We start from the raw sequence: 72,089 nt of genomic DNA, 5'->3' as shown, positions 1-72,089 counted from the left end.
CTCCATTTGCAAGTTGTATTTCCATTTATGCTCAACTCGGTCATATAGACTCTTGGGTAGTGACTTGGAAATCTCAATAAGAGTTTATTTGAATGTAGCCATAATCACATATATGGCTTCCTCAATAGTATTTTGTTCAACTTTTCCTAACTTATCAAAATCAATGTGTGAAAAACCAGAAAAATTTGCATTTGATTTTACATTTTCACACAAATTATCTAAGTCAGAGGAGGGATTGTGGCTTACCACCTTGAATTGACTCATGTCATTAGACTCAATTTTCTCCTCATCTAACTGGGTTGCTAGAGTGTATTTTTCTCCTCACGTATGTCTTCTTTGTAAGTTGGCTAGGCTCTACTAAGGTAATAGTCCTTTTTCCTTTTGGTCTCTCAGCAACCTTAACTTGCTTGGTGTATTCCCTTGTACTTGACCTAGTGATTCGGAGGATATTTTCATCAAAAATTGAAGTATCTCTTAATCGCCCATAATTAGCACCATGTCGAAGTTCTCAAAATTTTGAATCTGACGTAACTCAAACAAGCAAAAAAGGAGTCCATACGCTCAAGTTATGGCCAGTCAAAGTTGGGTCAAACCCTGGACTAGAGGCCATGAAAAAAGGTGAAATTTGGAACTCTCCAAAATTGGTCAAGATCAACACTAGTTCAAAGGTCTCGTTGAGAGGTTTTTGGAAATGTTTGTTTCGTCAAAATCAGAGCCCATACATGAAAGTTATGCTCAGTCAAAGTCATGGTCAAACATGCATATCAAGGGTTGACCAAAAATAGGCATGAAATTTTTAGCATCTTCAAATTGGTTGAAAATAGTATCAAGTCAAAGGTCTTGTCACCATGATTCCAACACCGTTCCTTTCATAAAAAACAGAGCTCATATGCAAAAGATATGCTTGGTCAAAAGTTGGTTGACTAAAATGATTGATGACATGGCAAGTTTGTATGATGAAGTCAGCCAGCCAATCAGCAGTTGACTTGTGGCATTACATGGCATTAATGGTTGACTTTTGAGAGGGTTTGAAATGTTTGGAGGAGAATTAAAGTATTTTAAAAATAGAAGATTCCTCTCACATAGGAAATTGTGCATTCATGTGTAGACAAAAATGCCTTTTCTTTTATTTCTAATATAGGAATAATGCTTTATGTGTGCACACTTAGGATAAGAGATGAGTGGAGAATTTTATTTAATTAAAAGGGGGACATGTTCTTTTAATTAAATATGAACTTGGGATAAAGTGGTCATACCACAGGTTATAATCAAATAAATAGATTTTTTAGGATTTGATCAAAAATAACCAATGGATAAATTACGCAAAAATGCTAGAAAGGGAGCTCATAGTCCAAATGACCATTTTTAGTTGATTGTAGTATGCACTACAGTACTGATTGCTTCCTTCTAGTATTTGATTGCAATATTCTTTTCTATCATCAATGTTCTTGCACAGTCCATGATAGATTTGTTCCTTCTTTCAGCTATACCATTTTGTTGAGGTGTACCAAGGGTTGATACTTGTCTCTTAATTCCTTTTCCAATGCAAAATTTATTGAACTCATTGGAAATGAATTCACCACCTCTGTCTGATCTCAAACATTTCAACGTCTTTCGAGTTTCTTTTTCTACTCTTGTCAGATACCGCTTAATTTTTTTAAAAGCTTCAAATTCTTCTTTTAGATACATTACAGTCATCATTCTAGAATAATCATCATCAAATAGAATGAAAAACTTATCTCCATAGTAACTTTCAATTCCAATAGATCCACATAAGTTTGTATGTACAAGTTTAGTTCTTGCTTTTGAAACTAGTTTTTCCCATCTCACCAATTTGACAATTTTTGCATAGACCCATATCAGGTATCCTCAAGCTAGGAATATCTCTTACTCTTTTGTTTTCTCTTATCTTGACCAAGTTATCAAAGTTTACATGACTTAATCTTTTGTGCCATAAACAACTTTCTTCTACTTGAGCAATAAAACATGAATTTTCTCTAAGATCTAGATATAATAGATTACCTTTTGTTTGTTTTCTAGACCCAACTAGATTTTCTTTTCCATCCAACAGCTTGGCCTTCCCATTCATAGATTCTACCTTGAATCCAATATTATTCAATTGTGCCACACTCAATAGATTATGCTTTAGTTGTTCAACCCAACAAGCATTGTCACATCTAAGTTCATTGGTTAATGAGATAGACCCTTTTTCCTTTATGCAACAAGGTTCATTGTTTCCAAATCTCACACTACCACCATCATAATGTTCCATGTGCTCAAGCTTTGTTTTGTCTCCAGTCATATGATGTGAGCAACCACTATCAATAATTTATGTATCATTTTTGCTAACATGAGAGATAATTGTCATTTTGTCTCCTTCATCATCAGATTCATCTTTTACAGTAATATATACCATTTCATCTTCACTATTATCAGAATCTTTAACCATAAAACAATATTTCTTACCTTTGTCCTTGTAGTCCTTGTAGTTTTTTAATTCCTTCTTGCCTTTGTACTTATTGCTTTTATTTTCATCCTTGTCTTCTCTATTTGGACACCGTGTAGTAATGTGACCAACTTCTTCACAAGAAAAATAGATAGAGAAATCTTGCCTTTTTACTTTCCTCTGCCTTTGGAATATTTCCTTCCAAGTAGGGCTTCAACAACTTCAAGATCACTATTTGAACTTTCTTCTTCTTCTTCACTTTTTGATTAACTAGCTTTTGATTTCTTACCCCTTCTCTTGAGTGAAAGCTTGGCTTTAAATGCAGACTCAATACATTTGGAACTGGGGACGTACTTATCATAGTTATCCAACTCAAAAGTTGTCAATCTTCCAACTAAAGCATCCAAAGTTATATTGCTATTTGGATCACATCTCATCTCTTGAATAGCAGATACTCTAATTTCATAGATAAGAAGAAGGGTTTTGAGTACCTTGCTTACAACAGTTTTGTCATCAATGTCTCCTCCAGATGCTTTGATTGTGCTCACACTTGTTTTAATTCTCTCAACATATTTTGCAACGTGTTCATCTTCTCTCATCTCCATCTAATCAAATTGTCCTCTAAGACTTTTGGCTTTAGCTCTTCTTATATTATCATCTCCTCTATAGATGGCTTTCAGTTTGATCCACATATCATAAGTTGTAGTGCAACTTTTGACTTCATCAAATTCAACGTAATTAAAAGTAGAAGCAATGTCAATCATCATGATGTTATGATTTTTCTTTTCAACAATATCTTCTACTAATAATGTTCCAGTAGGAGTCTTGCATTTACTATCAAGATATTTACAACCAAAATCACTAATAGTTGCTAAATGTAACCTCATTAGTCCTTGTCATGTTGTAAAGTTGTCTTGTTTCAACTTAGGAATCTCTCTTTTGTTAGACATCCTAATCTTTAGCTTTGGTCCTTAAAACCTTCTCTGCAAGCACCAAAAGCTCTAATACCAATTGTTGGAAATATAAGAGGAGTAAATGAGAGAGGAGGGGTAAATCAGTTACCATGAAAATAAATCTCAGATCCCTTAGATTTCAATATAAATCTAACTCTGTGAAAACTAAACTTTGCTGAAGCTTAGCAAACACAAAGACAAAATGTTGTAACTCTGTAAACTCTAAGATAAATCAACAAATGCTTAACATGAAAATCTTCAGATATTATCTGTGATAGATATTACTTTAACTTAGTTGCATACACATAAAAAAAATAGCATGAACACAATTGACACCAAGATTTAATGTGGAAACCCAATTTGGGAAAAACCACCAATTGCAAGTAGTTATTGATTTTTACTCTTCTGAAGTGAGCCCTGTTAGGAGCCAATCTTGTTAAAGATTACAAAACACACTATTAGGTGTGACCCTATTAGAGGATTTAATCACACTGTTAGGAGTGGCCTTGTTAGAGGTCTTTAGACAATTCAATAGAAATACCACCTTCTTAGAGGATTTACAAATAGTTGTTAAGCCAACTCTATTAAGAGATTTAGATCACTACTATAATGGTTAGAGAGTAACAATGAGATGACCTGATTTCTAATGCAACTAAATTGTTGATGATCTCAATTTTGGCTTGTATACTTGATCCTTCTTGATTGAATGTATCTTTGCATCTCAATAAGGATATTATGCTTATCCTTCTAATTCACTTCCTCTCAACATCATCAAATCTCCATTTATGTTCCACACATTCAATCATCATCTTGACCTTATATTTATAACTTACACATTATCAAGTTGGCTTGAATATAACTTAGAATAATTAATGTTCATCTTCTCAGTCGGCTAGAACCAACAGACAATTCAATTGAACTCAATATGCCAAAACAAGAAAATCCTTCATTAGCCAACCCTACTTGATGGATACTAACTCAAAGTGATTTTCTTTTGTTAACCAAGTGAACTCAATCAATACTGCATATTCACGAAGTTCCTTTGGTAACCGAGTGAGCTCAGTTAACACTCAACTTTTGCAAACTTTCCTTTGTCACTTGAGTGAACTCAGTAGACACTATCTTCTATACCAAGCAAACTCTAAAATGCTCGGTAGACTCAGAAAAATGTCTTTAATGCCCGAGTGAGCTCAACATACACTAATTGGCAATGATATGACATTTTGTGTAACATCAAAGACAATACATAATTAATCAATTGTTTCCAACAATAGATATCATCATAATGAAAACATAACATATGTATGGAGTTTCTTTGAGAATGGACATGGTAAATGTGAATATGATGGTGTTGGAGCTTGCATCAAACATGCTCTACAAAAGTATCAAATGAATTATAAGGGAGTTCACATTACAATGCATATGGTGTTGTTGAATGGTGAAAGTGTTAGATAATTGGGGGGGGGGTGGGGGGGTGTTAATTGGTTAAATCCAATTATCTTATAGGCCTTAAAACACTTTAGTACTAATCCAAACTTCATACTTTCAAATCAATAACTTGGTAACCACATCCAACATCTCGAATCAAACTTGTAAACCTTTTTTGTTAAATTGTTATCTTCTTGTTCCTTATTATATTGAGTACCTAAGAAATCACTTAGTATATATCGAGTAGCAACACTATGTAATTAACATGAAAATTAACTTGCAACACAATAAAATTCACATGTTTGGCACAAATATTTAACATGGAAACCCTATAAATGAAAAAATCACCTACAAACCGGCAACCCAAATAATTTCACTCTTCTAAATTGAGCTCTATTAGGAGCCAACCTTGTTAAAGGTTACATGCATATTTTTAGTGTGACCTTGTTAGAGGGTTTTTACCAACGATCATCTAAACCTTATCACTCCTTAACATTTCTAAAGAGTGGCCTACTTTAAAGGACTTACAAAGAATCACTATTGGATGCTACCATATAGGATCTCAAAGATTTTTTAGGTCCACTCAATTAATAAATTTAATCTACTCCAATGGTAATAAAGTAACAGTCAAATGATATGTTAGGTGTTAGTACTACCTTACTTTTTCAAAATTTTGCTTCGCTCTATAATGTCTTCCTTCTAATCTCTTACTAGTTAATTCACACACTTTATCTTTTACTTAGCACTTCGTCTTGCTTGGTCTTCTCAATTCTATTATGCTCAGTTCATCTTTTGTCTTCTTCTTCAATTCACATCAGCAATTGTTCTCTAATGATCAAAACATAATCAACAACAATCAGCAACAAAAAAAGATCTTAATCAATTCCCTAAATAACTAACTTCTTCCTTTCCAAAATCTTTTAGATTTTGTTGCTTAATTATATTCATAGATATTCATTAAATTTAGTCACTCAAAAAATCAACTTCCTTCTTCCATTTCACGTTTGTTAAATCTTCACCATTAGATCTCCTTTTAATTATTCTAGTCTTTTGATCTCATAACAAACTTTGTCCTTGTCTGTTTGACTTCTCAATCATTCTTTTCTTTCCAAAAATTTTGGCCTCAGATTAAATATTTTCTTAACTTGTTCTTCATTTTTAGGCTCAATGAACACTATGACTTTTCTTGGGCAATACATCACTTAGTTAACACTAAAATGACTTGGTTAACACTAAACTTTAACTCTTCTTTTCCATATGCTACATGATAACTGTAGCAGCTTGATTAATATTATTATGTTCCTTCATTGACCATGTAGTTTAGTTGATGTAACTTGATCATACATGGTCTTCAACATTACATGATTGTAAAATAATCAAACCAACATTGCACTGTGAGGATCTAACTCATTCAAGTTCTCATTAAATACCATACTTATCATTACACTTTCTTCAAATCCTCTTCATCAATCAAATGATATGACATTCTACTAAATTAGCATAATGTCTTATCAACTAAGACTTGACATGAATGATAATATAACAATTGATATGACTCTTTCACATACATTAACATCATTATCGATTGGCACTAACAATATCCCCCTTTGGAATTGATGGCAACACATGAACATAAGATTTTACATTACAAAAAATTAAAACATAAGATAATCAAATGCATGCATTGTAAACAATACAACTCTTCGTCTCCGTGACTTCATTCAAGTTCTCTGCAGTAGATTCAACATCATGTTCACTCAGTCTATAACTTCAACATCTTCATCTTGCAAAACTCTCCCCCTTTGGGTGTAATTCTCCATTCAACATCTCTGTATTTTTTCACTTACTCATCTCCCTTATTCATTCTCTCTATTGCTTCTCTTATTGATTCTCTCTCCCTTTGACAACAATACCAAAGGTAAATATAAGTTCCAATGTGAAACTTATAAAACCTTGTAGTAATATTGCATACCTTGTATGTATTGTTCACACTAGTTTCATAACAATCACTTTCACAACTTCAGTAAATAGTCCCTAAAGCATGAGCTCTTGCATCAACTCCAAAAAAGTTATTTGATCATCTATGAATTTATGCTAGATGCATCCTTTCTTAGTTAATATTTCATAGAGGAAGGACCCTTAACTTACCTCTTAGATACTCAAAATCATCCTTAGGCAATAGATTAGTAAATACATCTGCAATTTGTTCCTTAGATTTCACATATTCCAACCTTAATTTCTTTTCTTGTACTTTCTTCCTCAAGTATTGATACTTGATAGATATATTCTTGGTTTTTGCATGCATCACTAGATTCTTTGATATGTTTATTGCATAAGTATTATCACAATAGATAGTGACAAGCTTGGTAACTTCTTCTTGCATTCCTTCCAAGAGTTTCTTATCTAAATAATATGTGAACGATTAATTGTAGGAACAACATACTCAACTTCAACAATAGATTGTGATATGCAAATCTATTTCTTACTTAACCATGTAATCCATATTTCTCTTAAAAAGAAAGTGTCACCACTAATACGTTTTCTATCATCAACATTTACAGCCCAATCAATATCAGTGTATAATAGCCCCACGATTAGGGTTAGTTTGGGACCATAATGACTATAGAGAAATGGTTAAGCTCATAATTAATTTAATCAAATAGTTCAAATCTTTAATAAGTTGTCTAATTTGAAATTATTAACATTCATAATGAAACTCTCCACCAAGATATTGGATCGTACTTTGACATTCACAACAAATGTACTCCACAAAGTCATACTTTGATCATTTCATGACATTCACAATGAACACCCTCCACCAAGTTATACTTGGATCATTCTCCACCAAGTGCTTTGATCATCATATGATAGTCATAGTGAATGTCCTCCACCAATTCTATACTTGGATAGTCCTATGACATTCACAATGAATGCCCTCCACCAAGTTATACTTGGATCATATCATGAAATTCACAACAAAGGCCCTCCACCAAGTTATACTTGGATCATAAAGATTATATCTATTCAATATTCCAAATATCTGTTAAGATCTAAAATATTATATTTAGTATTTATTCCTAAAACTATTTTTGATATCTAATAACATGTTAGTTACTCTTATAATAACAAAACATTTTTCCGATATTAATAAGATAAAAATTTAAATATCTTTTATAAACTCTCTCTCTCTCTCTCTCTCTCTCTCTCTCTCTCTCTCTCTCTCTCTCTCTCTATAACAATTTTTATGTTCTCATTGATGTCAAACCTTATTGGTGAGACATTTACTAATAGTGTAGAGAGTCATATTTGTTGATTGATGGAGATGATTTGAAAAGAGAGATAATTAGATGAACTAATGAAGTTGTTGAGTATAGAGGAGAAAGTATGTTGGAATTACAATGTGCACTTGATCAGTTAGTCTTTAACAAGATAATGTGTTGTTTAATCATTATGTGAAATGAAGAGGATAATTGATTTGATGTATAGAAGAGAAGACAAGAAGTTGAGTAAAACACTAAGCTTGACCAAGTGATAGTTTTACTAAGCTAACAATGCAGAAGATTAAGGAGCTTAAGAGATAGTCGAGAAAATAGTATTAGCTAAGTGTTAGTTATGGTTGAGAAAGATGAAGAATGAAAATGTAGCAGTGATCGAGCATAGTGAAGACTGAACAAGCTAGTGTTAGCCAAGTGAGACAAAACTATAGAGACCAAGCTACATAGTGATGACTAACAGATGAACATAGTGATGACTGAGTGTCATCATTTTTACAGTTTATGAAGAATCAAGTTTTGGAACTAACATCGTTGAATTTTTGGATTGGTCAAAACATGTGGGTGATAAGGATTGATGAGCTAGTGTATTCAATGTATGAATTGAGTTTGTTAAGCAATCAAAGGCAAGGATTCAAAGAGAAGTTTCTAGAAGTTTTAGGAAAAGAGAAGAAGGAAAAAATGATGATCATATTCAATGAACCTGATTAAACCATAAGATCTATGGTGATTTTTAAGCAATAAAAGATCAAAGCTACCTATTTAAGGAGTGACAAGAGATGTTTAACAAGGTTGGTTGATTGATGATTGGCGATTTTGTGGAGAACCTGTGAAGAACATATTAGAAGAGGAAAAGAGAGAAGAGTAGTGAAGTGCGATTGCTTGAAGGGTTGCCAAGCATATTAGAGATGGAGAGTATAATGAAGTCTAGTCAATGAACCAACAAATGCGCTGAATAGAGATCTAAATTTGCAAAGTAAGTTGTATCTTGACAGATCAAACCTAGTTGTTACTTTCTAACTATTGTGGAAGTAAAATCCTTTAATCAAGGTTAACCTAACAACCATTTGTAAATCCTTTAATCAATGTGACATTCTAATAGAATGATCCAAAGTCCTCTAACCAGGTCACTCCTAATAGGGTGATTAAATTCTCTGACTAGGCCACTCCTAACAGGGTGATCATATCCTTTAACTAGGTCACACCTAACAATGTGTTTTGTAAACTTTAACAGGATTGTCTCTTAACTTAGCTCACTTCAAAAGAGTGAAAACTGGTAACATGTTACTTGGTGGTTTTTTCCAAATTGGGTTTCCACATTAAATATTGGTTTCATATATGTGTTAATGTTGTTTTGTGATGCACACCATTTATTGTTATTTATTATGTTAGTTGATATATATATTGAACAGAGAGCTAGTGATGAATGAATAAGTTAAGTTTTAATAACTTTCTATATTGGCTGAGTGATTTTATGAGTTCGAATAAGTTCTGTAAAGTTATTAAAAGTTGAATTGGTACATTTTGACCTGAGGATGACCGATTCACCCCCCTCCCCCCACCCTCTCCTCGGTTATTCTCAATATTCTAGCAATTGGTATTAGAGCTTTGGTGCTTGTAAGGAAAGTTTGAAGGAACTTAAAGATAAAGATCAATATGTACAAGAGAGAGGTGCCTAAGCTACACAAGGATAAATTTTCTACATAGAAATGGTTGATGAGATAAGATCTATCCAGAGTTGGAGATTACACATTATACTACTCGAACAACAAATATATTGAAGTACCTAGATATATTGAAGTACCTAGACCCATGACTGTTGAATAAATGAAGGAGAAACATGAGCACAATTGAATGATGATAGCTTTGGTGTCTTCCCTAAGATATGTTGAATTTGATGATGTGAAGGAGTGTACTACTACAAAGAAAATGTGGGAAAAGTTGGCCAAAATCCATGGAGGAGACAAAAATGTGTTGAGGTATAAAGAAAAATGTTTGAGAGGCAAGTTTGATGACATGAGAATGAAAGGGGGAGATATTATTGCATACTATTGTGGTTCAATCAAGGAGGTTGTGACTACTATTAGAGGAGTTGGAGGAGACATATCTGATGAGACCGTGATAAGAAAATTATTGAGGACTTTACTTCATGTCTATGCAATTAGAGTATCTACAATTCAAGAACTAAGATGTACACCTGGTGATGATCTGACCTTGGATAGTCTAATTGGTAGACTCACTACATTTGAATTATAAAATTTTAATAATTATACACCACCTACTATTGAATGTTCTTTCAAGTCTCAACTAACTCTTAGTAGATCTAAGAAAAAAGAAAGAAAAAGACTAAGCATTTGGCTGGCAATAGTGAATCAAATAATGATCTTGAGGCATTATTAGCAAGAATGCTACAAAGAGGAAAATGTAAATACAAAGTAAAACTTCTTATTATCTATTTTACATGCAACAAAGTTGGTCATATTGCTGCAAGATGTCCTAACATAGATGAAAAGGAAGAAAGGAAAGATAACAAGTACCAAGGAAGGAAAGATAACGAAGACAACTGAGGTAACAAAGACTACAAAGAAAAAGGTAAGAAATCCTATTACATTGTTGAAGAAGATGGTTCTAATACTGGTGAAAATGATGAAGAAGTTATTTATATTTCAATGAAACATGAATCTGATGAAGACGAGAAAATTGATTTAATTTCACATGTGAATAAGAATGACAAATGGATAATTGATAATGGTTGTTCGCATCATATAATTGGTGATGCAAGTAAGTTTGAAAAGCTAGAGCATTATAATGAAAATAGTGTTAAGTTTGGAAATGATGCACCATGTTATGTGAAAGTTAAAGGATTTATTATATTGAATGACAAGATCATATGTGATGATGCATATTGGATAGATGGTTTGAAATATAACTTGTTGAATGCGGCACAATTGAATAGTTCATGCTATTGAATTTAATTTCAAAATAGAAAGGCAAAAATTTATGATGCTATCGGTGAACTAATTGGAAGTGAAGAGCAAACAAGAGGTAACTTGTTCTATCTAGACTTATATGAAGACACTTGTCTATTTGCACAATTTGAAGATGTTTGGTTATACCATAAGGGGTTGTGTAATATGAACTTTGAAAATTTGGTAAGCATTAGTAAGATGAAAAGAGTAAGAGGATTACCAAGATTGAGAAAACTTAATAAAGTGATGTGCAAATAATGTCAATCAAATGAGAAAGATGACAAAGTCTAGTTTCAAGAGCAAGACCTACTCTTCTAATGATATTTTGGAGTTGGTTCACACTGATTTATGTGGTCCTATTGGAGTGCAAAGTTGTTATGGTGACAAAAATAGTTTATTCCATTTGTTGATGATTTATCTAGTATGATGACTATGATGTTTATTAAAGAAAAATCCAATGCATTTCAAATGTTTAAGTGGTATTTTGCTAGAGTTGAAAATGAAACAAGTAAGAGTTTGAAGTGCTCGAGATCAAATAGAGGAGGTAAATTCATATCATATGAGTTCAATATTTTCTGTAATGACAAAGGAATCAAGAGATAAATGAGTGCACCAAGGACTCCACCACAGAATGGGATAACTGAAAGAAGGAATAGATCAATCATGGACTGTGCAAGGACATTGGTGATGGAGAAGAATGGTTCACATAAGTATTGGAGATAAGCAGTAAATATTGTTATTTATACACTAAATCGAGTTCAATTTAAAAAAGGTACAAAGAAAACCCCTTTTGAACTTTAGTATGGCTATGCACCTAATGTCAATTATTTCAAAGTCTTTGGAAGCAAATGCTACATATTGAAAAATCCAAAGAAAGGAAAACTTGATGTAAAAAGTGATGAAGGTATATTCCTATAATATTCCACTAAAAGTAACATATAAGTGTTTGAATTCTAACACTAACAAAATTGTGGAAAGTGCAAATGTTAGAGTTGATGAATTTGCATAAAACAATGAAGAGGGATGCAAGAAAGAACTTGAATATTATAGAAACTTTGTCTACATCTATGAAGGAGAATCTAGTATATTACCTAATTCAAAAAGAGGTTGTCGAGCATCAACAACAAGGCACTATTGAGGTTTAGTAGATAAGCTTTGCCAACATTAGCAAAAAGGAACTGTTGATGGAGAAGAATGTTTCACATAAGTATTGGAGAGAAGCAATAAATATTGTTATTTATACACTAAACCGAGTTCAAGTTAAAAAAAGGCACAAACAAAACCCCTTTTGAACTTTGGTATGCACCTAATATCAATTATTTCAAAGTCTTTGGAAGCAAATGTTACATGTTGAAAAATCCAAAGAAAGGAAAATTTGATGCAAAAAGTGATGAAGGTATATTCCTATAATATTCCACTAAAATTAAGGCATATAAGTGTTTGAATTCTAACATTAACAAAATTATGGAAAGTGCAAATGTTAGAGTTGATGAATTTGCATAAAAAAAAAAGAGGAAAGCAAGAAAGAACTTGAATATTATAGAAAATTTTTCTACATCTATGAAGGGGAATCTAGTATATTACCTGATCCAAAAAGAGGTTGTCGAGCATCAACAACAAGGCACTATTGAGTTTTGGTAGAGAAGCTCTACCGACATTAGCAACAAGGAACTATTGAGGTTCATTAGAGAAGCTTTGTTGAGCATTAACATGCTACCAAGTCTCAGGTTATAGGAGCCAAGTCGCGTAGAGAAGAAGCCAAACATTAGAGAGAGGAAATTGAACACCAAATAGACAATGTTGAGTCATAGCCAAAGATTCTTGAAGAAGATGAGCAAGCAGGACCAAGTGAATTACCACAAGAAGAGAGAATACTCAATCTTGTCTTAGCAAAGTATGTAAGAAGACACCATACACTAAACCAAATCATTGGGGACAAAGATTTAGGAGTCATGACAAGAAACAAGTTGAAAAAGGATACATGTTTGTTATGTGAGTTTGAACCTAGATTAGTTAAAGATGCTTTGGAAAATGAAGATTGGATTAAAGAAATGAATGAGAAGATTGATCAAATAGGGAAGAACAAGACATGGACATTGGTACCAAGGCCAAAAGACTATTAAGATTAACCTCAGACAGAAATAACAGCTGCATGCAAATATAACCAATATCAAAAAATAATTGATCGCACATAAGAGAACACAAGACAACAAGATTTAACATGGTTTACCCAATCCCTAGGCTATGTCCACCAACAACAAGTCCAATATTATTATTATCCAATGATTACAATCTGCAATCCCTTACAGCTCAATACCACTACAAGAAGCTATAATATCACCATTACATTATGAAATCCCTAACCCTAAGCCGTTTGATACAAGCTTTTGTCGCTTACAAAATTAGGGCTAGAATAAGTTGTCCAATACAAAAAATAGTAGCCAATGCCTTTTACAATATAAGGACATTTTTGGCTTCGAGGGTGTTACCCCTTGACCCCACCCTGTACTACGACAAGGAGCACACTTGGGGCCCCTTGACCTCATAGAAATAATATGAGGAGAAAATTTCACTGAATAAACCTCTAAGTCTAATTAGGCTCCACTCACAACAAGGATAAAAATATGATTGGAACAAAGTAGGAATTCAAAACAAGTTGAATAAGAAAGGTGAAGTCACAAGGAACAAAGCAAGGCTAGTTCATAAGGGATATGCACAAGAGAAAGGAGTTGACTATGGAGAGACATTGGCCCCAGTTACAAGGTTGGAAGGAGTAAGAACTTTTCTTTCATATGCCGCTTACAAAGGATTCAAAGTATATCAGATGGATGTAAAATCTACATTTTTTAATAGAATCTTAGAAGTAGGAGTCTATATTGATCGACTTGAATGATTTTTTGACCCTGATAAGAGGAGCATGGTATGAAAACTTCACAAAGTATTGTATAGTTTGAAACAAGCCCCTAGAGAATGGTATGAAAGGTTAGACACTTATTTGGTAAAAAATGGTTTTGCAAGAGCTAAAGACAATAACAATTTGTACTTGAAAAGTTAATATGAAAGCAAGATATTGCTAGCTAAAATATTTGTTCATGATATCATATTTGGAGGACGTGATCTATTGTGAAAATTATTTGCTAATGATATGAAGAAAGAATTTGAGATGTCAATCTTTGGAGAGATTAAGTTCTTTGCTGGTTTGCAAGTTTATTAGATGAAGAGAGATATTTACATTACACAATCAAAGTGTATCAAGGAGATATTGAAGAATTTTGGGATGGAAAATTCAAGGCTAGTTGGAACACCTATGGTTACTAGTCACAAACTTTCAAAGAATGATGATTCTACAAAAGTAAATCAAACATTGTATAGGTTAATGATTGAAAAAATGTAATATGTTGTTCACAACAGACCTAACATTACATTAGCAGATAGTATTGTTGCAAGGTCTTCTACTAGTCCTAAGGAGAACCACATGATGGTTGTGAAAAGAAAACTAAGATATATGAAAGGAACACAAGACTATGGATTATGGTACAAGAAGATTGATAAGTTTGAGCATAAAGTTTACACATATGTTGATTCGGCTAGAAACATTGATGATAGTAAGAGTAAAAGTGGAGGAGCTTTCTTTCTAAGAAAGAAATTGATTTCATGGATAAGAAAGAAGCAAAATTATATTTATCAATCCATAATAGAGACTAAGTATGTTGTTGTAGCAATTAATTGTTCAAACATTGTGTGGATCAAGCAATTGTTGAAAGGTATGAAGGGAGAGATTATTGAACCTATGGTGATATATTGTGATAACACAAGTGCTATAAACATATCTAAGAATCCTATGATGCACACAAAGACCAAGCACATTGCAATCAAGTATCATTACTTGAGAGAGTTAGTGAAAGACAAAGAAGTGAGATTAGAATATATGAACACAAAGGAGAAAATAGTTGATATATTCATTAAGGCATTATCTAAGGACGTACTTGAGTATCTAAGAGGTGAGTTAGGGGTCATTCCCCTATCTGAAGTAAGCTGAGAAGAGATACGCCATTGCATCAAATGTTATGATCAAAATATCAAGTAGATATTGATGTAGGAGGTCATAATTTAGGAGCGGCGTAAAGTAGTGAAAAGATGAGCTGAAGCATGAGCAAATGAGACTATAAGGAGTCAAGTCAAACATGAAAGAGAAAGTGATTATAGAAATATTAGTCAGACAATGACTAAAAGGATGATGAGTATTTAATGGATGATGTCTTTAGGATTGTTGTCAAAGAGGGATAATATGCATGTAGTTACTATACAAGTTATAAAATAAAGAGGGAGAGAATGTGTGATTAGAGTTACCATATCAAAGGGAGAAGATGAATTACAAGAAGAGATGTCAAAGTGGGAGCCAATACAATTGGTATTACAACCGGTGTTAGAATGAAGACTCTACAATTGGCATCATATAGATGGAGAAGCGTATGAAACTAAAAATGAGAATTAGAATGAAACTAAAAATGAGAATCAAAATAAAATTAAGGATATTAATAAAGATTTGAATCAAATTATAGAGGGAGTCGTTAATGAAAAATCTTGAGAGAGTCTTTTATATTCGCCTGGTAACTAGGGGTGTTGCCATCAATCCCAAAGAGGGAGATTGTTGGAAATGGAACAATTGATAAGTAGGAGATGATTTCCACAGCTAGTCAAATTGTGATGTGAATATCAGGATTTAACTGTGTGATTTTGAGTCAAACTCGATGACCCATGTTTCATGAGTAGTGATTCAACATGAATCCATCTCTCATGAGAATAAATGGAACACTTAGCACTCATTGGATCTAGGTGATGCTCACAGGGGTGAAGCACCGGGACTTCCCGGGAGGTCACCCATCCCAGTACTACTCCAGCCTGAGTGCGCTTAACTACGGAGTTTCCTCCATAGTTAAACCCAAAGCTTGCAACCCCATTTGCAAAACCTTCACCAAGTGTTGTGCCTTATGAACCATTCATTAGAAAGCCCCTTAAGCTCATCAATTGATAAGTAGGAGATGATTTCCACAGCTAGTCAAATTGTGATGTGAATATCAGGATTTAACTGTGTGATTTTGAGTCAAACTCGATGACCCATGTTTCATGAGTAGTGATTCAACATGAATCCATCTCTCATGAGAATAAATGGAACACTTAGCACTCATTGGATCTAGGTGATGCTCACAGGGGTGAAGCACCGGGACTTCCCGGGAGGTGTGATTCTCATGAGAGATGGATTCATGTTGAATCACTACTCATGAAACATGGGTCATCGAGTTTGACTCAAAATCACACAGTTAAATCCTGATATTCACATCACAATTTGACTAGCTGTGGAAATCATCTCCTACTTATCAATTGATGAGCTTAAGGGGCTTTCTAATGAATGGTTCATAAGGCACAACACTTGGTGAAGGTTTTGCAAATGGGGTTGCAAGCTTTGGGTTTAACTATGGAGGAAACTCCGTAGTTAAGCGCACTCAGGCTGGAGTAGTACTGGGATGGGTGACCTCCCGGGAAGTCCCGGTGCTTCACCCCTGTGAGCATCACCTAGATCCAATGAGTGCTAAGTGTTCCATTTATTCTCATGAGAGATGGATTCATGTTGAATCACTACTCATGAAACATGGGTCATCGAGTTTGACTCAAAATCACACAGTTAAATCCTGATATTCACATCACAATTTGACTAGCTGTGGAAATCATCTCCTACTTATCAATTGATGAGCTTAAGGGGCTTTCTAATGAATGGTTCATAAGGCACAACACTTGGTGAAGGTTTTGCAAATGGGGTTGCAAGCTTTGGGTTTAACTATGGAGGAAACTCCGTAGTTAAGCGCACTCAGGCTGGAGTAGTACTGGGATGGGTGACCTCCCGGGAAGTCCCGGTGCTTCACCCCTGTGAGCATCACCTAGATCCAATGAGTGCTAAGTGTTCCATTTATTCTCATGAGAGATGGATTCATGTTGAATCACTACTCATGAAACATGGGTCATCGAGTTTGACTCAAAATCACACAGTTAAATCCTGATATTCACATCACAATGGAACAATTGCTATATTTCCATTGATGTCAAACCTTACTAGTGAGACATTCACTAACAGTGTAGAGTTCCATATTAGTTGATTGATGAAGAGGATTTGAGAAGAGAGATAACTAGAAGAACTAGTAAAGTTATTGAGTATAGAGGAGCAAGTATGTTGGAATTACAATGGGCACTTGATCAATCAGTTCTACTAGGACTTCTTTAATCTCAACCCAAGTAGGCAATGTTAAGGATTTTACCATATTTTCATTAAAGTTTGGTATCCAATGAAAAAAAATGACGTTACAACCTTTAAAAAATAAATATCGATACAGATAGGGGACTATCTTTAATTTCTATATTCTTGCAATGTAAGTAAAGCAAATGATTAGAAAGGGGAGACATACTTACCTGTTCTCCACAAAATTCATACAATTGTATGTGAGTTTTGGGTCCTTTGCTTTTGGTCTATCACACAAGACAAAAACTCCCAAATTTCATACAGGGGACTATCTTTAATTTCTATATTCTTGCAATGTAAGTAAAGCAAACGATTAGAAAGGGGAGACATACTTACCGGTTCTCCACAAAATTCATAGAATTCATACAAGGGACTATCTTTAATTTCTATATTCTTGCAATGTAAGTAAAGCAAATGATTAGAAAGGGGAGACATACTTACCTGTTCTCCACAAAATTCATACAATCGTATGTGAGTTTTGGGTCCTTTGCTTTTGGTCTATCACACAAGACAAAAACTCCCAAATTTTTGCATTCCATTTATCATTTTTTGCTATGATAGTTATTTGTTATTAATGTATTGGAATCTTCATTGTTGTTCCTATTATTGGTCTTAGTTTTCCATTGGGGTTTTGTTGGTACTCCTTTTTCTTTCTTAGAGTGTGTAGAAAGCCCTAACATTCCTTTTGAGTATTTAGTCTTACCAAAGAAACTTTTCTGATGATCAAAGGAATTCGTCACCGCAACTTTATGTGTGTTTTTGATCCAGGATCAGATCCTGCTAGACGCCTAGTTACCATTGTTGTTTCCTTGTTTAGATCATTGTAATTTTGCAATTTGTTTATTGTAGGGATCAAGTTGTTTGCAACACTTTTCATTTTGGCAGTATGGCCAACTATTATTTTAACGTAGTTTCCTGGAATGTTATTGAAATTCATTTGCAGTTTCTTTGTAGTGGTTCTTGTTAAGGGCCTTTTTGTTTTATTATTGTTCCTCACATTCAAGTTGCATTTTCCTTCATAATTATTTCTAGTTAGAGTCGCTAGTATAATGTATTTCTTCATATTTGTGGGCATTACTTCTTCTATGTTCCTTTCATCCATATGATTTAGTAAAACTGGATTGGATTGCTCAATTTGAACACTTGACCAAAAAAATGTTGCAATATTCATTGCTAAATAGTGCAATAATTTCTTTCAATGAATCCATATGGTCATTCATCTTGAGAGTGGTGGTTTTCTGATCGACCATTAGCAAATGTAAAGGTACCCTTTTCTGATTCAAAATTTCAACATGTTTATTGACAGAACTTATTTCGAGTTTGGTTGGAAAGACGTAGCCTTCTTGTTCACTTGATTTAGTGATAATGAGTTCGATTGTCTGCTTTGATAATTTGAAGAAAAATGGTTACTAAATCTCTTTGTTGTTAACACTTTCAAATCTATCAAAGGTCTCATTTTAGTTGTGCATCTTTGTACTCTGATCCAACCCTGGTCTATTCTTCTTTCTCCCAATTTTTGGAAGGGTGTTTACCATCACTGATATCTATTTTTTTCTTTACTGGAGGAAAGATTTGTTGTCGATTTACCATTCTTACTTGCATTTTCTTTCTGAGTTTTCAATTTATTTTGTCCAGCAAAACCTCTAGTTAGGGTGTCAAAATGGTTAAAGAAGGGCTGAGGAGTGTTTTGACTATTAATCGTTTGCTTGTATTTGGTAGTGGCAAAAAAATCCACTTGATTCATATATCTTGAATTATTCACACTTTCAAAATTCACCTTTTTTGTCGCATTTTCAAAGCAGATCACCATTCGCATATTCATAGCAGATCGTCTTATTTATGCGACTCTGTAAATGAAAATTAATTCTTAATGATAAGGGAAAATATATGATATGGATTTTTTATGTTGTACATTTTAGTTGATTATTTTTTATTGTTAATTGATATGTCCATTTTATTTATTGTTAATTTTAGTTGAATGTCAATTTTAGTTGATCTAGATATACAAAAATAGATTCTACATGTTAAGACTCAAAACTAATCAAATATAATAAAATCAATCTAATTAATAATCATATAATTGAATCATCCAATAAAATCATATATAATGTTCAATCATCTAAAATAACAATTAAGTCGAGAGGCTTTCTACAGTGGTAGCAATCTTCAATGTAAACATTTTCTATTTTGAAAAAAAATTGATGTTCATTTACATGTCAAAAAAAAAAAAAGAAATAAATAAAATATAATTATAATTAAAATTGTGAAAATTATAGAGATGAAATGGAAATAAAACTGAAGCAGATCAAGAGTCTCGAATCATTTCCTCACGCCTCTTAGACTCACATAAATATGCGATCAAAAATAGACTCCTCAAGAAGGATATCTCTCGGCTTATTTTATATATATAAAATATATATAAGCTAGTCTAGATTTCAATCACACACACACACACACACACACACATTATGTATGTATATAATTATTTTAAATTAGTTTATAGTTTATTTAAAATATGTTTGTTTATTTTTAGATTAGTTTATATTAAATTTAAACATGTGTTAAATTGTATAATTTTATACTTAAGATTATTATATTTAAATATTCTTAAATTCTAATGAATTTTTTATATTTAAATATATTGATTTAAATGTGATGACATTATTGGCTTATAAATCTTGGATGTCCTTTGTTAATAGATTTTAAATATTTAGCTTAGGGACATTATTTGATTTCGAAAATATGTATAACATGATGTTTACAATACATCCTTATGGTCAAACTAGACTCTTGAAAATAAATGAATTTAACTATATGCTTGAAAAACTATGTCATTCTTTGTGATCTTATTTGAAGTCATATGATGTCCTTTTTGTGATGGTCTTCTTGTGAGATGTTTAGTTGGCCAACTAGGACGTACACCATAGACTTTTGTGTTTTTTTTTTTTTTTAAAATTATGTTTATCTAGCTGGATGTCATAATATTCCTTGTGATTTAAATTGAAAATTGTATTTATAATGTTTACTTTGTGGAGCATTTATGTTTACTTGGGTTTTGAGAACCAATTAATATTTGGGTTGCCTATTAAGGAACCGAATTTGATCATTATGTTTATTGTGGTATAGGACACAACTGTTGTTTATGGGATTAGGAAGATGGTCTAGGTGCATGTTTTTCGGAGTGGCTTGCAATAGGGGTTTGGGGCCCGAAGTGACTAGTACTAGGGTAACCTATCACAAGTTGTGTAATAAGTGATAACATAGTAATTAGATTCTTACATAGCCCATGCCTTGAGGTACATTAAAAAGATAATTTAGAGATGTTTGCCTCACCCATGTCTTGAGTGCTTGTACATGCTAAGGATGAGAATGCAATGATACCTAGTGAGAGGTATGACTAGTTTTCCTCGTCTTCATGAGAGGGTACTCTGGTCCCGCACATGTCACGTTGAGGGTCTGGGGTCCTAGAGTGACTAGTCTAGGGTAACTCAACGCTTGAGGGTTTGAGCGCTAGTGAGAGACTAGTCTAGGGTAACTCAAGTACTTTGACCATGTGATGACACTCCCTAGTATGTAGCTCGTGTCTCCTTCGTAGACCTTGTATTTGCTTGTGGTAGTGTATTTATTGTTGGTGTATTCAATTATTGATGATTTACTTTCATTGACGACAAATTTTATTTCTTGGTAATTGTACTTTTGACATTTGACACTTGATTTGGAAATGGATTATCTTTCAATATTTTCTCTTTTGTTTAGTACTTGATTTATACTTGGTATTTGTATGTTGACTTTGGTTTGTGGTGTTGGCTTGGTTAATTGTCTTTGGTTAGCTTTCTTCTTTAGTGGTTTGTGTACCGTTGAGGTAGATTTGACTCTCAGGATTCCTTGCCTAGGATTGTTTTATGGTTTGGTTATCTATATGTAGATCATTCATTATCTTCCCCGCGCGGTGGGAGTGGGAGCTTGATTAGGTGACCACACGGTTGGGAGGTAGTGTCTTCTTATCATTTGGGTCCCCCTTGGATTGAAAAATGCTAGATGTTTATTGATGTAGTTGTACCATTATCATTCTTATTCTTATTCTGGAGACTTATATTCAGTTGATGTATAAATATTATCATGTACCTTGTATTTTGATGTATTTGTATCCATTCTAGCATACTCCATGACATGTGTAGTGGATGTTATTCCAGAGATGTATTTTATTGTATAAGTTGTATTCATTTGCTAGTGATGTGCTTGTTATTTCTTTATGATTAAGAACATTGTACTTAAGTTTTAAGCTAATTAATGTAAACTTCTTAAACGTGACTCAATGTGAAGAAACCCTTGAGGAATGTAATCTGTATTATTTTTGCTGTGTGTATTGATTCTGACTTGCTACTTTGATATTGTTTAACATTTAAAAGAAAAAATAGTTCAGTAAATGTTGTATCATGTTAAGTAATTTCTCTTGGGTTCTCGAGTGAGGCGTTATAATTGCCCGTTTTAACAAATTTAAGAACAAACCATCCTCTTATAATCAAATGCTATTTTTTATAATCTATTAGTAATTTATGCCATTTTTTAAGATTATAGTTAAAATAAACACATAATAATTTTAGAATTATAATTAATGCCCATAGATATTCTACAATGGCAGAAATGGTGAGGTGGGATGGCGTGAGTGTGTTAATGTTAACCTTTATATTTCAAGGTTAAATTTGACAACCACATGTTAAAAATATAAATTTTATTACAAAGAGAATATACTTTTAAACATAATTTATCCACAAAAATAATCTTTGGAGCTATAAATCATTAATTTTTTAAAGAAATTAAAATAAAAAATTAAATTATTGAAAAATAAATGGAGATAAAGAAAATATAAATATTTTTTAGTGTAGTAAATTAAATTTTAATCATTTTGTAGTAGATATTATGAATATTTTTTAAAATAGATTTATTTAAGATATCTATACAAGTAAAATTTTATTGTTAAAATTCAATTATAATATATTATCATTAATATTATAATATGATTCATTACAATTTTTAATTATAAAAAATATTACTCCCAATATAATTATATATACATTTAAAAAATAAATTAATACTTATTAATAAATATAATAAAATTATAAATTTACATACAAAATGAAACCTACAATTAATTGCAAAACTAGAGACAAATACCAGGTGTCTGATGACCATTTTATCCGTTACAAGGGAGCTGGGTAGGTCACAATTTTGAAACGAAAAACCACCATGATGCTTGGTGGCTGTAAACTTTCTTATTTTGCTCTAAAACCCTAATTTTAAAATATCTTTCCTGCGGCGGCGTTGCTCGAGCTCATAGACAGCGCAGCTATATTTTCTTTTGTAAACAATTCTCCCCTTAGGCGGAGTCTCCCGAATACATAGACTGGACAGCTTTGAGTATCAAACATGCCCAAGTCCAAGCGTAACAAAGTCGGTACGTTCGAATTTCATTTCTCTGCAGTTGCATTTTTTTTGATTAGAGATTTCTGTCATCCGCTTCTCGACTTGTCGAATTTGTCTTCTCTTTCAATACATAAATTGGCAGATATTTCTGTATATTTTTCTCCTCATAACCATTACATTTGCTTTGAACAGTCTAGTTCATGCTTTGTAACTTAATGATGTTTCACTTTGTTTTGGGGTCCATGTTACATAGATTAGGCTCTCTTATTTTGTCTAGTTAATGAAAGACTGTACATGGTCTCAATCCTGAAAGAACAACAAATACCAAATAAAGTATAAGATAATCGGTAAACATGGTTATTGTTCATTAATCTAAATTGTCAATAGCATAGGGTATATACTATATAGGATATGGTTACTTTATTTTTCAAAATGGGCAAGGGTTTTACCATATGAAAACAGCAACAATACAAAATGAAACAAAAGCTCATCAGTAATTAAGATACGAAATGATTGCAAATCTTATCATTAGTCAAGGTTCTTTGCATAATTTAAAATTATCCTTTCCTTTATTAGATACACAAAGAACTGTGTGGGTTGTCAATTTTTTTTTTCTTCTAATAATGGTCCCTTTTGGAATATACCCGATTTTGCCCACAAATAGCAATTCCAGCAGAATAGAATTCTATAATAAAATTACATAATTGTAATGCCATTTTAGAGAAAATCCTAATTTAGATCTGCAAACAATATTTTTTATATTAAAATAGTTTAAAACTGGTACATGATTCATTTCAACTGCTTCGAAGAGCCCAGACTATAAGATACCCTATGAACCTTCTCTTTACATAATTTTTATGCTTGTATATGCTTATAACAGATATATAGTCAGTTTACATACATTGTATGCACTATTGTCACTGAATACAAAAGAGAAAACTTGTAGCAAAAAATCAGCACCCAGGTGTATCATTGAAGTTGCTTTGTTCATACTGTTCACCAACATCCCTGTTAACAGTGGCGTCAGCAGTATCAGCCCTATGACCAGAGGCCGCAGAGGACCCACCACTTCCAGGTTCCTGTTCATCATCAATTTTGAGATCTTAAATAGATTCAGAGCTTCAAGTTCTTTCTGGTTCAGCACATCTTTATGAGTATTGAAGTACTGGAATGACATAATGTCCCTTTTACGAAGTAGCATTTGTCCTTCTTCATGAGAATCATAAGCCTTTCTTTAGAAATTTCTAAGGAAGCAGATACCTGTTACATAGTATGAAAATGTATGAGTTTACATCCAAACCCAGTAAGTTGCCTCATACACCTTTGAAAAAGCTCTCCATTTCAATCCTTGCAGAGCATCCACAAAATTTCAGAAGAACAGACCAAAACTTATTAATATTCAAATTAAAAGACTCCACAAAACCAGCTAGAAGTTCACTCTAAGAGAGCCCTGGATGACTATTCCAAACAATCTGGGAACCAAAAAAAATTGACAAAATGCCAGAGGCATACTTGCACTGAAAAAAAGATGTTCAGTATTTTCAGGGACACGACAAATACCACAATTAAAACACTCAACCCAGTTAGAGGACAACACATTGCCAAAAAACCAGCTTTTTGAGCAGCAAGAGCCAACAAAAGCTGAACTTTGTGGTTCACAGCGAGAATGTGAAAAGAAATTAAAGACAAAGTGTCACCTAGAGTCAGGGCAATCAAGGCCCTAACAATGGTTCACCCTTTTGAAGATAGAGCAATCATCTTTTAACATGTTGTAAATCTGCTTAGTAGACACCTTGAAGAAAGAAGCACCATCATTCCATCTTAACTGCTGCAAGAAAACATCAGTATTCATTGCTTTGGGGAAAAAACTTTGAGTAGCCTTAGAAATCAAAGAGTAAGTTTTATTCTTAGAGAGAGGAGCCCCATATTTGGAGGTAATTTCAGTCCAAGTCCCCAACTTATTGTCAAGCAAGATATCTCTGATCAATGAAATGCCATTAATATACTATTTTTTAGCAGAGCAACTTTAAGTCAAAGCAAGAGGTTTACCATTCAAGACCACACACCACCCAATAGACCTGTCTAAAATAACATATGCAGGAGGCTCTCCAATAGCATCCTTGGATGAGATTAAACCCCTTACTTGGGACCATGCCTTCCAGAAGGAGTTAAACACTTGAGAGCCAAAAGTTTTCAATTGAAACTCCCCTAAAACAATATCACAAATTGAAATATATTTCCACATTTTACCATTCTTGACGACAAATCTTTCAATGATGTTTCTAGTTAAAACTTTCCAAGGCTCATTATCTGTTTGAGATTTAAGGATCCATTTAGAAGCCAAAGCAATACTGTGTGTTTTGAGACCAAACCACCCAACTTTCAAGGAAAACAACACCATTTCCATTTTACAGAATCTTTCTATTTACCAAATCATCAGACCATAAAATTCCCTTGTTATTTAATCAATTTTATTTGTCTGATAGTTAGCAAAAAGCCAAGTTGAGGAAAACTAGATATGATGTGAGGATAGAACTTTTTGCACAACTTTATCCTATCGGCTAAGGAGAGAAGTTGAGTTTGCCGTTTGTGGTGTTTTCTCTCAGTCTTAGAGTAAAGCCACACTCACATTTCTATGGTAGAAGGCTCAATAGAAAAGGGAATTCCCAAATATCTGACAATAGTGTTTGGGCTAGACCATTGCCAATCCTTATGGAGCACCCATTTAGGTGCTAAATTAGACCAACTCAGAATCGTGGCTTTGTGTGGTGCCACTTTTGCTTCGGAGGCCATACAAAAAAATTGGAGTTTGTTAAGCACATTATCAAAATTATCCTCATACAATTCAATAGACAAAGTTGTATCATCGACAAATTGAGCATTAATGAGTGTCCTCTGATTAGGAAGAATAATGCCTCTAATTGGAGGCCAAGTTTAGATCTTGAAATATAATGAAGTGTATTGACACCAATGACAAACAATGCCGAGGGAATGGGGCACTCTTGCCTAATAGTTTTTTTAGGGGGATGGCTTCAATCAAGTCACCATTAACATGAATAATAGTCGAGGAGTCCTTGAGCAATATATGAATCCATTTACAAAAATATGGAGGAAAACCAAAGGCTTGCAGCATTGCCATTTTAAATGGCCACCCAATTCTGTCATGCGCCTTTTCAAAGTCCAGCGGGATCATTGCTGCATTTTGCCCATCTGCTTTAGCCTAATGCCTAGCTTCCCAACTGTTAATCAAATTTTTTAGGATATACCTCCCCTTGATAAAGCCAATTTGAATGAGGGAAGTAAAAGTATTCAACAATCCTACAATCCTCCTAGCCAACACATTAGCAACAATTTTGTAGGAAAGATTTAGGAGTAATAGGCCTCCAGTTTTTAACCAACGTCCTATCCCCACCCTTAGGAAGAAGCTTGATTACTCCTCGGTTAATATCTTCCTTAAGAGAACCCTAATTAAACCCATCTTTATAGAGGGCCAACAATTCTGGTCCAATCCACTGCACATTCTGTTTGTAAAACTCAGCTGGTAAAAACATGAAGGCTTGGAGATTTATCATTAGCTAAAGTGAGAATTGCAGCCTCAATTTCTTCTAGGGAAATATTCTTTTCTAGGCTGCAAGCCTCACACTTGGTTATTTTCCTTGGAATGAGCTTTAAGCATTGTTTAAGGGCTTCTTGATTTTCTTCACCATGTTTTGAATTAAATAAATTATTCAGAATTTAAAGAATGCCTCCTTAATAAATGATAGATACCCCATGGCGACTCCATTACCCTGAACCTCTTCAATGAGGTCTCTTTTGTGCTTGGCCCTAATAATATTGAAGAAATATTTAGATCCTTTATCCCCTCCTTCAACTAGTTCATTTTAGCCATGATTTTCTGCCCTTGATTTTTGCAGTGATGAATATTTCATAAATAGTTTTTGACCCAAGCAAGCTATTCTTCTAAGTCAATATCATTCCCCTTAATTTGTAATTCCCTTTCAATTTGGTTCAACCTACATTGCAACATAGACTCATCTTTGAATCTATCCATAGCCTTCTTTTTACCAATAATTTGAAACATCTTTGTCCATGTTGTAGTGAGTGAACTCCGCATCTCCTTAGGTCTCAAATCAAGGTTGCAAAATTTACACAAGCAAGATGCTATTCTAATAACATCCCTGGTATCTTCCTCAATAAGTAGGAAGGTATTCAATTTGAAGCCACTATCATTCCCGAGCCTACTTGGAATTGCCAAATCAGTTTCCAAGCTAACAATGGCAGAGATAGGATAATGGTTAGAGATCAAGGCTAGAGAGACACAAATGTTGTTGGGAAACTTGGGTAGTTAAGTAATTTGGCATAATCGAGCGAGTTACACGGGTGTAATGTCCCCTTTTAGGGTCCATTATTATAGATCATTATTTAATCAATTAAAATGTTCATATGAGTTATTTTAGTTATTCAAATGATAATATGATTTGAATTTACAATTAAAGCTTATGGATGTGATCCAAGTTGCCTAGACACCTTCTATGGACTCCCTCTAAGTTTACAAGTCCAAGCTCGTTTCAGAAAGATTTATGAAATACTGACCCCCACCTTCTATTGGAATACATCCATTGATTGGAAATAATAATATTCACAATATTTGTATAATAATAATAGTACTTAAAAGTAATTATCATAATAATGATAGTAATACTAATATTGTCTATCCTCAAAATATCATAATTATTATTATACGTTATACAATATATAATGAAGATATTTTCATATTTTTATTCCCATCATTTATCAAATTATTTGATTCATATAACAAATAATTCATTAAACTTTTTATTTAGAACTATATTATTTCACATTTATATAAAACAACATAATACTTTATTTAATATAAAAATAAAATAACAAGTCATATCCATACCTTGTATTTTACCTTTTATGTCTTCATCTTTATCTTCCTTTATTCATTCCCATGTATGGCTGACTTAAATTGTCATAGGAGTGTTGGTTCTTTTATGGATTCTCCAAAAAGAATTATTAGTTCTCACGTGGCTAGCTAAATCAGTTTTTTCATTTATTTTATTCCTATGAGTTCAATGTCCCTTAATATGAAGTTGCAATAGAGTTTAATTATTGTTTAAAGGTGAGATTTAGTAATTCCCACCATTTTCTTGGTTTTGATCGGGTTTATATTTTCCCTCTCCTTATAAGCTCAAAAATGTTTTTAAACATAGTTTATTCCTCTTGTCTTCTTCTTGGTCAAATGCTGACTTATATTTATAGCATGTGGGTCTCTTGGATTGGTCATGTTCTTTGGTACCTGACATGACTAGTCTTAAGACTGTGGTTATTTTTTATTTAAGGAATATGAAGTTATTTATTTCTAGTGTAGTTAGGGATTAATGGAAAATATATTCATTTGTTAGGTGTTGATTATTCATTCTTCTATTAGCCTTATATTAAATCTTATTTATTGATAGATATTTGTAGATTGATATATGTATTTTAGCTATTGGTAGATAATCAAAATAATTATATATAGTCATTTTAGCTATAGATATTTTATCTATTCATAGTAAATAATTTGTTACAATTAGTCGAAATAATTATGTTATCAATTACTTAATTATTTCAATTAGGGATATCGACTATTATGATTTAATGTTAAAATTCAATGCTAGAGGGGGGTATTACAAGAGTGCGACGGTTCGACTCACAGCCCCTCAGACACTATATGTATGAATCTTCTTCATAAGCAAAGATATGGTGTATGTTGCGGATGTAACATTATGTTCGGTGATTAATGAATATATGAATTACTACTTAGTTCTCTATATTTTCTGGGTCAAACATTTGGCTTATATATCTATGCATTAAGTTTGTGTTACCCCAGGAGGGTAGACATTTTTAAAATGGCAATATATGTTAAAACCAAAGAAAAAACAAGACCTTTCGCCATCTTACTCTTGATCAACAAACAAGTGAGTGACCACCCTGAGAACAAAATTAAAAAAAGAATCTTCAACATAGATCTTGTCTAGTCTATATTAGACTCTTTGGTGACGGCCTTAGTTGTTACACCAAGTATAACAAATATAAGGGAAAGATCCTTTCTTCAAAGCAAGATGGTCAACCAGCGTGTATTTCCTTTTAAATTTGGACCAAAAGAAATGTTCATTGCCTTTCCAGTAGTGCAAATCGCCCCCACATTTATCCTCTTTTCACTCAACCATATTAAAATCTTCCACACATTGCCAGTGAGCCTTGGGAAGTCCTGAAGATAACCAATCCCACAAGCTAGCTCTTTCTCTATAATTATTGGGTGAAAGGGCTCTTTGACATGGCGATACACCATTGGCCACAATTTTACCAGCCCACCAAGGGCCAACAAGAATAGCAATACCACCTTTTCCCCTAACATGATTTGTGTGGAAACTAGTGGCCTAGTCCCAAGGGAATTTAAGAATGGTGTATGCTTGAAACCCAACAATCTTAATTTCTTGTAGACGAACAATGTCTTTCATCGGAAGATTATTACACCATTTTCTAGCCACATATTTCCTATCAGGCATTTCTTGGCCTCTAACCTTCCAGCTATGAATATTAAACATCATGACAATTAATGGGGTTTTATGTTCTTGTAAAGTTTAACTAAAGCAATTAGGGATCACATTTCCATTCTGTTTATTTTCAGTAGAGAGGGATTGTCTTTCAATCATTTTCCTCTTTTTTTAACACTCTTGTTGATAACTTTAGTGAATTCTTCTGGTTCATCCATACCATTCTTGCAGCCCGAAACTACCAATGGAATGGGTTGCTTTAATGTTAACTCTTTCATGGCAATCATGTTGCTAGGCATGGGGTTATTCTTAGTCAAGGGTAAATTGTTAAGACTTCCTAGCATTCTCAACCTTCTTGACAATAGATGTAAGGTCTAGTTGCTGAGCATTAAGTCAATTGGGGGGTTTGGCTCCTCAACCAAAGAATCACAATTTGACTTATCTTTAGGAATCTTTAATTGACAATTGGTTAGGGTATGCCACTTCTCATTTTTCCTGGAGTTTGGGAGTACCTCAAATTCTTCTTCAAACAAGCGATTGTTTAAATTGAGAAATTCTTTGTCGACATTGTTTACTAGAGGAAATTTTATCTATGAGCACTACAGTTTCCGTTTGGACAGGAGTTTTGGGCAACAAAGGACTACATTCTTTTATGCTCTCACTATTTTTGTTAGGGTTTTTTTCACATTTGTTTTAGAACTCCCATAAAAGGTAGGTTTTGTAAGCTTTTAAGCGATTGAGAGTCCATTTTACTATGCCCATTTAATTTACAATGAAAAAAAGTACCTAAATTTCCCAACATGGAAATCTTTTAGGAAAAAAATTCTTCTAAATTTAATGAAGTAACTTCTGGGAAATTGACCTTTGGAACCAAGGCAATAAGCACCCTCGTCAAGATGAGGAAGAACAATTTTTGATTCTTCAAGTTGCAGAATCGAGCCTAGCAAAAATTTTAAAATATGAGGGGAATGAAGGGCCAAAATTTCGGCTGTAGACACTTTAGTTTAATCCAATTTGGAGAGGAACAAGCAATAACCTGCTCATATTTCTTTTTGAGGACCATTGAAAAGCCCTAAACAATTAGCAACCCATATTCCAAAAGCTCTTTTGCAAAACCCTATCCTCATTTGGTGAGATTTGGAAAAAAAAAAATTACAAACAAGTGTGTTTGCCCTATCCTCATTTGGTGAGATTTGGAAAAAAAATTACAAACAAGTGTGTTTGTATCATTCTATAGAATTTGCCGTGGATTATCAGTTTCCTTCCCCAAATATTAGCAATCCAGTCATCAAGAGTTCATGGGAAGGCAATGAGATTCTGTCCATGCAAACAAAAAAATAGCGACACTTCTCAGCTGAGACTGCTCAGACCTAATAGCCCTAACCATATCCTGGTTAGGAGAAAGGGAAAGAGTTTTCAGGCCACGAGAGGCAGACTTACCATCTCCAGTTTTTCACCGGGGCCTCTGGGGTTGCAAGGCTCTCTTCTGCTCAGACCTAATAGCCCTAACATATCCTCGTTAGGAGAAAGGGAAAGAGTTTTCAGGCCATGAGAGGCAGACTTACCATCTCCAGTTCTTCACCGGGGCCACAGGGGTTGCAAGGCTCTCTTCCACCACATCTATTTCTATCAGCTGTGGCTTCTCCCATTTCATCTCCCGGTTTAGCAACTGGTTTCCTACAGAAATTTCCATTAAACTGGGTGGAATATGGGCAAACAGGCAACAACTGATCAAAGACCGCAGCCTTACATGAAAGTTTTTCAGTTGTTTCCACCTTTGCACTAGAATCCATGATATCTTTATCAGTTTCCTTGGCATCCTCTTTAATGATTCCCAAATCCTTCATACTTCAATCTGTGTTTCCATCATTAAAACGAGCCCATCACTCCCACAAGCGAGGCCAAGTCGGGGGCCGAGGCAGCCTAACCCTAGGGGTATGTACCCAAGTTAAAGTATCAAACACAAAACAATGAAAACCAAGGATACACAAACTCACTAAAACAACCAGGGCTCATAAACAATAGATTATGGGAAAGCACACAAGTAAAGAAAAGAAAGCATGAAGCCATGTATAACATGAAGATGACATCAGCATGCACAAGACTGCCAACAACATCTATAAACAATATTGATTAACATCAAAGCATTAATATCAAGAAGCTAGGATTGTATACAAATATACTTTATTATAATCAAACTTTTCTAAAATAGTTCATATCTATTTCATAGTTTATTCCATAGTCAACCATATTAGGAATTTAATGGAAGAGCTTTACTGTTGTCAACCAAGCCTGAAGTGTTAAATAGTTTAAGGGAAAAAGAGAAAATAAATAAATAAAGGAGATCCAAAGTGTCTTCCCTTAAAGGTGAGGCCAAGGCTCACATCAAAGTATCCTTTCTGTGATTTTTCTCTTTTCTCCAAATTGGAGTTTTCGAGCATTCAAGATTTAAAATGCGGTGGTAACAGCTGGAGACAACAGTTTCCCCACACTCATTTTGGCTAAGAAGCAACAACTACCATAGAATTTCACAGAACAATATTAGTTGTGGGTGGGAATTATTGTTACCACTTAGATTAGTAGGGCCTCCGATCCTAGCAATAGGAAATGAGGTAGTTAGGAGGAACAGTTGGGTGGAAATTCTAGTTTGTGGGTGGGAGAATGTGTGGGAATGGGTGGGTGGTTATATTGCTTATTTGAGCAGGTGTTCGGGGCTGGGTGGGGGCCTAAAGTATCACTCTGCAGAGTAATTAAGTGTGAGGGTCCCTGCCATTTTAAGGCCCTTTGGGGTGAAATATTTTTATGATGAAAGCCCTTTGGTTTTTGCCTTCTTATTGGAGGTGAGTGCAGGATTCCATCTGGGAATCACAAGTGTGCTCAACTGTTGACAATTGACTGAGGACTTGAAGTCATTTGCGATTAATTCATGTTTCCATCCACCATTTTCAGTAAGGCGGTTTTTTTTTTGACAGAGTTTGGATCTGCTGTTTTGTTGAGGTTCCAGCTATTAAAAAATGTTTTTAATCCTCATTATGGCTGCGCCTAGCATTTGATTGATGTTTTCATCTCTAACAAGTACTTTGACTAGGGTTCTGGATTAAGTGACTGTAGATCTGCTGCATGCATGTTTTCCAGCCACTGTACCTTCAAATAATTGCTGATTCATTCAGAGTTTGGCTGATAGAATAGTTGCATTCATCATTTTGTGACATTACAGAAGGGTTTCAGATGTCTATGTACTCCCAGACACTGTATGATTTCAGCTCTATTATTGCATGTTTGTCATACATTCAAGGTTTTGTACACTTCTGTACAGTTGTATGGACTGCTACTAGTGAGATTGTTGTTAAATCTAGCACCCAGAATGTACCTTATCGAGTGCTCAGAATGAATGAGCAAGTAAAAAGCAGTCCGGCATTAGGAATGGATAAGTAGGAGATATTTTCCACAATAAGTCAAATTGTGATATTGCTATCAGGATTTAACTGTTTGGTTTTTGAGTCAAACTCATTGACCCATAATTCATTAGGAGCGATTCACACGAATCCATCTCTCGTGAGAACTACTGGAACACTTAGCATTCATTGGATCTAGGTGATGCTCACGAGAATTAATGGATCACCTAGATCTAATGAATGCTAAGTGTTCCATTAATTCTCATGAGAGATGGATTCGTGTGAATCGCTACTCATGAATTATGGGTCAATGAGTTTGACTTAAAAACTAAACAGTTAAATCCTGATAGCAATATCACAATTAAGAATGCACCTCATCTAGCACTTAGAAGGCAAGAATAAGAAGAAAGACACAAGTTCCTATCCAACACTTGAAATAAGTCATTGCTATTGCAAGGCTGGGACAACATCTCCCTAACACTTGGGAGACGAGAAATATGCCTGGGGACCCATAATGGACTTAAATCAGGGTATGGGAAAGTAAATATTGTTGTGTGTCTAATGTGCTTTTCGTAGGATCTTTTGTTGTCATAATAGCAAGATTTCGCTTTCACTTAATTGAATATTTGTGGTGCATGAAGAAGTTTATTTAAAGGGTTTTATAACTTATTTGAAGCTTCCTACGTCAATAAATAGACAAGGGTTTTATAATGTATTTGAAGCTTCCTACGTCAATAAATAGACTACTTTGAGCATTTCATAATTACATTGAGGATAGCTGAATTTGCTATTCATAAAATGCATTTTGACTAATAAACGATTTGCAATTTTGACAAATCCTGATCAATATTAGTTTCAACAATTTTTCCTGAGTACTAGGAGTCATAAAGATTGTCAGACATTTAATCAGCAAAGTTGTTTTGGTGGATACTAATTTTGTTGGTTCTGCTTTATTCCAGCTCTGGTCTTGCGTGCCCCTTTTTTTCTCTATAAGTGTCACTTCCTTTGCATTGTTATTTATATCACCTACTCTAGTTGTGCTTCCACTGTTTAATATCTTAATGAGTTACTTGGCAACCAGTGTAACTGTCAGAATCAATTTTTTGTTGTAACTATGTTTGCCACTGCCACGTGCTTATCACTTGGAAACTTTAGTATAATTTATTGTCTTTCTTTTCTATTGAAAAATTGTCTGGGCCTAAGTTTTATTCACACAAGTTAACATTAGAAAGAAACATACATAAGTGTTGTCATCAATTCATTGCGGTTGGATGAGCATAGCCTGGTTTGGCTTCTATTGAATTTCATTGGACAGTGCTCTTTAACTTTTGGCACTCTGCAATTAAAATGTATTCTTTAGTTGGTGGTTTTAAGAAGATGCACTGCATTATGCACCATAACTCAAAAGTCATTTTGTAAGTTTTTTTCTGTCTTCTCTCATGTGGCAATCTGCACATTGACTCTTTGTCATTTTGATTTTAACCTGCTGGGATCTATTTGATAGCTGTATTCTCATTTTCAATTGAACACAGTTACACTTTCGGAAACCAAAAGGAAAGGAAGGGAACATAAGGAGTCAGTAATAAACGCTGTGAGGAAGGCTGCAGAGGATTACATTTCAGTGTATGTTTTCTCATTTGAAAACATGCGGAATTCAAAATTTAAGGAGCTTAGAGAGCAATTGAAGAGCAGCAGCAGGTACTATAAACAGTTCTATTTATTTTTGGTAAATTACTTTTTTTACGAGGAGTAAATACTTTTGAGCTGGAACAATGAGTAAATACTTTTGAGCTAGAACTATGAACTGCTGAGGTCACAAACAGGGGGCTTCATCCCCAACATAAACTCTTAATAATAGTGCTCCAACAATGTTTAATTCTTGGTGGCAAGAACAAAAGTACCACAATTAAACCATCACAATATGTCAATATTGGCATTTTGGTAGATCACTCAACTAGATTATATAAATCAAATATTAATTTGATTTCTTTATTTGCAAAGGCAGACCTCAGAATTTTTGATCCTTTATAATGTTTCTTTCTTGTTATAACATTTTGGAAATGAATTTCTTTTTAATTAATAGTAAATACAAATCATTTTCTAGTAAATTTTATTATGGCAATTTTTCTGAATATTTTTATAGATGGTTCATATTTTTGACATTTATGATTAGTAGGTAGATCAGAACCTTTTTTTTCTATCCCATTTTCAATTGAATAGTCACATTTGTGTAGGTTGCTACAGCCTTCCTCCCTCCCTCTCTCTCTCTCTCCCTCTCCCTCCCCCATTTTCAATTGAATAGTCACATTTGAGTAGATTGCTACAACCTCTATCCCATTGTCTCTGTTTTTTTTCCTATCCTATTTTGAATTGAATAGTCACATCCGAGTAGGTTGCTACAACCTCTTTCCCATTGTCTCTCTTTTCTTTAATTCTATCCCATTTTCAATTGAATAGTCACATCCAAGTAGGTTGACACAACCTCTATCCTGTTGTCTCTTTATGCGCTATCACCTCTTTCAATTGAATAGTCACATCTGTGTAGTTTGCTACAACCTCTATCCCATTGTCTCTTTTTGCGCTATCATCACTGGGACAAACATCAGAATTAGTTCCATCTCCTCATTATTTGGCTCCACTAGCTTTACTAAGAGCTCTGAGATCCACTTTTGGGGATCAGACAGAAGCACCTAGATTCGAAGTGAGCTCCATTCTTATAGTGCAAGCTAAAAACTTTCTTCAATTTTAATCTATTGCAACCATTTGACCATTGTAGAGAGAAGCCAAAGGTTTGCCAAGATCCTCTTAACTTTCAGTTGCTGAATTGACACAAAAAGGGTAACATCACCGGCCCCCAAGGGCAAACTGCATACTACAAATGGCAAATTATCTCCAATTTGGTTTAAACAATGCCTTGACCAATATTTGAATGGTAGATTGTAAAATTTGAACCAAACCAGTCCTCTGAGGGTTATATTAATTTAGACATCATTTTAGGGCAAACACAGTAATTTCCAAACATCTATAGGGCATTTAAAAAAATATAATTCCTGTCTTTTTCCTTAGCAAATGGAGTCAACAATGGAAAAGTGTTTGGGAAAAAAAATTATCACCACTGTGGTTTCCCAGTTTTTACCAACCCATTTTGTATTAGAGTTAAATCTTTCTAATTTTGTTTCTCTTTCTTCTGTAGATTACTTCTATCTTTAGTGGTCACTCTTCTGTGTTTCCATATTCTCTCTCTATTCAATATGGGAACTTTCTCGTTCCCTCTTCAAAATGTTTCTATCTCTCTCTCTTTCTCTCTCTTTGTTTGTTAGAGAAACATCCCTGTGTATACTTGTATATATAGATCATTTATGATCTCTGTTTAATAACACATTCATTGTTTTACCATAATATTTTGAATATCATTTCACTGCAATTCTAAAACATTGCCAATCAAGGATGTGTACTGTAAAGCTATTGTATAGTTATCCACTTTTTTCAAATCATCAATGTCAATCCTGATTGTTCTTTTGGTTTCTTGCTTTAGGGGAGCATCACGTTTGCCTTTGTGCTTTGGTTTTGCCCTTTTCACCTGTTTATTGCTGCTCTGCCTCGTTTTGATCCTCAATGCTATATTTATTTTTATAGTGGATCTTATTTAATATGATGTATAATTTGGTTTTGTACTACATCAATATTATAAAAGCGTGTAAATTATACAAAAAGTTTATGTATGTTACCAGTAGTTCAATAATAAACACTTATAACTATACTAATGTTATAATAATGTAAATAATAAGTAATAAACAATAAATAGTCAATAACAAGTACTAATAGTCAATGCTAATTTTAATTCCTTTAAAATAACATATAAATATAACGTTCATTGTTTAATAGTTGTTTTTTGATCTTGTAGAGAGTATAATGGTACTGAGTACTAGCTCTACTGGTCTACCCATCTTTAGAACTGTATTAAGACATGTACTTCTGATGGAATGAATTGATATGGTGGAATGAATTTGATATGGTGGAATGTTTGTTTGAATATGCAATATTTATAATATGAAGTAAAATTAGTTTGTATGGTCGGTCGAAAGCCCACATTCATGCTGTTCCCATTGAGAGAATCAAAGCATGCCTAAGAAAAAATGGTAAAAAATTATCACCTCATCAAATAGCAGAATATATTAGATAGGAAGAGGAAGCAGATGTAAGAGTTGCTCATAACACAAACCATTCTGTAAGACGAGGAAGGTGATTAAAGAGGCCCCTTGCTTCTCCATGTCATAGTGCTTTTCTTGACGTTGTAGAAAGAGCCACTCATTTTTGGGTAGAATTGAAGACACCCGTTAATTTGAAGAGAAGCAAGAGGCCATTAGAGAGATCATTTTAGACTGATTCTAGAGAGATTGTAGATAAAATAGTTCCAAGATGTCTGTATGCAAATGGTTTATCCTTCAATATTGTTCGATCACCATAGTGGCAAGATATGTTGAAAAAGTAAATGAGGCTCCATCAAAGATACACCGGGGTAACTTATGAGAAGGTGCTTACTAGCAGAGGAGGATGAAAATATAGACAATGCATTGACTGACATTAGAAATTTATAGAAACAAATAGGGGAGTCTATATTTCTTGATGGATGGAAGGATGCTAAAAATTGGCCATCAATCAGTGTGATTGCTGTGTGCCCTAAAGAGGCATGTTTTGAAAGCCTGTGGATTGTTAGGGATAGATGAAGGAAGCATATTTTATTTTTGACATCGTTTACAGTTCATTCAGGATGTGGGTCTTCAAAACAAAAATTGCTGTCCAATTAATATCTAACAATGCAAAGTATTGTAGAGCTGTGGTTGGGTTGGTTGAGACGTGGTTTCCACATGTATATAAGATGCGTTTTGTTGTCCACTTTCTCAACCTCATGCTAGAAAAGCTGGTAAGAAACTAAATTGGATCAAATAATTTTTTTTGAGATTGAAGAGATCAAAATGTTCATCACAAATCATCACATGTTGCAGACCATTTTTAGATCGTTTACATAGTTGGAGTTGCTGAAGGTAATTGAAACACTTCAGTAATTACAAAGGCACTAATTCATTTTTAAAATTCATGAATATTTTCTTCTTTATTTTTGAACTGTTTGAATAGATTGCTTTTAACTAATTTGAATCCAACGCAGTTGTGTTTATGTGACTTGTGAAGGCATGGGAGCCATTTTCTAACACGGTTATTAGTCAAAGCTGGGTCCTATGGGGGCAATGCAATAAGGAAAGGGAAACAAATGTAAAGGAGATCGTAGATGACACTTGCCGGTGACAGGTGGAATATTTATAGTGTGACTGAGGCCATAATAAATATTTTTTGTTTTGTTAACATGGCTAAACCATTTTTAGGAGAGGTATATCTTGCATTGAATCATTGATTGAGAAATGAAATCCATCATCAATGAAAAATAGAAAATTCTGATGAAAATTTCTTCAAGTTGGTACAAACAATTTGAGTTGAGTGGTGGGAAAAAACTGACTACCTACCTCACGACATTCTTTTATTTGCATTGACTCCCAAATATTAAGTTGATAAAATTCTTGCTATTCCGTTAAGGTTGTCACCATGTAACTCATCAAGTTTGGTGATAGTGATGTGAGTCTAGTTGATAAATCTGGTGAATGAGATCTCAGAAACTAAATTATAATTAATAATGATAATAAATATTCCTGTGGGAAAAGAAGAAACTTTATAGTTGACTTTGGGAGATGAAAAGAAAGGATAGAGAATTTACTATATTCACAACTGCAATTTTTACTGTAGTGAATTTGTAAGAGTTTGAAATTTAGTACTGTGTGGGGGATTTTGAGTTTTTACTCCATTAATTTTAGTTCCAATGTAATATGTTTTACTATATGCTAGTACTTGAAATTTGGTTTATCTTATATATATAAACTCAGATCATGTTATTTTTTTGCTAAGTCAGATCATGTTATGTTTTATTATTGAAAAAGTAACTAAATAAAAAAGACAACTTATAATTTGTTATTAGATTATAAAATATCTAAAGGTGATACTAGGACGATTGGACCAATTGAAATACTAAATAAAAAATATTAAGTAAACTTAAGAGAGATAATAAATGATCTAAAAGTGATATAAATCTTTTTGAGAAAGACCTTAAGATGAGAGAGTGTCACTAGGACGATTGGGCCAATCGAAATACTAAATTGAAAAGATCAAGTAAACTTAAAGAGAGTTCTTGAGGTTGGCCAAATATAACAAAATGGTCATTGTAAAAGTTGCAACTGGGCGAAGAAGAGGATCATCTACTATTTACTTTCCAAAACCAATTTATCAAATATTGAGCACCAGGTGTTCATCTTTTGGCTTGAAAATCTTCTTGATATTGGAATCAAAAGATGAAAACCCTCTTGGGTACTGATCAGCATCACCACCACTGCTGCTCACTGCTCACTCCTCACTGCTCACTGTTTGTTGTTCATGTCCTCGTAGTCTGACAGGGAGAAATTCCAATATAAATGGCATAGAGACTTTTGAATTGAGCAAATTTTGAGCCTTGATTCGTTTCCAAGTCCATGTAATCTGTATGAAGAACCAAGTGATGTGGATAAAATAAATGTGGTCTGCCAATGCTGATTAAGCAAATGAATTTGTGGCATTAGCAGGGGATGGAAGTGGGAAGGTAATCAGCAATTTGCATAAAGAGGAAATAACCCTGAAAACGAAACAGAAGGTGGAGTTAGTCTACAATAAGCAACAGTTGCATACCTGTATTGGACCCTCTGAAAGTCCACAGTAAAACTGCTTAGAAATCCCAAATTCCCCAAAAATAAAAGTTTTGCATCTTAAGGCACAAAAACAGAGAGTGGGACTCTCAACAGAGGGCACATATTTTTAGAAGGTATACATTGATGAATTTCTTATATTGATTATAAACAAAGGGCCAAACAAGGGACAGGGGCACCAACAGGCACACTATGTAGTTTTAGAGCCATAGATAATTGGGTGGCAACACTTCATAAGAATGAAATCTATGATATAATTTCTTTCTTTATTGTTTTGTTTTTCCCATTATGGTTAATGGATGTTGTGTGATGTGTATGTAGAAAGAGACTTATCTAATTCTAGAATTTGTTGCCATATATAAATTTATAATACACATGGCAGGTTTTTTCTGGGATCAAACAAAGTATTACAGATTGCACTGGGTCGCACGGCCGCTGATGAAGTCAAAGATGGCATTCACAAGGCTAGTGCGGTATGGTCACTTCTTTGCTTTTGAACAGGCTCTCATAACTAAAACTCTATATTTAACAATACTGGAAGGTTTGATAAATGGTCATTTCCTATGTTTCAGATGCTACATGGTGACTGTGGTTTATTCTTCACCAATCTACCAAAAGAAGAAGTTGTGAGGTAAATTGACAACAAAGTAGCTGCTCTCAAGGTTAAAAATATTAAGTTACAGGTCATAAACATGTTTATATTTTTTGAAAGTGTATGCTTGAAATGGTTTTTGCAGAATTTTCGAAAGTTTTGAAGAATATGATTTTGCAAGAACTGGTACACCTGCAACAGAAACGGTATGCACTGGAATAATGTGATTTTCAGAGTAATTTGAGTGAGCTCTACAATTGGCTTGATCAAATATTTTTAGAATCAGTGGTTATAAATTAGATCTAGTAATAAGCTAAAAAGTAGCATTAAAAACTTTATTTGCTGCAGTAGTAAAAATATGATTTATATCTTCAACCAAAGTAATTAATGAACTAGAATTGTTGGCAAGATTATCTGGAGTGCAATTTGGGACTCCAAATCTGTGCCTGAATATTTTTTGTGTTGTTTTATTCATGTGGTTATAACTCATGGTTGACTTGTTCAACACTTGGTGTTATATGGCAAGGGATGCTTTCAGTATTTAATTAAAATGAGACAAATACTAATAATGACGCAAAAGGAATTGTCCATTGTGAAATAAACCGCATGAACGGAGTTGACAAAGACCAAAGCTTGGGATCAAAGTAAGCCCTAGCTTGTACAAAAATCTGGAGATGTCACAGAGTTAACGACTCCAGCCATCAGCACAAATAGGGAAAAACATGATCTTGTGATTTTCACATAAGAATGACCTGGTCTAAGAGGTTCTTGAATATACATTCTTAGGAGGAAGCAAGGTACTTATAGGTCCCTGTTTAGAACCTATGGCATACCATCCTACAGAGTTAGAAAATAGTAATGTTTGTTTCCCCTAGTCTTGTGCGAGAGATAGTGACAAGTTGACTCTGTATTCCATAACCATTGTGAGAGAATAATGATTAGGGCATCCTGCTTATAGGTATGAAGCGTGTTTTGCTGAGGCATCTGCATCCTTGCCAAAGAAGAGGTTGCTTAAGGATTCCGTCGATTTGCTTGGGTTTAAAATAGACTGAATTTGTTTCTGTGATTGATATTGAGTTTGCAGCCTCAATTATTGTAGTATAGAGTACATTGCTAATCTCAATATAATATTTTCTACATGAAAGGATGATTTTGTGCATGAAGTAAACAATGTTGTTAGGTATACATTGGGCACTATCTATCATAGTAATTATACAGATGCTGTAATAGCCAATCTAGTTTGGTCTAGTGTAGATATGACTGCAATAAGTGGTACTAACATTGTTTTAAAGTGTACAATATCTTGGATTACAATTGTTAACAACATTAATGAGACAAAATCAGCACGAAATTGTTGGTCATGGAAGTTTGTCTGTATAGAATACTATATGGAACTTGAATATATGCTAGAAGAAATCCAACAAATGTAAAACAGCTAGAATTAAAGCATTTCATCAATGGGCAACCACAGATCATACATATGCCAATTAACAAAACGAGGAGGATATTTGGTTCCTTTGAGATGGAGACAAATAGAGGGGCAACATATGACCTTTAGTTCCCTCTACATGTGATCGGAGATTGGAACTTTGGAGCCATGCCCATGTAATGTACTGGGGCAAGACAGTAATGCAATTCTAATCTTCCACAAACATTTATTAGCTCAGTAGCAAATCTATTGGACCCTATAGGATGGACGGCAATTCTGATTTAAATCACAATTGTTACATCAGCAATTTCATTACACTTTGATTGACAATAGTGATGTAACACTTGATCTTACATTGAACAGAAAAGAGAATTGTAATTCCCCTACTTTCCTATCACAATAATGGCTATATTACATTGAAATGATTATGCAATAGATGTAATTCAAACCAACAGCAATGGCAAATTGGGTCAATGACTTAATACAATGTGGTTGGAGTCCCCATTAAATAAAGCTTAAGTGCAAATATTTATACGGGATTGGCCTTTGAAAACTAGGGTTTTTGTCCTACAAGGATTCACATGTTCAATCACAAGTATTAAAAAAATGGATTTAGAAAGGAATTTGTTCAGAGTATAGATCATGCCCCTTGAATGGTTATTAAAGAAGCATTTAATATTTAACTGTCATTTATTGTATTTATTGTATGTTTTAGTTTTCTCTTGGATTGTTTCTGCATTATCATGTATTTGGCTATAAAAGTAACCTTCATTTCATTAATCAATGTATCAGAGCGATACATCTCAGGATTGAGTTGTGCCAGTTGATACATTTTGGTGGCAGTATTACTGCTTCTGGTGCATTCCAAGCTTCTTGAAGGAATTTTTTTAATCTTTGGAAAGTGTCATTTTTATCAAGCTGGATCAATGAGCTTCTAATTATGTTGGCACAGTCGAAATTCACTTTCAGGCTATTTAGGAAATTTCTGCACCTTTGGTTGGATTTGCAATAATCAATTAAATATTTAAATATTTAAATTTAACGATGTTGAAAAAAGAAAATTAAAAGATAACTTATATTAATTACTTGGTGTGTTTAAAGTGACTGAAGTGCTGCACAGAAAAAATAAAATAAAATCACTTTATGGAGAAATAAGGATTATTAGCTATATAGTGATGTTTAATTTTTTAAAATATATTTTTCACAAAATTTGATTGAGGATTAAAAAATGAGGTTGGAGAGACTCATTTGATTGATTCTTGACATTTGTGAAGGTTGAGTTGGTTTGTTAAACGGCCACCTTAGAACAAAAGCCCTATAATGAAGATTGGTTTTGGAAGTGTAAGATTTTCTTGTAATGCCCTCAAAATGGAGCCAATGAATTAATAAAAGGGGAACAAGTTGTTTTTCTAAATCACTTAAGTTCGTAATTTTTGGTCATGGAGATGGGACCATTTTAAGTGGCAATCAATGTGATTTTCTTTCTCTTAGCTGAGTTTATATTACAGCCAATCCGTTTGCTTCCTTGACAAGGCATGTTTGAGTGTTTTAGTAACTCACCAGTGATTGACTTCTTTCAAGGGGAAGATAGCATTTTCAGGCATTGGGATCTATTATAAGAAATCAAATAGAGAAGAGGGATTATTATTGATCAACTATTATTCTTTTCTCCTCCTCTGCAAATCAGAACTGTAGCTACCATTCTCAGGACGCAAACCCTGGAGAAAGCAACACTTCAGGACGAAAGCCCTGGAGCTTCTGCACTGGCCGCATACCCAGATCAGAATACTTGTTCGCAATTTAAATATTCTACCATTTCATATTTAGAAGGAAAGATTACCAGCCATTTACAGCAACAGCACTGCCAGGCACATATGTTAGGATTCAAGCAAGGTTGAAACAGCAAAGTAGTCATCTATCATCAGCGAAATATGACGACACCATCTAGAAGTGTAGCTGCAATCTGTGATAGAAAAAGCAACCGAGAATTGAAGATTACCAGCAATAAAACTGCCCTAAATGCCTGTTTATACAGCAACCATAGCTTTGTATTAAGGTAGGGTATGATACTAATAGCTACTGCATATCTCTCCGGTGTGGGTTTGCATGCAGAGAAGCTGTGTATCTCATTAATATGTTTTCTAAAATTAATGATTTCTTTCAAGAGTTTATCTTTTTGTCTGTTATTTGAAAATTGGTGATTACAGACAAGCTAAATCAGTAAATTCATTTGATTCTTAGAAGAAAGAATATTTGACTTCTCTAGCCAATAGTGCGTCATTTCAACCACTGTAGGAAGAAAAGTCCTGCGATGAAGGTTGGTTTCAGAAGTGAGATTTTCTCTAGCCAGCTGTATGGCATTCATTTAGAATTTCAGAGTCACGGCTTCTGTGAAAACGGGGAATTTATTATCAGCTGCGGATTTCAATTCTCTAGGTATAAAACGATGAGGATGTGCAGACAAATAATAAATTTAATAGTTGTGTGTGCAACTGTTGAAAGAATCTTAAATTAATATGCCATGTGTACAAAGTGAGGAAGGACAGAAGTATATAGTGCTTTGTGTGCTGCATGTATTGAAATAAATTATTTTAGGGTTGATTAGCGCCTAGCCATACCAGACACATAGCCTCAAGGGGGTCGCACACTTCAGAAATGAATGTCGGAGCTATGAAAGGGGTTCATCTCCCATAGGACTTTTCAATGCAGCCAATCAAGGTGCATTGTAATCCAATGCAGTTGCTAAGGGACAGAGTAAAGCAGTGGGCCTGCCATTTGTAGGCTGTTGACAATATTTCAAAGGGATGCTTATTTTTTATAATCTGCAGCACAGTTTCAGAATGGGAAGAAAGATTTAAGGTAGTTTGAATGGTTCTACATCTCAGCGATTTAGTAATAATATTCTGAGAATTAATCTGCTGCTTGCAATTTCTGCGTAATATTTCAGTTTCTGTGTGCAACTTTTTGAGAAGGTAAATCTGTAACAGAAAGGCATAGGGTTTAAAATAATAGTCTGTTGACTATTGAATGCAATAAAATGTAAAAGGCAACATATAGTCCAGGATACTGCCAACTGTTTGATGAAAATGTCAATGAGCTTACATTGTGAAATTCCACAAGTTTGATCTAATATCAGGATGGATGCATCACAATAGGATGATTATTATGATATTTTCAAAGAAACAAATCAGAATTATTTTATGTTCGGTTGATGCCAAGTGTTTTACAAAATGTCGTCATAGTAAACTTGTAGTTGTGGTAAATTACAATAATTTTGACTACTATATTACGTTCAAATATTTGAATTTTGTATAAAGTTAAGATCTGTCATATTGTCATTGTAATTAGAACCTGTGTTGAAAATATAGTCAAAACATCTGACTTGTTTGATATTGACATAAAGTTGTAAACCATTAGGACTCTGTTTTTATTTGCAAACTATTAATGGCTCCATGACTCACTTTTCCTTCTTATATGCTGACTTGGTATCAAATCCAATAACATTGGTACTGAAAGCGCATGTCTTTCAACCCAAGTGCTCAATAAAAATAAAACGTGTCAGCTGACAAATACTCAAAGAAGGGAAAACTTCCAAAGTTATACCTGGTCATGTCACAGAGCAAAATCAGAAGAACAGGAGAATATTGACAATCCACAAGAACAAGAGAAAGATGATAAAAAAATGTACAAATTAAGTGCCAGTAAAATGGACATTTAGTTTACAAATCTTCTTGACAGTGAAATCGAGTGTCAGACTTATCTGATAATGACATTAAAATTGTAAACCTTTATGCCTTTTTCAGTTTTGTTTTGCAAGTTTTTTTTTGAGGTTTCATAAAACCTGTCCTGGTATGATGTTGACTTGATAGGCACAAATTTTTTGTGGAGGATCTAACATTTATGTTTTTGCCTAAAGCATTTTATTTTGGTGGGAGATAAATTGGATTATTTGTGCACCTTATCTCCAAATTTTAATCCATTACTTTATTAATTGCTCGCACACTATTATATGACTTAATATTACATTCTGTCGACACCCTTAACTCATGACCAGCATAATGTGTTAACCTTAAGAAAGGATTCTATTTCATTAAATTTAATAAAAAATTCCTTGATATACTGTTTCTGTATTTAATTTGTTGTTGCTTCTGATGATATTAACACATACAATAACAATGTTCAAATTTTATAATTAACATATATTTTATTAAAAAATTTCAAAATTATTTGTGGATGTCAGGTTGAGTTGAAGGAAGGTCCTTTGGAACAGTTCACACATGATATGGAGCCATTTTTGCGAAAGCAGGGCATGCCAGTTCGATTAAATAAAGGTTTGTATTATACTTGTTTTAATTTCATGCTATGAATGTGAATGAGCTATATAAAGTTGATGTTTTTAAAACTCAGTTCCATAAAATTAAATAGTTTTAATACTGGAAACATGGTCCCACTAAAACCCAGCTTTTCTATTTCCCCAACTATGTAAAATGATCTTCACTTTTCAAAAGAGGTCAAGCTCTTATTAAATGAAACATCATGCCATTTCTATTTAGACTGTCATCACCAATTTATAAGAGCCACACCCATGAGGAACATTATTTTGCTATATAACGATGGGTTTGTTCTGTACTAAATGTGTGTGGCACTGGACACCCATCTTCATATAGACTCTGTTGATGTTTGGTAGCTTCAGTTGTATAAACTATGAGACTTAAGTGCAGATATATATATATATATATATATAAAATGTATGAGATATTATATAATTAAATAATCATTTTTATTACATTAATTGTATAATAATGGATAGACATATCTCATGAGGAGGTATGTCTCTCCATGTCTCTTAATATATATAAGAATGAAATTGCTGCCATTGGAAAACATATACCAAGAAGGCAATGCGATCACATATGCAGCAATCCTCAAAAAATAAGATGGTATCAGAGCCAACTGCATATATAACACAAGAAAAAGACAATTTTTTAATGACAGGTTAATGTCCCATTAACTCACGACAATTTTTTAAGACAATTTTTTAATGACAGGAAATCACAAAGAAAGGATAGCATTGGGCATAATGCTAGATATATACAGAGGAAAACAGATAAATATATATATCAAGACATTGTTAAAGAAGCGAATCAAATCCACCGAAAAAGATGGAAGAAAAATCATATTTCACCTAGATAGCAAGAATCTCCAGGAGTCCTTGCAAGGCTCGGGCAGGAACAATCTTATGCATTACATAACGTATTACGTCTTTGGATTCACCAAGCTGCAGGGCCTAGGCCATAATCATTGAATACACATCAGTGTTTGCTTGATGTCAATTGTCCCCCGGGAAAAACATGTCCCTTAATAGTAGTTCTACCACATTTTTCAGTCGTGGGTGTACCAATTCAAACATGTTCATTCTTGCCTTCCTAACCAATCCATGGAAGGTATTTTGTTGTTTTTTGCATGTAAGGGTGAATGAAGACTCCATTGAAGAACTCTGCAAATCCCTAAAGCTGCCCTAGAATGAGCGAAAATTGTGGTTTTGGGAGAAGAAAAAAAATTCGATTTAGGGCGGTGAATTATGTTCTCATAAATGCTCATCCCATCACCTTACAACAAAGTTACATGGGTATGGATATGGATAGAAATACGAATACGGTCTTGGGTACGGATACAGCCATTTTTTAAGATCCTTAATATGGATACGGTTGGATATGACATCAATAAATATCACATACACATATTTAACACAATTTTCTAAGTTATTAGACGAGTTTTTCATTAGCTTAGAAGCAATATGGACATAGAAATGCTACATAAATATTTATAAGTTATTTTTACACTTTACAATATGCAGTTGCATTATAAGATAACCCAACAAAACGGGTTGCTGAATAGAACAACATTTTAGTTGTCTTTCTCATTTGGTGCAGATTTTGTTTATACCATTTTAAAAAATAATTGTATTATTATTATTTTTACAGTAAATTTGGGAGGGTTTTCGCCTAATCTTAAAAAACATCAAATTATGTAGTATTTGGCGCGGCTGGAAATCAACTTTTTTTAGGCTGACATGGGTGCAATATTCAACGCATATCCAAGGAGTATTGGATATGTTTCCAAATTGGATACGGGGATACGTGTTCCCAAGGAGGGACAAAGGAGTTTTCGGCAACTTTGCCTTACAACCATGCATGCGATACTATTCACTAAAGGAACTTAGAGCCCGTTTGATTGCTGGAATAGGAATAGAAAATTAGGAATATGTTTTGTATTCTCTGTTTGGTGCACTAAATTGGAATAGGGAATAGGAATACATATTCCCATTTAACCCCAAAATGAGCATATGTCTATACCAAAAAATACTTGTTATTGGAATAGCTATTCCTATTCTGATTTTTGCTTTTGATTATTTGATTGAAATTTGAAATCCGTTGAACCATTTGTTCACAGTCGCAAGGCATAGTGCATACTTTCTTTGCTTCATGACTCACAATTTAGTGTATCTTTAGGTGCCCGTTTGAAAAAAAATCGCAAGTAACTGTTCAGGTTTTGCCTTGCTTGGCTTTCAAAATTTTTTTCCTCGTCATACAAATTAATCTTGAGCGGCACACTGCAAACTGATCAAATGAAAACGAATGAAGGTATCTCTCTCACTGAGCATCTACCACCAAACTCATCATTTTTTAAGATAACACCAGGCCCCTTGTGTAGATGGACGGAAACATTCCTCCTTCGTTGACTTCATAGTAGACCTCAGATATGAATCGACTCCATTTTTCTTGGCCAACAGTGCAAGATCACTGGAACAATGCATGCGAATGTATAAACATTGCAACCCCATCCATGTCTTGCATTTTTTAATATTTATAGAGAAGGAAGCAGAGGCAGTGGCTCATTCTGTGAAGAAATTTCCAGAGATGTTGGGGAATAATAGGTGCCATGATCGATTGCTTTGCTTGTACACACATTCAAACCCTAGCAAGAAACCATCAAATTCCAATTTCTACTTTGTCTAGCCAAACAGAGAAAACAAATTTCTATTCCAAATTAACAATTCCAGAATAGCAATTCCTATCCCTGCAACCAAACGAGCTCTTAGCTTCAAGCTCATTAATGAGCATTTAGGATGTATCTCTTTCCAAGATTATGTCCAGGGATTTGGTTCTCCAACATCATGCAAATGTACATTTTTGAAATACTCAATTATTATTTTTAAGACAAAGATTCAGTGTCCAATTGGACACTGGATCTGCTTTAGAGTTATGGACTCTTTTGATGTGAATTATCTTGAAGTCCTCTAGGGCGACCAATTCCCGATTGATGTTGTTAATGCAATTTTTCAAGTGCCAGGCATCCACGATGCCTTTTGATTGTGGCAGTAATGATAATAAGTGAGCCACCCTCCACATGTATCTTGGTCACTCCTATTTCTTTGATGCTCAGATTGCCAACAAGGTAGCCTTTGCTTTTGCTACAATATTGGTTCCATCCTGAAGCCTTTTACCCCTAAGGGCAATGAGGTCTGCATTGTCATCTCTAATGATGAAGCCTGCTCCAAGGGTTTTGGATTGCCATTGAATGTTTTTGTTTGTTTGTGGTATCTAGTGTGACTTGAACTAGAGTTGTTGCATAGCACCGAGATCATTAGCCTAACAGTATGTCTCATGACTCGCTTTCACACCAACTCAGCTATGCATTCGCCCTTAAGAGTAGCTCATTGTTACTACCAAATTTGAGTACCTAAAAAAATTTCATAAACTACAGATTATGAGAAGACAATCTTTTTATTCAATTGATATTCGTCATACCCTCTCTTATTAATAATTCAAATAATACTAGTATATAAACTCCATATTTTGATGATTGTAGTGCCAATATCTATCATCTAGTATTACTTTATACTTCTTATGAACATTAGAAGTTTCTTGATTAATGATTGACCTATAATTACAAATCTCTCATAACTCATTTCCATATGAAGTGATCATTCCAAGAACCTATATACTTAGTCAAATTTGCAAAAATCTAATTTAAAGATTAATAGTTCACATCGATTGAGAGACTGAAGTTATCAACTATTAACTTGAAGAATCATTTCTACATTTATTGCTCTGAATTACGAGCTACCATTGCTCCTATGCCCAATTGCATAACTTATTAATGAAACTTTGATAAAAAGCATTAAATCTAAGCAATGATGTAATGTGTACACAAAGGAATCACTAGGAGAAATGAAAATGCACACGTAATAAGTAACATATCTCCTTAAATGTTTTTCTGTAACAACATCATGGAATACACAAGTGCCTTTTGCATTCAAACTCCTATTAAATCCAAAGGGAAGTCTAGGAGTCAACATGCACTTGATATTCAAAATTCAAGTTAAATCTAATTAAGGGCATCTAAGGTTATTTAGATATTTGTTTATGTAAGAGAACATACTCAAGCATTGTTTAAGGCTTTGTAGACTATGTTAAGATCCATAGATTAGAGGGGAAGGTTAGTTTGTATATGTTCTTAATGCTAGTATGTATTACGATGATAGGTTGTTTCTATCATTATTATTTATTATTTAATGGATATCTATTGTGATCCCCCATAAATATTATAATGTTTCTAATATTTAGTTTCCTGTATCTTGAATAGAATGTTTCTATTCTTTATGATTGTTGTTCATTTATATATATATATATATCTCTTAATCACTGTTAATATCAAGCAAATACTTACCAATTACTGCATAATATGGTATTCAAAAATATTATAATTTTTTGTTCGAAATTATCAGAGCAATATTTTTTGAAATATTTTTTTCTGTGCAATCTGCTTTGAGCCAGGGTTTTTTCTGCTAGTCATGGTCATTATTTTGCAACTGCCATTTGTATATCTGCGATTTTTTTCCTGCTCACGTCTAGAAAAATCATGCCATTCTTCTTTAGATGTTTTTTTCTTTGGTCGAGTCTATTGGGCAGCATTTTTTGGGTACTATTACCTCTACAAATCGTGACCTTACCTGTGGGTTATTACCTTTGCAAATCGCAGATGATTATTTTGTTGCTAAAATCATTGTTTTTTTGAGTTTTTATAACCTACATGCCATTTCTTCCTTTTTTGAGGTTTTTTGCAGCCTCCAATTGCCATTGCTAGAGGTGTCTAGGGTTTTCCAACCCTTTGTTGTTATGCCTCCAAACCAACCCAGAAACCACGCTTTTTTTGCAAATCTCAGCCATGGTTGTTTTTGGTCAAAACCCTAATTTTTTGTATTGGATCAATTTTTTTATATAGATTCTTGTTGGGTTTTTTGAGATTTCAACTAGGTTATCATCCATTTTTCTTGGGTGCCTCAATTTTCGAGCTAGCAGATCCAGAATTTGACAACATATTCTCTCTGGGTTTTTCGAGCTCTCTTCTGGTTACCTCTTCATTCTTTTGGGTCTTCTATTTTTTGCCTTGAAGTACATGCCTTCATAGATTTTCATGTTTTTTCATTGGAAAGTGTGATATGGCATCTTTGACTAATATTTTGCTAGAGGGAAATCAAAAGCTCAATGGTTGCAATTATGGCACTTGGAACTAACAAATGCTAACCATCTTTGAATATTGCAACAACGATAAGGTGGTTTGGCAACGTCTATACAGCCACGAAAATGCACTTTCTTATGAAGGAGAAGACTTAGAATTTTTTTTGAAAAGTTGGAAAAAGCAATGTAAAGGAAGTGCATTTTCGTGGCTGTATAGCCACGGGCAGGTGGTTCTAGGTACTACAACTCGACCTAATCAAGCTGGTCTTGACTAGATTGCATGGGATCAAAATAATCAGGAGGTGGTGATGCTTCTCAAATTTCGTAGCTGATGATCAACTCCCTCAGAGTCCTTCCAGCAAAACAACTATCGAGCTATGGGAGCATGTAAATAAACTTCACGAGACTTTAGACAAAAGCAAAGCCTTCTTTCTCAAGAACACTGTTTTCTATGTTTTCTATTATCATGGATGAGCGGAAATCGCTCCAGGGACACTTGAATAGGATTCAAGAAATTCGTCATTAGTTGCTTGCCATTGGCACAAGATGGAGGAAGAGGACATTGTTGGTCATAATCCTCAAAAGTTTACCTTAGTCCTACGAGCATTTTATCTAGACTATCAACATCACTTCTACTGGTGTTGATCTGAAGTTCACCAATCTTTGCACAATGTTGCCTTTGTTGCTAAATCCTTTCAGAAGGATAAAGGCAAGTCTCATTCACAACAGTCTTCTTAGTAGAAGTTATCTGCTCCAACATTAGAAGGCTCCAAGAGAAAGAACATTCGATGTAACTAACGCCACAAGTATGGTCACATGAAGGTTGAATGTCGGAAGTGTTTAGTTGCCCAGGCTAAACAATCTAGTTCGCAACCCAAAGCGAGTAATGCAAAGCACACCAAGTAGACATAATTTGCCTTTTACATCTTCATGGCTAAAAGACTTGCAGATCATGTGATCTCGTTTGCCTTGTACATTGATTCAGGTGTCTCTCGTCATTTCACCCACCGCAGAGATTGGTTTACGGTCCGCTAGCCTTATTCATTATTCAGATTCTGTTATTTTTGGTGGAGAGGAAGAGTACACCATTGTTGGAAAAGCCAATATTTAGATTCAGTCGACTAGGAGGAATCTCATTTTCCTCTGTGTACTGCATTCCAAGGATGAAACTAAATCTACTCTCAGTCAGTCAGTTGCTACAACACTCCACAATTGGATGTCATCTTTAGTTCAAATTAGTGCACCATCATTGATAGGGCAACTCAATCTATTGTTACAGTGGGTCTTGAGGATCAAGGTCTTTTTAGACTTATTGATTCTGGTGATTCTCAAGACTTACTATGGCTGCTCGGTGATCTTCTTTCAGCACACTTTGGCATCAACAATATGGTCACTTAAATGTGCACTTTGTCTCTCAGCGTGCTGGGGAAGAGCTTGTCCTTGGATTGCTAGAGATCAGACTCAGTAGCTCAAAGTTTGTGATACATGCCAGGTTGGGAAGAAACATTGCAGACCTTTCACTAGTGGCTATTCATGGTGACTTCTTAGGTACTTTAGCTTGTTCATGCTGATATCTGCGGCTTTATGGCCACTCCTGTTCTTGTGTCCACGTATTTTTTGTTGTTTGTTGATGATTTCAGTAGGAAAATGTGGGTATATTTTCTTCAAAAGAAATCAGAAGCATTTACTGTATTTCAGAAGTTAAACCTTTAGTTGAAAAAGAGTCTGGGAAATCTATTATTGCTCTTAGGTCAGACAATGGTGGGGATTTGGGGGGGAATTTGTTCTAATGAAATCTCTAGCTTCTGTGATACTCATGGCATCAAGCACCAGTTAACCACACCCACAAACTACAACTAAACAATGTAGTTAACACTCTAGTTTATCTTTTGAACCAGTCACCCACAGTGACGGTCAAAGGTAAGACTCTGGAAGAGGCCTCTATTAGGTTGCAAGCCCATAATCAATCACTTGAAGGTTTTTGGCTCTCTTGCTTTTGTTTGGACCCTTGATACGTCATGCACCAAGTTGGATGCCCAGAATCAAAAATTCATGCTTGTTGGATATAGTAGTATTCACAAAGCCTATCACTTGATCAACACTAAGACATATAGTCTCTTGTACAGTCGTGATGTAGTCTTTGATGAAAAACGAGGACCATTCATGCCTGTTTCTCTTGTTCCTGATCCAATAGACCAGCCTATGAAGGCTCATGATTTGACAGTTAGCTTCCATTAGGTTCACCTGATGGGAGGGCTCCAACAGCTACAACAACTCTAGTTATACTAGTGATTTCCGTACAAATACCTCCGGCGTCTCTTGCAGGATCACCTAGATATGTAGATATTTCACCTAAATTTGATCTGATTCTTTCGATGAGGAACTTAATCATAGAGCATCTCCCGATACTAATTTTGGTCATTCTTCTCTTTAGCCTAAGTGGTGGGCTAAGACACTTTTTGATCTTCGAGATGATGAGCTCATTGATGGGAGAACTGCTCGAAAAAAGAGCAAACCTACAAAGTCCATTAATTTTGTTATGGCCAACATTCTCAAAGTGTTTGAACCTCAAACATATTTTGAGGCTAAAGGAATTCTAGAGTGGGAACATGCCATGACATCTGAACACTAGAGCCTACTTGTTATGCCCTGCTAGGGAATCCAAAAGAAATTAACCTAAAGTTTCACTAAGTTTGTCAAACTTTATTTTTTGAAAGATAATGACTTAACAAAAACAGATATAATACAATGTAAACAATAATAACAAGAGATAAAATATAGCAGAAGCATTAACTCACATACATAACAACTCTCATAAACATATTGCATCTCTTAAGGTTTTGTGATGTTGAATCACATTTAAATTTAATTAAATACTAAATTTGATATATAACAAATCCACTATCAAATAATAATCATAAATACAAATCCATTAAAATAATATACAATTATAGGATGCTACTTGGCATAACCAGAATGCACAATCATCCATTGTACAAGTCATAGGGTATGAAAGGTTGGAGAATATACATCATCAAATAATTAAAACATCTCATAAATCTCTGATAATAAAGTACAATACAATAGAGAATAATTATCCAACAAAAATATAAGATTAGATAGAAAGGAACATCTTCACAAGCACATCCAACGATGGCATCACACGGTCAAATCTCAATGGTACAAGAAAATGCACTACCACTTGACCTCATGAAACCTAAATGGCCCACTTTCATCGGGCTAAGGAGATAAACTCAAGTCCCAAATGGATAACAATACCACAAGTCATAACCAAGATCTAGGTCAAGGAAACACCTGAAGGCAAACTCTCTCAAAGGGTACCAAGACTCAAGTATTATCTAATCCCAGAGGCAACAATGACATGTAGGAAATCTAGTATGCAAGTGTCATCGCATGAGCCAACTCTAAGGTTACCCTAGCAGCCACTATGGACTCCGGCCCCCTAGTGTCTCTGTGGCATCAATATCCTTTTGTATAGACAAGGCAAACTAACAAGTCAACTCTAAGGTAACGCTTTACCCGGGCAGTCCCTTAGGACTCCAGACCCCCTAGTGACTTTATGTGGCACATTATCTTATTAATTTATTTTAACCCATTTAATGAAATGTTATCACTTATTGAATAACCTACAATGGGTTACCTGCTAGCCTCTTCAGGGCCTTAGCCTCCATTGCAAGCCACTTCCCAACATGACATACATATAACCTACCCTAAGCTTAGCAAAGGCAAAAGATTTCAAATGACCATAAACCACACATTAGTTCTTAAACAGGCAACTAGAAAGTATTGAAATATAATTGATCATAATCATAGATTCCACCAACACCATCATCCTAAAAGGACTGATTCAAAATCAAGTACCCATAAATTAAATCCATGTCATAGCATGACATCACAAAAAAAAATCACATAATCACCTCAGTCCTATGTAAGCAACTAGGAAGCAATCCAAAGATAACTGATTGAAGATTCAAAGGTTATATTAGAAAAGACACATCATCCACCTCAGTTCTACATAAGAATTGGAAAGTACTAATAAACAATGATCAAAACTCATCATAGACAACACGTGACACATTTCCATGGTCAGGTATAAAAGATCAGATACATAACATCATCATGAAACAAACTCCCCAAGCCTTTGGTAAACATCCTAACTAGTCAATGCTAAGTCAACTTCGAAACCCAACATCAGTGAATCACATATCACATACAACTCATACAATGTAACTTTCTCAATACATTAGGTTTTGAAAACACAGTTTTAATTTTCACTATGGTTTCAAGCTTTCATTTTCATTCCCATTTCCAAGTGTTATAAATACTAAGTTAAACCCGAACCCAACACGAGATAAATCATACATATCATTAGAAATTTAACAATTGTTTTCATAGATCATCTGGTTTTCAAAACACAAAAGTTCGATATACAATCAAGGTTTCAGTTTTCATTTTCGTTTTACAAACACAAGGTTCAATATATAATCAAAGTTTCAGTTTTCGTCAATTCAAAGTATCAAGATTTCTAGGGTTTTCGAATAATAGAATCTCCCTAGTAATAAAATTGTTTTCATATAAAATTGGTCTGTCAAGTAAAATTGGAATTTGCTTAAAATAATCATTCTTCCAATTACCATTATCAAATTACTATACACATACCTTTTTAATAATACATTAATTAAATCTCCAAATGAATATTATTAAAAATTAATCAATAATCAGTAATTATTAAAGATAATGATTATTGATTTATTAATAAAATAACCTATATTAAATTTTTCATAAAATAATTATTGATCTAATAATAAAATAATAATTATTAAAAATTATAATAATATAATTAACTTTTAACATTTATTAAATTAAATTTAACATATCATAATAAAAACATTATTTAAAATTTAATAAACCAAAAATTTAAATAAAAATAAAAATTACTAATTACATTTATAGCCTGCCGGCTCTAAAGGTACGCTGGCACAATAGCCTGCTGTACGCAGCCCTTACGACTACCGACATGGAGAGGAGGGTGGGAGGAAAGGTGGGTGGGGGGAGGCTGTGTGTGGCCCCTGCCCACCATAATATATATATATATATATATATATATATATATATATATATATATATATATATATATATATATATATATTTTAAAAGAAACAAAAGATACCCTCCGCAAAGAAATATCACCATGCAATCTAAAAAAATTATATTTTAATAATTATCACAGTAATTATATATATATATATATATATATATATATATATATTGTTAATTTACCAATATAAACTTGGTAGAGAAATCCGGACCAAACAGTCAAAATATATAAATCAAAATCTGTTTTCTTTTCAAAACCCACATCCTGATTTTAACAAATTCATTACGAATCACCTAGTTCAAATCAAATGAGTGTTTCGAATTAACAATCCATATACAGATGATTCTAAAACAAAGAACATTAGATTCACAAACGAGGGTTTCTAATCTTCAAAGCATATATAGATATTTCTCATTCAAAGAATGATGAATTTGTATACAAGGGTTTCAACCCGATTCAAATTCTGAAATCAAATTCATCCAGACACAAAGAAGACAGAACATTCAAAGAACGAAAACTATTGCAAAAAAAAACCATGAGATCCTACTTGGATTTGATGCTAAAACGACGACGCATGGAGCTCGCAAGCAATTTCCCCTTCCTTTGAAAACCCTCCTCGGAAAATTGCTTCTCCAAATCTTCGGTTCTTGCAAAATGAGCTCTAGATCTTTGATAAAGAGTTCTCCCCTAAATTTATGGCTTTGATTGTGCAATCACGTGAGAAGACTCGTTGATCTTTATCTTTTATTATTTTACTATATTTTAATATTTATGGACAAACTTTTTGCCATTTAATTAAAATATCTTTATTAAATAATTTTCTTTCTCTCTTTAATTAATTCTTGAGACGTTTTTAAATATAATACTTATTAATTTAACTAATAATATTATTTAGAGTTTATTAATTGAACTAAAACTCCTAAATAAATATTATTAAATTAAATAAATATAAATACGCCAGAATTATAACTTTAATTAAATCTTTAAATTTAATTAATTTCTCAATTAATTAAATATAATAACTATTGAATTTTTTTAATAAAATTTCCATTAATTAAATCATTTATAATCGGATTTAATTAAAACAGAAAATAATCACAGATCCACAAAATCAAATACGAAAACTCAATTGAAGGACAGAGAACATAATCAAACTCCAGGGTCAAAATCATGAATTCATGTCACTTGACGAATTCAAACGGGTAAACAACTCAGATAATTGTCCTACTGTCTAGGACAATTGGCTTAGGTTAGGATTTGGACTCGAGTTATCTCCCCACTTAAAGCATTAAGATACTGCAATAGGGTATGCTTATCCTGGCAATTCAGGGAAGTTGATACTTTGTATCTGCAATCTGCATAAAATCCACACATGTACATACACGTATAATCTAAACTAAATAGGCAATGGCAGGAAGTGGTACATCGTGTAGATCCCAACTAGCAGCTAACTATGACTCCCTCCCACAACCACATCAAGAGCGTCAATCATAAAGTAAAACAGACAGGTTCACCATACACATGCAAGTATGGGGCAAGTATCCATAAAAATTGCATATAAATCATTCGTCTAACTAATCATCATGAAATAACTGAAATCACTAACTGAACATACAAATGTCATCATCGAAAGGATAAGCATATGAAATAACTAAAATAACTAAATAACTCATCACATAAATCAACTGAGTAAGAAGTGACATATAATCAAATCCGGTAACCAAGTATCGATAATTATAAAACACAATCAGAAAACAGGCCCAAAAGAATCCAACAATACGACAAGAAAAGTCAACTAGGGGTAGGCATTACACCGCTGAAGAATAACAACTGGGTCCTTTGTGATCTTCCACTAGGGAAGAAACCCATTGGCTGCAAATGGGTTTACAAAATTAAATGCAAGTTTGATGGTACTTTGGATAAGTACAAAGCTCATTTAGTTGCAATGGGCTTTTCTTAGCGTTAGGGCATTGAGTATGAGGAGACCTTTGCACCTACTACCAAGATGAGTACAATCAGATTAGTCCTAGCCATGGCAGCATAGTTTGGCTGGAAGGTCCGTCAGATGGAAGTCAAGAGTGCTTTCCCTGAATGATGACCTACAAGAGGAGCTCTACATGATGTAGCCTCCTTATTACAAGGTTGTTGGTAAAAAACACTAGGTTTTTAGGTTTTTGAAAGCTCTCTTTGGTTTAAAGCAAGCCCGTAGGGCATGGCATTGAAAATTGATTTAGTAGATTTGAGCATCAATAACAATATTTCAAGAGAAAACGTAACACAAATTCATCTCAAACATAGAAAATTGTGTGTTTCTATCATGATTCACCATGGAACATCAATTTATTAGAATATTATATTGTTTCTTTAATGGTCATCTTAATTAGTCTTCAGTTTCTTATGTAGCTTCTATTTCCGTCTTTACAAAAATAATATTATAATATATTACTCAAATATATGTATATATTTTCAATAGTAAGATTTTCATCTTGATCGAACTAATACTTTAACACTCCTTAGTTTAGAAGGATAAACATTTGAAAATAGAACATCACTAGTAATATTTAGGAATAACACGAAGGAAATTTTTGATCAAAAGATTCCCAATATTTGATATCATATGAGTATTGGCCTATTAGAATATCAAAACAAGATATTCACTAAATACAATTTCGATATCATATTAGGTAACAAGAATATTGGCCTATCAAAACATCAATAAAATGATTTTCACCAAGTACTCTGAGTAATGGCCTAACTAAACATCAACTAAATGATATTCACCAAGTACTCAATCAGAATATCAAGCCACAATATTCATCAAGTACCTACTCTATATTTATGGATGGAAACAACTTATAGACAGTGAATTAAACAACATCTAACACTTAGTTGTTGACTTACAAGATAAAGCCTTTTATGATCTATTTCAACATTTACATAAAATGTATATCATGATTTAAGGTATTGTAAGATCATCATCTTCTAATAACTTTTGCAAATACAAGTGATAGTCATTTGGAAGTCTTCACTTCCTCATGATATACAGAGGGGGCAGGCTCATACATGCATGACATCAAAAGTTCACATGAAGTTGCCACAGATATCGTCATGTGGCGTTCTCAAGACATTCACCACGAAACATATCAGAGAATAAAGTTTTCACCTCAAAAATTATCTCTCATAGACAAGAATGTAATACAAATGATTGCACTTGGAAATTCTTCCCCACGAAGAAGCACTAACCTTTTGACCTCCTTGTCAAGATTCTGATGAAATGTCAGACTCCCTTTGAATCTGTTATCATCCTTCTAATCTCCAGACAACATGTTATGTCATGCTTCCCTAATTCAATAGGTATTATGATAGCATAAGGCCTTCCGACTTACACAAAAGTTTATTCCATGAATCATAGTCCTTTAGAGCTCGTTTGGTTGCAGGCATAGAAATGGAGAATAGGAATGCAATATTGGGAATAGGAATGACTATTCCAATAACAACTATTTTTTGGAATGGGTATACACTCATTTTAGAGGCAAAATGCGAAAATGTATTCCTATTCCATATTCTCACTGACGAACCAAATGGAGAATTGAAAACGTGTTCCAAATTTTTGATTCCTATTCCAACAATCAAATGGGCCCTTAATTGCTATAGTTTCTGATCATTGGAGAATGCATCTCGACATGGTCTCTACTCCCTTTGAATCAATATAACCAAGATCATCAAAAGTTTGATTGGAGCATATTTTGTATATGCTCCCTCTCTTTGTCCAAGGTAGCCTCTAATGACTGTCAGACTCCCTCTTAATATAGAAGGATACTCCATAGTTTTAATCATCAAAGATTTTCGCTTCAAGAGCCTCACTTTATCCAACATGATCATTAGATGACTAATGAATTCTATATCAAAACGCTTTGGAGCCACTATCATAAGATTGTGTTCTACATAGTATTTGTTAGCATGTGTAAAGTACCAACCTTATTTTCCTGTAAGAACATACCCAAAGACAAAGGAAAAGATCAAGGTAAATAGATCTTATAGCATGTATAGAAATACAAATTAAAGAGAGACTACATTGAGTAGATAAATGTAATACTCAAGGATAATAAGTACTTATTTGTACATCAATGCCGTTGATATAAGTTACTCTAATGAAAGTTGATATGCATCAAATCGGAAAAATGCCTCTATATAAGGATTTGCCAACCAATTTGAGTACGATGGTTATTATTCCCCCCATAGTGTAAATATTCCACTTATACATGTTTTAACCATTTAAGTTTACACAACCTTTTGTGTTTTGGCAAACATTTTGAAGCCTGTGGACAGAGTGGTCTCACTTTCAACCATCACCATACATAAGAAACCAATTCAACCTAATATGTCTGTCGACCAAAAAAAAAACAGATTTTTGAAGATTACTAATAGTGATCATTGATTCAAGGCCATGACTTCACAAGCCAATAAGAATGGTCTTGTTTGATGACCAAGACTTCAAAAGGCAATAAGAATTTGCAAAGCTGGAAATGCTGTTCAATCTTGAATAATCGATGGATTTAGATAATATTATTGCCTCGAGGAGAATTTCCTATGTTTGCAATCTCCTATTGTTTGTAGTGGAGACATTTTTCACACTGACCAAAAGCATGTGGTGTCTTAATTAATGTTAATTTCCTTATTTAGTGATTTTCTTTCTTTATCAGATGACTCATATGGTAGAGTATATGAAGGAGATGTTGCATGTTGACTGTTATCTCATACGTAACACTCCCTGTCACCACATCAATGATGTTGTTGCAAATAGTTTCTGATGTTAAGACAACGGCTTCCAATAACATTTTTGATATAAAATGAGTTCTCAAAGGCTCTCCCCTTTCACGACTTATTTGGACACGACCTTTATTTGAACACAACCACTGAAGCTGAGAAAGTCCCTCTCAAGGATCTGATTGAGTAGTTTCTCTCCACCATTGTAAAGCTTATTTAAAATCTTGGTGCCGCTAGAGGCCGCTGAGAAATCTCCAGTAAATAATCCATTACCCATAAGATCATGGATTGGAATAGCAATGACCTACACTTGTATCATATCAAATGAGGGCAATAGATAAGCTCATAGAGGAATATCAATGGAGGGAAGTGGCACTTGTGTATGTGGATAACAATTTTGCCTAGCAACAAGTTAGGGCATAAATTGTTCATGAAGATGCAATGCCTCCACAAGCCAACCTTTTTGCAATGAGAAGTCTTCTTCAGGATAAGCTTATCAAAATGACCCAATTGGAGTCTCAAGCAATCATTATTTTTGAGGCAGCTATATTAAGGAATGATGAGCAGTGATGGTGTATGGATCACCACAGATGGATTCGCTAGTCTAGTAGAATCTTTCGCTGCTACTTCTATTGTCAGTTGTGGAACTAAATGCATTCACACTTGTCTAGCAAAATATGATCAAGATCCTTCACTATTTAATGATCGTGCAAAAAATGAAGTGCTCACGATCAGGAAAAAGAGCTTGAATTTACACATTACATCAATATCTTTTCCAGAACCATTCATTTGCTTCTAGGCTAATTCAAAATACTCCTATGGTGTGCTCATCCATGCTAGGTTGCTGCTCTACGTGAAGGTCATCCATCTTTGTAGATATCGCTGGTCACTAAGAAATAATTTGGGGAGACTGCGAGGGAATATCTGAAAAAATCAATAATAACAAGTCAATAGTCATCCACATTGCATTTAAAATTCTCATATCTTTTCATAGGTAAATCTTCTGTTCTAATACCATGTTAAAATTATCAGACTTCGACTATGAGAGGAAATCCTTATTTCTAATATAGACAAACTTATCTGTTCGTTTTTGGGTGGATTTTCACTCCTTGGTCATTTACATTTTGCAAATCCAGGGAGGGTCTCCATAGTAGCAAAATGTTTTTAATTTTTTGTGACCAAAAGACATTAGTTAGACAATGACCATTAAGGGAGGATATTAGAATAATATAATGTTTCTTTAATGGTCATCTTAGGTGGTCTTTAGTTTATTAGGTAGTTTCTATTTCCATCTCTAGTTCACGATTGTTTCTTTTAGAAACATTGTTTTTGTAAATCTATATAAGGAGTTTTCATCTCCTTCGTTTAATACAACTACAACAACATCGATTTACCATAACACAATTTAAGTTGATAATCACCAAATGATTATACCAGCTTTATTAAGATAAAAACTTTGCTTAAAGAGATTGCATTTATAATCCATTTATAATTTGTTTTGATTATTGTGTAGTCCTTACCCCACTTGCACTTGCATACGACTTGATCACTGAATTTCTAATGCCCTTTACTTAAGATAGTCAAAAATTATTAACCACTTAATGACATATCGTACTACATATTTAGGAAATAAACATTACTTCCTCTTTGTACAAATTCAATTAAGAGCAAGCAAATAGGATATATTGAACGGTAAATCCTATTGTAATATATTTTAATCTAAAAAACAACACTTCTTTGATACTTCATCTTATCATTTTTCCTTTTGGAAATTATAGGATTTTTTCCTATTGTCACTAAACATTACCATAGGCACTTTTATATATCACTAATACTCAACTTGTAATGTTAATTTTGAAAAATAAATATATGATGTCTCCAAAGTGTTTATCTATTCTACAACTTCATTCAAGAATAAATTTACATTGATGCACTAAATTAAGCTACAAAATCAATTGTTCATATTTTAAGTAATTCATTTTATTTTCTATTTTCTCTATGATCTCTTTGAGATTCATATAACATGAGAAATATAAGAAAACTATATTAATCAGGCTATAAATTATTGTTTATGGCAGTGTTACAAGCCTAGGACTCGGCTTGGATTCAGGAAGCCCAAATCAGCCTCGGACTAGAACTTGGCGTCTGAACTCAACAAATTAAAAAGCCTATGAAATTCAAAGATTTTTCCATGCATTATTTAGCTAATTATCATCAAATACACAATAATTGAGATAAATAAAAGCTACTTTGCACACATACACAACTTTGCATAGATTACATAAGCATAACTGCAAATTTTTGAAGGAAATTACTTGAAGTTAAACTAAATAACATAATAGAAATATAGTGCCATTGTCAAATGTCTACAATATTCATGAAATATGCAATCAAACATTCAAAAGATATATCAAAATAAAGGCTCATAGTAGCCTATCTCTTATGTGTACGCCTAAGATCGGTCATGGAAGATTCTAGTCCCACCTCTCACCTTGTGTTCGAGGTTGAACCTCAATCACATGCTCATCATGATCATCCTCCTCATCGCCATCCTTATCCTCATAATCCTCATCATTGGGGTTAGATCCATCGTTCTTAGTCTTAGGGTCCTGCCTCTGGTCTCCTCATGCTCTAGCCTCCTCCACTGCTATCATTATTGCCTCTGCCTCTCGATTCACCTGACCAACCTACTCCAAGTCTTCATCACTAAAGACAAGATCATCAATTTTTGTGCCCCACCCTGCTTGTGGATCAACTTTCTCTAATACAATAGGAGATGTGTTAGTGCCCAAAATCTATTTGTGACGAAGGCAAAGGTTGTAATGAACAAACACGATCATTCAACTTTTTCACTACCACCCTGTTATGCTTCTTTGAGTGTATATGCTTGAACATACTCTAGTTGCATTTGCATCCTAAAGCATTAGATGACTGACTCAAGATACAAACTGCAATCCTCTGTAGATTTGACACATTAGTACGAAATATCTCCCACCATACATTGGAAAGGAGAAAAATTTATATTAATCCTATAACTTTGACTTTATCAATATAGATTCTAAAGTGGTAATAGAATTAGAAATTAGAATTTGGAATCGTAGATTGTTAATGGGCATCAATTTTGTTTGGTTTTTCTTGCATGAGTCTCTTGCAAATAGGTCTCCTTGTGCTTTCTTATACATCTCTATCTCATTGATTATAACTGTTTCATCAAGTGACATTTTCTCTATAACATCATAGAGGCCACTCAATACCTCGTCATCAGCCTTGAAATTTGGCTAAATTGGTATGCCAGAATAAGGAAGTGGGCAGCTGCATGTATGGGCCTGTGAAGTAGATTCTATCATCGCCTATCTGTGGCATTCCATTTGGGACCATATTTATCTCGATTCCCTGCATAAAAAAGCTCAAATGACCTCTTTCATCCTATCCACGCCCTCATAAATGTATCTCGTTGAGGGCTATCTCCATGAACAATATGTTGGAGAACAATAAGAGGCAATATGGACGGCAAACATTGTGAAAGGTGAAACATTAAGCTTTACATTTTCTGTTTTGGTTTTAAAAATGGACAATGTGAATGAATATAAAAAGTGTTTAACAAAGTGATGAAATGAAATGGAGATGAGGACAAAAAAGAGAATTACCTCCATAATATCCTTGGTGGGTTGCCCAAAGCTTCTCATAGAAAATCCGGTCAACCCCCTCAACCTCAACATTTCTCTTTGCATGATGAACTTGTTCACTCCTCACATATAGGAACGCCTTTTAAACCAGTGTTTGACTTGAGCAAGGATTGCAATGTGAGAAAATTTGTTGCAAATCTAGTGACCCTTAGATGAGACAACTCTTTTTGCTTTGTGCGTTGTGTTGTTTTATAAGGTTGTGGACCCAAGCATGATTATATATGAATTTACAAATATTTCTTCCTTTGTCTACACAATTTTTGATCCAATAAAATTTACCAAGATCCTCCAACATGAGATCAATGCAATGAGCAACACAAGGGATCCAAATAAGAAGTTTTTTGCAGCAACATAATTTGCTGCATTATCTGAGACTTTTGGCACCACATTCTCCTCACTTAACCCCTTCAACACTTCCTCCATTAGCTCACAAATATATTCTGCATTTTTCGTTTTCCTCAAGGCATTAACTGTTTTCAAGAACACTTTAAAAAATAAAGAAATTTATTACAATGATCAATCAATTTAGCAACTAGTTCAATGATCAATTTACTACTAACTACTTAACTTTCTAAGTACAATATTGAGTAACTTGATGAGGAGACAAGGAAATTTACCAGTGTTATATTTTTTCTATTAGACCAACCATCAGTCATTATGGTGCAACCCTTTGTTCTCCATACTTTACGCTGCTTCTCAATTTCAACTTTTACGTCAGCCACTCGTTGGGTCAAAGTAAACCTGATTAGGTGCTTTGAACCACAGACCACAAATAGTAATAACATATTTCACAAATTGCCAATAAGGAGACCTATAACAACTTAAATACACAAATAAGTATACTTAATAAGTTATTAGTAAGAGAAGTAAGACATACAAATTCTCGAGTCTTGAAAGCAAGAGAAGGCATACAAATTAAAAAATAAAATAATAATTACCTTACTAAATTAAATGGAAAGTTGTAGAAAAAGAAATCTCCAAGTGCCATTTTTGCTTGCTCATGCTTCTCCTTATTCCAACCCAAGCCCTCAAACAATAGTTGTGCATCCGGAGTTGTGCGCGGAACAAAGATGAAATCAAGTGTGGATTTCTGCTTACAAACCGGGCCCAATGCTCACACTCACAGAAGCAGTAGTACTAGTTGGTGGAATTGGAGAGCAATAACTTGAAGAGCTCTCTACACTTCCAGCTAAGCGTGCCATCTCTTCCCGTTGTTTCTTTTTTAATTCTTTTTTCTCTTGAGATGTCTCTAAAAGAGCTTGCATATCACGTATGACATCTTGGGGTACTGCCTTGTATGGTTTGGCATCACACCTTGGTATATGTGCAAGATGATATTTCAATCTATTAATGCCTCCCCTATTATGTGTTACCATGCAATGCCAACATGTAACAACTTTTTTGTTTTGGCTAGGAGTGATATGTTTCCCAGCCATATTCCTTAATACTGCAGTAGGGTCAGCATTAGGGTTAGATTTAGGCTTAGATCCACTACCCTCTGGCTGAGACATGATGTTTTGCTGCTGCTGCAATATATCATAAATAAATAAATAAGCATCTGCAATATAGGAAGTCAAATTTACAAACACTAGGGCTGCTTACTTTTTAAGTTTTTCATCAACATAACAAGGAACAAATCTAAAGCCTAAAACAAATGGAAACAAAGAAAAGATTCATGAATGCAATTTTTTTACAAAATAACATAAATAAATGTAACTTACTTTTTCAAATTTGCTTTTAAAAATAGAAATGCATCTCAAGTTTGTAGAGGCCTCCTCTAAATACTTTTTGCAACTCCTATCAATGCTTTGATGCAAGCTACAAAGTGGCACAAACAATCAGCAAACAATAAATGAGAGCCAACCAATTTGCCAATCTATCTCTTAAAACCTCAATACTCTTCTCTCAATCCTGCTTTCTCTATTGTTTGTGTTTGCAAGTGATAGAATGACCTTTTTAGGTCTTATACGTGTAATGCGTACCAAAAAAGAGAGGAAAAACCATTAATTTTTTTTAATAAATATTTTCACTTTTTAGTTTTTACATGCTGGCTGACGGCAGAGTCAGGCCAGTGGGACTCGGTTAGTTTGGAGAGCCCCATTGTTAAACCATATCCCACTCATCCGGACAATGATTGTGTTGATGTTTTGATAATGGTCTGGAACATAATCATTGTGCTTGGAGGCAACTTTTAACTATTTGCTGGACGCTGCATTTTAGGTGTGCAGTGGTTGAATATTGCTAGGGTAGATTTGACTATTATGGCAGTTGATGTATTCCCGATTTCTACCCTATTGGTTAGGCATGAGGCCATTCCATTTTGTTTAGAGCCAGGAGTGTTCTCATTCCTTGGGCATAAGGTTGAATGACTGATGTTAGCTTTGTTGAAGAACACTCATACTGGGTCAAAGGGAACATAGGCATGCATGGTTTCTGTGAGACTCAAGAGCAGAGGTGAAAAGAGTTTGCAGGTTGCCAGAATACCTACAATCTAAATTACAAGGTTCGAGTTTGCCAACTATAAAATTCGGATGAAGTTCAACAGAGTGGAAAATTCGGAAAAAGAAATCGACATTAAATTCACCCTACATAAATTTAATATTTAAAAAATATAAATAATATATTTATAAAATATCAAAATAGTTTTACATATATAAAATATAAACCATAAAAAACACTTTATATAAAGAAACACATAATCTCTAATTCTGTTGCCTCTTTTAATTTATATCTACGTTCAACTTTACCAGTTTTAAAGATCAAAACTAACACATCATACCCCACATCATGTAGGAAAAGTATATACCATATATGCATAGATTTCTGAGCATACAGAAGTTCCTAAAACATTTTAGAAGAAAGGTGGTTTGGTAGTAGAGCTTTCTTACAATATTTTTGGTTCAAAAAAATACTATAATCATAAATAACATTTATTAAATTTAAATGAATTATAATAGTTCCAAAAAAGTTTAAAAACTAATTAAAATTTACATTTTTTAATTTAATATCAAAATTTATATTTTTTAGTTTAATATCAAAATTAAATATACCAAAATATTACATCTTGAATATCAAATATTTATATTGAAAAGAAAAAAAATCTTAATAAGAAAGCTAATTAAAATGTAAATGCTAAGTTTTAATAATCATCCTTTAAAACTTTAAAACTTTAAAACACTATATACAGCATGATCATGATAAAATGTCTGAAGAAAAAACTTGAAAAAGAACCGTCCAGACCAAAATGGAAAAGTCCAGTGGTGGGTGCGTGAAGATTTAAATGCCTTACAGGGTGGGCTTTGTAGGCATATGGATAGAAAGCAGCTAATTCTTTGCATAAGGATAGGTTTTGCAGATGCCGGTAACAAAGAAAATCAAATGGCTGGTGGAAAGCATCGGGAACCCCGTGTCTAGTTTTTGCGGCTGAACAAGCTCTCTTTTCAGGCTTGTCTATATTTGCAGATTTGTGCTCTATTGAAACCAGTGGATGAAAACCCTAAACAAAAAATGCTTAAAAATTACTTAACAAAAAAATTGGCCGACTGCTCTATGAATTTGACACAAACTTTTTCACATTTTCTAGCTCTTTAAAATGTTCGCCGAATTTTGAACTCCAAGCCAGAAATCCGACGAACCTTGTGACATAGCCTACAATGTATTTTTGAAGTGATGACATTTCTTTTGTGGCACTGGAATTACTGAAAGGATAGTGAGTGCACACCTCTCTGAAATTTATTTGCTTGATTATCTTGTTTTAGAGGAAATTCGATGTTTCCTTCTCTTGAAATTGTTTGTTCTTTTTTTCTGTTTATTGTCCTTTTTAAACTGTTGATTTTTGATGGATTGTTATGGTAGATATTAGCAATAGTTGCGGGTGTAGGTCTAGTGTAGAAATCTATGGTGCATCACTAGGGTTTTAAACATAGTGATTATGGGTCCAATGCTCTCTGGGATCTGTTGTAAACACAGATTGAGAGAGAGCATTTATTGACTTGCTTTCAGGAGGATTCAACAGCTACTATTATGAGCTATAGTTTTGCACCAGACAAAAGAAACTGAAATCGTTTTCTGAGATAGTAATGGAAACTATAGATTTGAACAGGTCTCTAGATTTTTTTTTTGCCATGGTTTTTTGTTTATATTCTTTGATTCAGATTCCAATAATGTATAGCTCCTTCAAATCTTAGTAGTTCTTCAATTCATAGTCTAGTAAACCTGAGAATATTTGTGAGCCAAAATTGATGGTGTGAGTTGCTAGAAAATTTCTGCTAAAATAAGAACCCATTTTCCATTATGCTTTGGATATGAACAATATTTGTAGTTATGTTAGTAAATCTATTTCTTATGCCCTTTGATTTTGGTATTATGTAAGTTGGTTAAGTTTATTTAACGGATTTATGTACTTTTTAATGTCAGTTTTTTCCTAGTTTGAATGCTTGTCAGAGCCAAAATCCAAAGGTTTGAACTATGCTTAACTGTTTTGAGTTAGCTAATTGAATGACTTTTATTTGGGAGCCTGGTTGATGGAAGTGGCTTTTTGTTGGACATCATTTCCAGGTGTGATAGAGCTAGTAGCAGACTATGTAGTTTGTAATGAAGGAGAGCCAATATCACCTGAAGCATCCCGTATACTGGTAGATGACAAACTCCACAGCATTTATTTTAATGGCGTTTGTTTATTTGTGATAAGTGGAAACATTTTCTGAAGTTGACAATGCTCAATTCTTTTGCAGCGCTTATTAGGAGTTAAAATGGCTGCATTCCACCTTTACCTTATATGTCAATGGGTACCTGGTGAATTTCAAGTTTTCCAAAATCCCGGTGTCAAAAATCCCTTGGATGGTGCATAATAGATACATGTCAAACATTTACAATTTTGAGTTGGCTTATTCTCAAAGTCCCATTCGAAGCCTTTTGACTATTATTGCAGTATGGGGATGGAACGGTTTTGAGAGTTATCAGTTTCTCTCTACGGTTACTTTTGTATCTTGGTTTGTAATATAGAAGGTTGTATTGCTAAGCTGTTGATGAGTTAATAATCACTTTTAAATTTTCGGAATGTATTAGTGTCAATTCTTAGCTTCAATAAAGCCTCGAATGCAGAAAGTGGTTGGGTGATTACAATTATAAAATTATTAGTGGAAGGAGATCCTTTATAGTTTTTCCATGGATCTGTTTGACCAGTGCTTCTATTTGAAGGGTGATGTAATGGTAAACCAGGGCACCACTCTGGAGATTGTGATCATCTAAGAGTTAACTGGTGCTGTTATCAGTGTTATTAATACTGATCTAGCTTGGCTAATTTTTCTAATATTTTCAATAAGCTCTAATGAAAATAATTCCTGTTGTCTGCACTGTAATTGTGATGTGGCTAGTTAATTATGTGTATTTGTAATTTTATAAACTTGCCATCATAACTCACGAGGCTGCATGAAAAGCAAGAGTGCCTCTAAAGTTTCTTTAGGTCCATGGTTAGGGTTCAAAGAAACAGTTTAGAGCTGTTCAAGACCTGGTTTTCTTCTTGTACTGCATTGGTGTAATTTTATTTTAAAACATAACATCTTCATATTAAAAAAATTTAATATTTCTGACCTTGTCTTTGGCATCGTAGTTATACTAATATTTTGCTTCATTATAGCCTTCTCGCTTCCACTTTTGGGCTTTAAAAGGAGTTTCAAGGTGAAAGTGAAAGTTTGAATCAAGTGTTTTGTAGTCCTTAAAATCTATCCTCTGGCAGATGAGCAGAGGTTGGAAAGAGCAATTGTTTTTCCAAAGTGGAAGGCTTACATTGGTTGATAGAGGAGCCGGAAATCCCATTCTGTGGTTAGTGCAAGCATACTTTTACAATATTGTGGTTTGGAGGACCCTACTCTACAATGTGATCATAAAACAACAGTTTTTTTCTCCAAGGGCCAGGCCGAAAAAGAAATATATACTATTTGTGCTTGTAGAGCCAAGGTGGATCTCGTGCTTGTTGCCATATATAGTTGCTGATCTGGAATGAAAAAATAAAGTTTGATCAGAGAAGGAGCTTCAAGGATAACTTTAAGGAACCCCCCTCCCAAAATTTATAAAATTGTGGCGAATCACCATGTCATTTGGGTGAAAAAAAATTAATAGTGTTGGCGAATTATGCGTCAATTGATGGATATTTGGTGGCGAATTTTTTTAATAGTTTAGACAATTTTTATAAAATAATGGCGATTATAAATTTTTAAAAAATAAAATTATTAATATTGATGGCGAATTATGTTTTGAAATGTAATTATGTTAAATGTATTATTTGAGAACTCAGACTGTCTGATGATCCAAGATCAATAGCTGAGGTTTAATTTTGGCCAACATTTCTTGAAGGAAGAAGAATTGTCGAGGTAGTCACCAGAATGTTGACACGTATCAAGGTAAGTTGTCTGTGGAGTACAGTGTCACTCATAAAAAAAAAAATTCACATAGGAAAATGGGAATTTGGCGAATGATGATCGTCGAAAGAGACACTCAATTAATTCCATGGCGAATAAGAGTAAACATTAAAGAGAAATATGGGCGAAGAACTTGACTACCAAATTGAAATTACGTAATAATAGTGGCGAATGTCCCGACCACTATATGAGTATTTTATAAAATCTGGGCGAACCGGTCAACTAGTATACGATGTTTTTTTAAACCAATTTCTATAGCCCAATCGGGACATATTAGCCAATTGGCGAATAATAGCCACTAAAAAAATCCCTGAGGAGCTTGCGGAGATCGAATTGTGGGCAGGCATATTGGGTGTCTATCATAAATTAGACTGCCTCTGAAGGAATGGTTTGATGAGGGCATTGTAGCACTTGATCCATTGACATGTTGAGAGTCCATCTCCCCTCCACTTGCACATTATAATAACTTCTAAAATAAAACCTCTGTTAGCTTTATATTATTGAAAGGGTGATTTCAAGTGATAAACAAACCATATCAGCTGTGCACATTATAATATCTTCTAATACAAAGCCACTTATAAATAGCTTTATACTATGGAAAGTTGTATTTTCAAGTAATAAACACCATATCAGCTGTCCCCATATAGCTCTCTCCCAGGAATTAAATCGGGGGAGAAACAAAGCCCTAAGAACCTTCTCATTTGAAGAGTCCCATTTATTTATTATATATCAAAGAGGTTAGTTGATCCCTATTGAATAATGCATCATTATTTCAGTTCCAAGTTTTGACATTGTGAAAGGTTTATGCGAGTGGAGAATGATTATTTTCTCCTAGATCTATTTTCTAGATTGGATTGTGGGGACCTTATTAATTCTTCTCTAGGATTAATGAAAATGGCTTTTTATGATACCATTTGATTAAAGCAATGTCATACTCATTTATTATATGTATCAAAGAGGTGTTATTGGCCATCTTGTGTAATTCTCTAGGCTGCTTCTTATGTGGTTAGCAACACCATGAATGATAAT

At 33.9% G+C, this 72,089-nt stretch overlaps 1 protein-coding gene across 1 annotated transcript; it reads left to right on the top strand.

Annotated features, from left to right (window-relative positions):
- Positions 1-22,583: 22,583 nt before the first annotated feature.
- On the top strand, positions 22,584-69,995 carry LOC149550488 (Ribosomal protein L10 family protein). Its single transcript, XM_089793494.1, has 8 exons — positions 22,584-22,815; positions 34,275-34,440; positions 39,907-39,997; positions 40,097-40,155; positions 40,262-40,322; positions 45,786-45,876; positions 69,199-69,275; positions 69,375-69,995. The coding sequence occupies exons 1-8, from the start codon at positions 22,788-22,790 to the stop codon at positions 69,489-69,491; spliced, it is 690 nt and encodes a 229-aa protein (XP_089649620.1). The 5' UTR covers positions 22,584-22,787; the 3' UTR covers positions 69,492-69,995.
- Positions 69,996-72,089: the final 2,094 nt, after the last annotated feature.

This window comes from Cupressus sempervirens, chromosome 7 (genome assembly GCF_028749045.1).
Source record: "Cupressus sempervirens isolate cs-2001-9-10 chromosome 7, ASM2874904v1, whole genome shotgun sequence".
NCBI lineage: Eukaryota > Viridiplantae > Streptophyta > Pinopsida > Cupressales > Cupressaceae > Cupressus > Cupressus sempervirens.
This window is presented reverse-complemented; position numbering and strand designations above follow the sequence as displayed.

Coding starts and splice junctions, on each gene's coding strand:
- LOC149550488 (XM_089793494.1), top strand. CDS start 22,788: ATGCCCAAGTCCAAGCGTAACAAAGTCG. Junction 40,156..40,261: donor CCAAAAGAAGAAGTTGTGAG/GTAAATTGACAA, acceptor TGGTTTTTGCAG/AATTTTCGAAAGTTTTGAAG. Junction 40,323..45,785: donor GTACACCTGCAACAGAAACG/GTATGCACTGGA, acceptor TGTGGATGTCAG/GTTGAGTTGAAGGAAGGTCC.